The sequence below is a fragment of the Arachis hypogaea genome, chromosome 16 (assembly GCF_003086295.3).
Source record: "Arachis hypogaea cultivar Tifrunner chromosome 16, arahy.Tifrunner.gnm2.J5K5, whole genome shotgun sequence".
NCBI classification, from domain to species: domain Eukaryota; kingdom Viridiplantae; phylum Streptophyta; class Magnoliopsida; order Fabales; family Fabaceae; genus Arachis; species Arachis hypogaea.
In genome coordinates this window covers 144,889,840-144,961,928 of record NC_092051.1, presented here as the reverse complement: position 1 = coordinate 144,961,928, position 72,089 = coordinate 144,889,840, and the positions used below count along the sequence as shown (strand labels likewise).

Here is a 72,089-nt window from a genome sequence, read left to right as displayed (position 1 = left end):
TGATCAAAAGATCATAAGGTGCCCAAAGAGCATCCAAAGGACAAGGTCTATTAGCATCAAGCCTCATCCATGGCTTCCCTTTCCCACTCCAATGCAACAAACTCACAGGTCCAGGATGAAGATCCCTACACAAACCTCTAAAGTTATCTCCACCAAGCCCATGCTGGTTCCACTGATGATCCACACTTCCGATCTTTCCCGCGAAAACCAGCAAAAATGGCGGCAGCGATCCAAGCTCATAGATCCTCATCCTCTTCTGAAGCTCCATCCATTCCTCTATCTTCCTTGTGTAATCTCCTTCCCTCCATTTCTCAAGATCAATCACCATCACCCCAGTGTTGAAGTAACAAGCATTTCGATTCACAAACGTTAGTGAAAGCGAAGGCTTGGACCAAAACGTGGGAGTGAAGTAAGCTGTGAAGTTTGAAGTTTGCATTGCAGTATTCCGGTGCTGCAAGAACTTGATCCTTGTTTAATGGGGTGGAGGCTAGTTTCGTAATTTCATCGACTAGAACGAGGTCAGAGTCGAGGTAGATGATCTTTTTCACGCATGTTGGGAGAATGGTTGGGAGGTAGGATCTTGCGTAGTTTAGAGGGCAATCGAGGACGGAGCGAATTGATGTTGAAATCAGACCAGACACTAATTCGTCGCTGAAGTCATAGAGTTTGAATTTGAGGTATGGGGATGATTTTGAGAGTGTGGTGTGTAAGAGTGATGATGAGTTGGATTTTGTTGATGAAACAAAATGGAAGAAGATGTTTTGTGGACATGAAGAGTGTTGAAGGACACTTAGGATTACTGCCATGGAACCTCGTATGTATGTCTTGTCTAGTGTCATTGCAACATGAACTAGTTCATCAGAGCATATGTAATTATTGTCTTCAATGGAGGGGCAATTTGGGAAATTGTAGAATTGAGGTGCCTCTTTGAATTGGTGTTGGAAGAGTTAAACCCAAAATGACCTTAAAATTTGACCTCCGACTCAATTTAGCCTTTAAATTTTTAATTGACTCAAATTGTACTCTGAAATTTTGACTTATGCCTCAATTTGGTCCTTTCGACGTTTTTTGTCATCAGAAAACTGATTTGACAATTTTAAATGACATGTGGCACTGTAACGGTTAGATGACATGACCAAAATTTTCAAAGCATCAATTTAACCCCTAACAATTTGAACATAAAACCTAGCGCAGCCCCAATTCCCCCAAATCGTAGTAGTTAATGTGTGTACTAAGTACACATGATAAGTTTATTATTATTAAAATTTTTTAAATATTTTCATTTAATAAATATAAAATAAATACATTAAAAATTTAAAATTTTTCATATTTTTAATAAAAAATTTATTAATTTATAAACTTAACATGTCTCCATAAGACACAAAATAGATAAACTTTTATTTTTATTAGTAACAAATAATTTTTGTATTTAACATACTAGGAGTTTTCTTAAATGGGTAAAGTATATTTTAATTTTTGGTGGTCCAAATTTCTTTTTGAATCATAACCATTGAAAATTTGAACTAATGGTTAAGATTCAACCATTTTATTAATTATATAATAATTATATTTATATTTAAATATTTTAAATAATCATTTTATTTTAAAATTACAATTTTACCCCTTTTTTTTTCCTCTTTTTCTCTCTCTCTCACTCCCATTTCTATACATCACTACACCTTATTCAATTTCATTTGTTCTTTCCCTGGCTCTTATTGCAAATAACATAATTCTCACATAATACACAACAAAAGGTTAAGAATGTTAGTTCTTATATTTTATTTTTTCTATTACTGCTATTTTTTCTATTTTCTTTTTTTCATTTGACTCATTTTTTTTCACATATTTAACTTTTTAATCTCAAACCACCAAATCTCTATTAACACTTATTAACACCTAGGATAATAAGTTTTGGGAGTCCTAATAAATATGGATGTAAAATTTTTGGTCGATGCCTATTTGACAAATTTAAAAATTGAAATCTCAAAAAAAAAAGATCCAAAATTTGCAATCTCAATTTACAATGCTTAGTTACATATATAGGTGATAAAGTGCCATGAAGGAAGGGTCATATGAAGAACAATTCCTGTCGAAAAGATTCATAGCGCCTCAACCTTCATGAATGTCAATGGCCACACTTGAAAAGGTTGGTGGAAGAACTCGAGGTTCTTTTTTTAAAAAAGATGATAAAGAAAAAGGATATTAATGACATTTTGCAAAATTATTTCATATTTTTTTTATAAAGACCATTAAGATCTAATAATCGGTTATAATATATTTTAGTGGTGCAGTGGTTAGTGTGATGATAATAATAGTGATTGTTGGAGGGTGGATGTTGGAAGAAGATGTAAAAAGAGGAAGAAGATGTGAGAAGAAGAAAATGAGGATATTTATGTAATTTATTATTTTATTTTATAATTTTTTTATCAAACCATTAAGTTTATGTTCAAATTGTGAGGGATTAAATTGATGCTTTGAAAAATTTGGCCATGTCATCTAACTATTACAGTGTCACGTGTCATTTAAAATTGCCAAGTCAGCTTTTCGGTGACGAAAAACGTTTGAAGGGCCAAATTGAGGCACTGTCAAAATTTCAGGGTACAATTTGAGTCAATTGAAAATTTAAGGTCTAAATTACGTCGGAAGTCAAATTTCAGGGGCCATTTTGAGTATTAACGCCGTGTTGGAAATTGGTGTTTGTTGAGGATGCACATGGTAGCAATAATAAAAACAATTCAACTAGGTATCCTTTAGAAGTTGTACAATATTCAACTTTTTATTATAATACTTTAAAAAATAAGTAAAATAAACACATTTAAAAATTATAAATAGATTTAGTATCTTTTTAAAATTAAATACACATTTAAAATACAAACTAAATAAAATTAAAATTTAAAATTTAAATTTCAATTTTAAATTTCTGTTTTAAATTTAATATATTTAATTATTAATATATTACAATTTAAATATACATACAAAAATTAAATTAGTTAAAATTCAAAATTTATTTTTCTATGTCGTGAAATACCCATACATTCGTGTTGGTACTGCTGCTACTTGGTCTATAAATGGAAGCAGGCTTTCAATTCATTCATTCTTCTTCTCATTAACCCCTTCTCTTTTTTGCGTTTACTATGTTTTTTACTTTTCTTTCTCTCATAGGTATTCTATTTTATTTTTCTTTCTTCATTTTCTTTTTTTTGTCATTTTAGGCTTTATTATGTTGTTGTTCTGTTTTTTCCTCATCACTTTTAAAATGTATTTTTATAATTTTAAATGTGTTTATGTTATTTATTATATTCTTATGTACATATATAAGTTTATGCTTAATTTTAGATGTGTTTACATTGTTCATTATGTTCTTATGTATATATATAAGTTTTTTTACATAAATTTTAAATATATTGATAAAATATTTAGAGTGCATTCTTACAATTTTAGATGTGTATTTGAGTTTATTTTTTTGTGTTCAATATATAATTTAAAACTACAATAATAATAATTTAGATGTATTAATACATAATTTTAAATGTGTTTATGTTGTTTATTTAATTTTAGATGTATTTTTGATATAAATTTTAAATATTTTGAATAAAAAAAATTAAGGTGTATTTAATTGATTTTGAAAACTTCACTGAATTTAGAAACTTTATTGATTTAATAATAATAATAATAATAATAATAATAATTAAAAAAAAAAAAAGAAGAAAAGGGTGCTACCTGACTTCACCGATGAGAACGTTCTGGTTTAGCTCAAAGATGAGAGGTGCTTCTCATTGTTAAGACTTAAGAATGTAACATTAAAGAAAAAAAAGAAGAAACAGTGTCTCTTATATGAAGTAACGTAAAAGATGGAAAGAAACAATAACTAACTATGAAGTGGGTAGAAAGTTAGAGAAATTTAAGTTTTTAAAATTTAAATTAAGTTTAATTATAAATATGTATCTAAAAAATAGGATATGTCTTTAATAAAAAATAAGTAAATAATATTAAAATCTGACTAAAGGCTGAATTTTATTGTATAAGTAGCATTTTTCGAAAGACAAACTCGTCCATTGACCGGTTAAAACTGAAGGACTAAGTGTGTGTTTGGATTTCAGTTTACAAACGTGTGAGGTTGCATAAAATTAATTTTAGAAAATTGATTTTAATGAAAAGTAAGTTTGGGTGTTTGGCAATATTTGTATGAAAATTGATTATAGCAAAATAATTGTTATTTGGATTATACTACTCAAAATCATTTTTAGATGAAAAATTACTAAAAAAGACATCAATTTAAATTATTTTTTTATATACATACAAAAACAGAACCTAACAAAAATAATATAAAAATATTTATTATATAAATAAATAAATACAATAAAAAAATGAAAGAGAGTACTATAAATTTTATAATGTTAAACAAAAAAAATATTCTATAATTTTTCTAATATTTCTCGTACTCTTTAATTCGGTATTATTTTGGACTATAAATTTTCATTATTTATGGTTTTATTGTTACTTATAATTAATTTTTATTTATTTTGTCTTTTTTTTATAGGATCATGGTTTATATTATACAAAAATTTAATAATAAATCTAATATATAATAATTACCATTACAAATTTTATAAAGTCAAAATAAAAAATAAAAAATAATAATATAAAACAAAGATAGAGTACATCAAAAAATAAAAAAATCATACAGATAAAAAATAATAAAAATTTTATAAAACCAACAACATATATCATATGAAAAAAAAACAATAAAAACTAAATAAATTCATATGAATAAAATAAATAAAAAAAATTTCATACACAACATAAATACAATGTAGTAAATAGGGGTGGCAATGGGTAGGATAGGGTAGGGTAGGGTTTGGAGCCAACCCTAACCCCGCGGGTTGAGAATATCTCAACCCTAACCCTACCCGTTCTTAACCCGCGGGTACTCGACCCTACCCGCGGGTTAAAAAAAATATAACGTTATTATATAACTTGATAATAATTTAAAATAGAACTGACTTTTATGTAAAAATATATATTAAATTATCAATTAATAATCTTCTTTTAGTGGCTAAGGATTTTTTGCATTTAGTGAAAGATCTTTAGTTTAACATCCACTTGAAACATATTTTTATATAAGTATATAGCATATACATATATAGGGTGCGGGTTGGTCGAGTAGGGTTAAAGCTCAACCCATACCCTACCTGCTGTTGACAACCCTACCCGATCGAATGGGGTTGGATTGGGTATCCGCGGGTAAGGTACGTATTGCCACCTCTAGTAGTAAAAGATAAAAGAAAAAAGAATTTATATGAACAAAAAATAATAAAAAATCATAAAAATTAATAAAAATACATAAAAAATTATAACACTACAAGAAATAAAAAAAAGCAACAATATTTGTCATATGAATAAAAGAAATACAATAAAATAAATAAAAAATTATATAAACAAAGTCAAACAAAAAAAATTCATAAAAAATATACATATAAAAAATAATATAAAAAATGACAAAAAAAAACCTCATATAAAACATAACATCCAAAATCATAACACTAAAAATTTAAATATGAAAATAAGTACTAAAAATAATAAAAAAATTAAAATATTTAATTTACTAGTGATTGAAACAAATCTGAACGATTTTGATGGAAAAAAATGGAAGGAAGAACTATAAAAAGTAGAAAGAACTACAGAGAACTATTGTGAAACTTATAATTATTGGTATCCTTTTTATAGAAGAAAATGAAGGGTAAAGTTGGTAAAAAAAAATTTTTCTCACCTAATTTTCTAAAGGTAATTAGCAACCATGAATGTGAAACGCAGAAATTACAAATTTTAGCTTCTTCTCAAAGTGGATTCAAAGGCAGAATCGTTTCTACGTTTATAAAGAAAAAAATTGCCAAACATAAACGTGAAACTTTTAAGAAGGTCAAACGACTTCTTTCTTCACCAATACTTTTGCCAAACACACCCTAAATTGATACCCAAATTTAAAAATTGAAAAAATAATTTTATTACAAATTTGATTATAGCGCAAAACCAAAAGAACAATTTGATTGGTATCTCACGATGAGCACTAGAATCATTGGAATTGAATTTGGAAACTGGAATGGATGTAATATGTTGACATGCAAAACACCGGGGTCAATGCAAAAGGTTGACATTTTGACTTTTTAGTGTTAACTGTTAAGTATATCGGCATTTATGATGCATTTGCTTTGTATTCTCTTTTTTTTTATGTTTTTTTATGGTGCATTTGCTTTGTATATCCACCTAAGTAAATTAGTCTCTGAATATGCTATTTTTCAGTTTTTAAATTGATCAATTAATCCTTCAGATTTAATTAATCTAGTTGACCGGTCAATGACTTCAACGGAAAATTAAAATGAAACATTAACCGTCACTTAGTATGACATTAGACAAGCTATCATAGTTAAAAAAAGTGTTTAAATAGTTTGGTTCTCCAAATTTGATCAAGGTTTTATTGTCTTGGTAAGATTGGATTAGTTTTAAAAAAATATTTATTTTGTTATTTTTCTACTAGTAAAAAATAATAAAATAATTGTGAATTTACTTGTAAACTTTTTTTTTTCAAAAAATTATCATAAATTTTATTGCAAATTTATCACTCATGAACAATATGTAAAATGTTTGTTGCAAATTGCAAGATTTATAGCAAATACGGTAGCTATTTCTTGCATCAAAAAGAGAAAAATATTACTTGCGAATTATTGTTACAGATCTTATTTCTTGTGCAATTGGCTGTATCAATTACTTACGGATTTTATTATAAATTAATTGTCTACGAAATTTATTGCAAAAAAATTAGCTACTATCTTTTTTGCAAATTTTGTTAGTTGTGAAGTTTACTGTAATAATTACTTGTGAATTTTGCTACAAATTTCATACATGCCAAAAATTTGCAGCTGAAATTGCATCAAAATTAGACAAAAGTGTTTGATTTTTTCACCAAATTTCCTGCAAATTTTACAAGTTTTTCGCAGTAAAAGTCACTAGTAAATTAGCTGCAAATTCAAAAACCCACAGCATGCAATAGTTATCCATGAGGTCATATGCTGCAGATTTAAATTAGGAGTAAAAGTTGCAGGAAACAAAATTACTTGCGAATTTAAGTCAAAATTCGAAAAAAAATCGCAGCTAATATGTTATTTTTAGTAGTATTTAAAAAAAAATTAATAGACAAAAATAATTTTTTACATTTGGATATATATTTTTTAAAAAAATTAAAATATTAAAAATGTCTTTTGTTTTTTTAGTAAGATTTTGTTAGTTTTTAGAAGAAGTAAATAAGTTTAAAATTAATTAAAAATATTTTATTTAAAAAAATACTTTTTCATTCAAAAAAATTAATCCAAACCAACACTGTCTCTCTAGAAATTAGTTTTAAAAATGTTTTCTCCTATCAAATTTTAATGTTAGAGTATAATTAGGATAAATTAAGATTAGTTAGCATCAATTATATTTATTTAGTATATCTGTATATTATAGGATATTATGTTTTTATTATTTTTATTGTTCTAACACATATATACAGATATGCTAAATAAATATAATTAATACTTATTGATCTTGATTCATCCTAATTACATTCTAACTCTATGTTAAAAAGATAAGAGAAAGTAGTAAAAAAAAGTTTGTGTGCATTCAAGTTGTATAGAATGATGCAATATAAAAAGATATTTATAAATGATAAGAGAGAATCGAAATAATAAAAATGTAATAGCCTATAAGTCGCTATATATAATAAATATTCAAATATATTAAATAATTCTAATGAAAGTTAATTGATCATAATATATTCTAACATTCCCCTCAAACTCAAATGATAACTTAAGTTTAAAATTTATTTAAAATAATAAAATAAAGAAAAAAATTGTATCAACTGATAGAATGGGGTGAAGACTGAATTGCCGGAAAGAAAACTGCCGCAAGAAAGCGCACACAGAACTACTACAAGGGAAGTGCAGATGAAATTGTCACAAGTGAAACACAGACCAAAATTGCTACAGAAAAGAGCAGACAAAACTGGCACAAGAAAAGTGCAGACAAAACTGTAAAAAAGATTATGAATTGTCGGAAGATGATGAAAAAATCTGATTTTTCCATAAGAATATGTATGTAGCGGATGATAATGGTGTTTAATTCATTAAACTTAGAAAGATACAAACAAAATTGATAGACTAATCAGTAGGATGAAAAAAAAAACATAACAAAAAACAAGAAAAAAATGACATAAAGAAAAAATGTGAAAAATACATGATTTTATTAAAAGAAAAATAACATATCCTTTTCAAGGAAGCCGGATACTATGATTCGAATACCATGTTAAAAAGGTAAGAGAGAATAATAAAAAAAATGTGTATCAATGTGTATTCAAGTTAAGTAGAATGATATATACAATATAAAAGGGTATTTATAAATGCTAAGAGAATTAAAATAATAAAAATATAATATCTTATCATAAATATTTAAATATATTAAATAATTCTAATAAAAATTAATTAATCTTAATATATTTTAATATTTAATATCATGTAAAAATAACTCACGATTAGAAAAAACAAATTTTAGTATATTTTGTTGGAATATAAATTGATTATATGATTATTGCACATTAAATAATTTGGGTAACAATATTGTCACTTAGCTTTTATAATATTTCTCTATACATAATTTTTTAAAGTATATGTTTGTATAAATTTATAAAAAAAATAAATGATATTATCAAAATAGAAGTGTGAATATATATTTCCTGTAATTTTGTTAATTATTCTCTTTTTAGAATTATAAATTCACATATTTATATTTTTATTTTAGTACATAACAAATTTATAACAAATATTTTATCAAAAATGGTTATTTTTTACATGTACTCCTTAATGTAGGGATAGAGTAAGATAAAATATTAGATAAAAATTAAAAGTATTTACACAATAAAATAATATTAAAATAAAATTTTTAAAAAAATTAAATTAAAATTTATATATAATTTATATATAAAAAATTAAAATTAGAGGACATTACCCCTTTTCTTATCATGTGGCTCCGCCACTACCTTGATGTACATAAACTCCTTGATCTTTTAGAATTTACAGTTTACAAATAAATATTTGTTCTAAACTCACGTGTTGTCCCTCTAACCTAAATATTAATATGCAAAATATAAATTAAGAGATTATATTATATGATATATTAGAAAATCGAAGAGTGTAAATTTTAAGGGATTCGTTGTAACAGATGTTTGATAATTTTATAACTATAAACAAAAGAGTTGGTTGCTAAAATTGTGAATTAACATGCAATAATCATCCTTAAAAATTAACTGCCAAACCGAAAAATATATGTACCTCAAAGTTTTTGAAATCTGGAAAGTCCATGCGATTCATGTGATAGAACTGCCCAGGTGTGCCAACTAGTATGTTAGCGCCTTTTCCTCTAACTTTTTCATGTCTGATTTCACTTCAACCCCACCAACAAGCAGTATGGACTTAACATTCGCTAAAGTTGAAATGAAAGGTTGTGCAACATGATATATTTGATTTGATAGTTTCTTTGTGGGAGATCTGATTATTCATAGTACCTAGTATAAGCAAAAAATAAAATAAAATAAAAAACAAAAAGAAAAAGAAAAAGCATAAACTATTACATATATTACATAATAGAATTAGTTTGGATAAACAATTTAATTAAATTCTTTTGAAAAAGAGTTTAAAACATAAATTATAAATAAATTATTTTGTATTTAAAAAGATATTAACTTATTATAGAAGCACTTATTTTAAAGTTGTGAAATAAATAAACGTGATAAAATAATATTTGAAAAGTAGAAAAGGGCTAAATTTTTTTGTATATTAAAACAATTTTTGTGTAATACCCAATCATTGGATTTTATGGTGTTTTTTAAAATTATGGGAGCAAAACAATATGCCTCACTTGTATTGACAATAAGCCCCTTTGTATTGTATATTTTAATTAAAATACAAGTGGAAGTGTAACACCCTACCACACGGAGTTTTACACTTAGGATGTAAAATAGAGGTGACGAGACGCTACGACCTCTAAAATAAAATACATACACATAATAGCAAAAAGAATATAATAAACTAGGAGCTTTGAAAAATCGGTAAAACAAAATCGCAAAATAAAAAGCGCAACGCTCCGGAAACGAGATTTCTTGGGTGCCAAGAAACCTGAAAATCATAGGTATAAATAGACAAAAGAGAGAATAAAGAGTCAAAGGATATAGAATAACTAGCTCCTAACTCAGCCTGCGAAGCCAAGGCTGGCCGGAGAATATATACATACTTATATACATATCCCAAAATGCCCAAAATACAAAGATAAAACTTTAACTCTTAAACCTCTAAGAGGAACAAAATAAACAAGTTAGTCGGAGAGAAGGCTAGGTACATATATACATAAACCAAACAGCAAAAGAAACCCAGAAACCACTCCGCTTCAGAAGTCCAGATGCCTACCAAGGAGCCTTTCGAACTGCATCTGAAAAACAACAACACATTATGGGGTGAGAACCGGAGATTCTCAGCATGGTAAAAGTGTCACACACATAATATATAAGGTCCTGGAAATGTCAGAGAGAATCCTAGAACGCCGACACTTAGATTATACAGCTTAAGTACTAAATAGAAACCACAAAGGGGTAGGTGTTCTAAGAAAAATCTAAACTCAGCTTAACTTAATCTTAACCTTATCCTGACCACCTTTCCTCCGTTCTTCCGTCTCCAGTGAGTTTGCACAGACAGTCAAACAGACAATTTCAAGCACAGGTAGGAGACAAGTAGTGCAAGTAACAAATATAGCAATTAACAAGATATATATATTTAGGCACTCCCAAATAATGCATAGCAAACAAACAAACATAATGCACATGATGTATGCCTGTCCTATGGCTGATGAGGCTCATCTGTCAGTTATCCAGCTAACTCGACAAGTGCGAAACCCTTAGACTGTCCCTCGTCGCGCATCCCCATGAGTCGATGCATAACTTTTTCTCATTTCATTCATACATTCATATATAACTTACTCAATGGGAGATATCCATTCTCGGAAATTTATACGTGCCCAGTCACCCTTACGACGTAGGATCAACAGAGTATTGAGTCTCAACTTGGAACATGTGGTGGCAAGCCACGGCTCTGTACCTAGGAAAACTTGTATCTCAGATAACATTAAATTCATAAGCCACATAATATTCATAACCATTCATATTCATTACATAATCATTCATCATAATCATGGCATCATATAGTCGTCATACATACACATCTTCCTCATACAACTCATAACTTTTAACATTTACTTCAACCTCAAGTTACCTCTATTTCCTAGCTTCAACTAACTACTAGGCTTATTATTATATTTTATAACTAAAAGAATGAAAATAGAGGTTTAGAAGTTTGAAATTCTATTTAAAAACAGAAAATTCAGTTTTGCAGAAAACAGAGGCCACGCGCACGCGTCGGCCACGTGTACGCATGGGCGTGCAAGTTTGGCCCATGACGCGTACGCATTGGCTTGTTCGCATGCATGGGAGGCAGTAGCCACCACATGCGAATGAGAGTTCCGTGTATGCAAAAGTCTCATGTCACGCGTACGCGTGGGCCACGTGTACGTGTGGGCGTACGTTTTACCAAAAATTTTACCAAGTCTGAAATCTACACATTCACCATTTTAAACCCCAAACTTTCGACGTGCATAACCTTTTCATCTTAAAACATTTTTCGTCCGTTATTTAAACAGCATAAACTTCACAGACCCAATTTTCATACAAAATAAGTTTAAAATCATTTGGAGGTCCGGAGGCCAAGTTATGACTCGCCAAAGTTCGACCAAAAACTAATTTTTATGAAAACTTCAAAACCTCATTTTCATTAAAACCAAACTAAAATCCCACTTTCTATACATATATCTAGCATAAAAGCATACCAATTAAACTACCAAAACTTCCAAATCCTACCTCAATCAATTATAATCCTATATACACATTCTCATCCCTAATTTCATCACTTAAATTAACAAGTTTCATCAACAATCCATCACAAAATAAAAATTCACCCTCATACCTTAGCAAATATAATCAATTCTCCATATAGCATTTTATCACCAACATCAACAACAAGCAATAACCATCAATCCATTCTCATTCTCATTCAACATCCTTCATAAGTTTTACTAAGCATTAAGTACAATCATGCATTCAACCTATCCTGTCATCTAACCTAAGTTTTCACAGAACATTATATATTCAATACACGAAACCTAAATCATACCTTGGCCGATTTGCACGTATCTTTCCCAAGGCACCACCACAGGCACCAAACACAGTCCCAAAGATCCAAAGTCACCTAAGCATTGTCACTTAACCTCCACTAAGTCTCCAATGTATACAATCAAGCTCCAATTTACATATACACAAACCTAATTCACATATACGACACATACATACTCAAAATTCAATACCTAACATACACAATTAAAGAATTATTTAAGGTTTTAGAATTCTTAGCTTACCCAAGTACCATATAAGCAAGAGTGAATGTTTTTCTCAAGCTAATTCGAAGCTAAACACCGAAATTTAACAATTTTTAATACCTTTGTTCATAGATTTCAAAACTGAAAGTGAAGAAATTGAGGAAGAAAACGTAGCTTTTTTACCTCACAATGTTCTGGACTTTGTAGAGCTCAACAACGCGAACGCGTGGTCACAAACGGTGTGGCAATCGAAATTCCGGATCAAAAGTTATATGAATTTGAATGAAATCAAGGGTTTTTGTGAATTTGATTTCCTTCTTCTCCCTTGTGCTGAGCTTCAGCGTTCTTTGCATGCAGAGGAGGGATATGTGAGCTGAAGCTCACTTAAATGAGTGGATTGGTTGGGTCCACGGGTCCGGTTCGGGTTCGATTCGATTGGTTTGGTCCGTTTGACTCAATTTTGGACTAATTTTTCTTAAATTAGTGTCAAAATTTTCGTTTTAATGAGCTCTATTCTATTTTAGTATAAGATTTACATTTCTACTTTTTTTATTAAAACTTAATTTATTGACTAATTATTTACTAATTTAGCGGAATTTACATTAGGCGTATTGTCAATACAAAGAAGTCGTATTGTCCTACTCCCACAGTTTTAAAAAATATCATAAAATCTAATAATTGAATATTACATCAAAATTATATCAATATGTAAAAAAATAAGCGATAGAACAACTTTTTAAAAATTAAAAACATATCTAAAAAATTATACTAAACACCATTAATATAACTTTTTATAAATAAATAAAAAAAAGTAGCTTTTGAAGTTTTTAAATTGAGTGCCTTATTCTAACTACAATCAAACTCAACAAAATGTATGGCATTTAATACACACTTCTATCGAGTAACCCCTATTCCAATTTCAAGTCTTTCATTCCCCAAAGTAATAGCAACTAAAGGGGGAGTGGATCATCTCCAGTAAAGAAAAAACTGGATGGTGTCAATTATGATTTTTCACTTTTTATTACTTTTTCTTTCATATTTAATTTTGGCCCCACTTATAAAGTTAACGATGAGAGATCACATTGCATTTTCTCTAAGTGTTGAAAAATTTGGAGAGAATCTATTTCCCAACTAAAGGTTAACAATTTGCAAATTGCAATCGTGAAAAAAAAAACAGGTGGTTAATAAATTATTAATAAACTCAAAAAAATTAATAATAATCAACAATAAATTAAAAATTAATTTAAAAAATTAATAAGTTAAGGTTAAGTCAAATATAATAATAATCAATACAAATTAACTTAGATAACAATTAACTCAAAAAATTAGTAATTAACTAAAATATCATTAATTTATAATAAATTTTATATTACATTCAATCTAACCTAATGTTATTTAATTTTTAATTATACTATATTAATGTATCAAACTCTAATCACACACTTTATTAATAAAATATTAATAAAATCCTAAACAAATAAAAAATTTAAAAAACTAAAAACTATAAAAAAATTAACTATCATAACTTAATAATGGCTGCAAAATGATAAAAGCGTGGTAATGATAGAGGACGACCGTAAAATCTAAGTGGTGGGGCTAGAGTTTAATAAATATTAGACGTAATATAACAAACAACTAAAAAAAAATAAACAACAACCTTACTTTTAGTATGGTGAACTTCAGCGGTGATGACGGCAACGTGAGGACAACCTCCGACAACAAGGAACACCATCAGCGGTGGCGGAGACTTTCCATGGAGACTCTAGCAGTAATGACAGTGACGTGCTGATCGCGATAATGATGGAGCTAAGCGGCAACGATGAGTGGTGGCACAATAACCTTTTGAGAGAGAGTGTTTGGGGCTTGTACCAAACTATCAATACCACCCGAAATGGCCGAGATATATACACACAAAAAAGCTTGACCTATTTCCTTCTCGGTCACAAAAATACTAAAATGCACGTTCACTAAATCACTTCAAACAATTGTGTGCCCCATATATATTAACATTCAATCTCAGCTATTAATTTACTAACAGATAAAGAGGTTTATTGACATCACTCCCGTGACTCTTTAACTCATCACCTCCTTATTATCCTAAAAACCATTTATTTCACTCGCTCTCTTTATTATTAAGATTTTATTTTTATTTGAGCGTTAGAGTATCTTTTGCAAGTATTTCGACCCGAAGTGTTCAACCTAAGTTGACCTATAGCTCGTTTAACAAAAGCAACTAGAAATCGCTATTTCTCAGCATGACCATCACAAACAGAACACTTACAAACACATAAACTCGTCCATTTCTGACATAAAAGATGCAATTTTTGCTATCTTAATTAAGGAAGTGCTAGTTCATTATTCTATTTATTGAGTTACTGTCGAAAAGAAATCGAAAAATTACTATGATAGTGAAAAGTGAAAACTCAATTTCAAAAAATGACAATATTAAAATTAGAATATCAACTTATCAAGTAACAAATCTATTAATCCATACACATGGTGAATGAAATCACTGCACGAATTTAGTTGAGTAAGGTTTGGTTTGGTAAAGCTTTTACTTTTTGAAAGTAGTTTATGTAAAAGACAGTAACACTCACATTTGGTAAAATCAAATTAAAAATGGCTTTTTATAAGCACAAGTACTACAATTGTATTTGGTAAAACAGCTTTTAAAACTTAAAAAAATTATAATAAACTTGTTTATAACGAAGAATAATTTATTTTTTCAAATTCTTTAAAATTTTATATAATATTTTAAAATAAAATAATTTAAAAAAATTCATAATAAACATAAATATAATAAATAAACTTTTATTTTTTAACTTTAAAATTTTATATAAGTATCATAAAAATTTATTTTATCCTAAACATCATCATTAAAAGTACTAAATTACCTAACTCAAATTTTAGAGACTATTAGTTTAAATATTTACTTAATTGTATACAATTTTACATATTAGCCAATAATAAAATTTGTATGTAATCCAGTGTTAGTACTGCATCTATTATTCACCTATATATATGGACTCACCTTTACAGATCACAAAAAATGGGACACATATCTCAAATAAACTACTCTTATAATTATATATCTATATTTACATATGTATATACATGTTATTATAATTTTGACTAATATTCATGGAAGAAAAATTTATGATTGATTTTTCATAAACCAATTCATCCTCTTCACATTTCAAAGAACAGATAAAAAATAAACAAACATAATAGATTTACTAAAAAAATAGAAAAATAACGCACAAAAAAATAATATAAATAAATAGAAGTTCATACTTAATATGTGATGGAGATATATTTGTGTTGAAATTTGTGAAAATTAGGTTGAAAAATAAAAAATATATAAAAACTATGTTAGAATTTGTGAAAGTTAGGATGAGAAGTTAAAAATATATGAAGATTTGAATGGCAATATAATAGCGGTAAATATGTGCGAGAAAATAAATAAAATTTAATAAGTACAAGCCAGTTTTAAAAAGCTCCCGCTTAGGTGCTTTCAAAAGCACCCCTAACTTTTAAAAGTCGCAAACATAAACACCTGGACTTTTTAATTTACCAAACGCAAAATAAAGTGCTTGTACTTTTTAAAAGCACAGACACCTCTTAAAAAAGTTTTATCAAATCCAGCCTAAGCCGCACGCATCATTACCTCCCCCTTCCTCCTAAAGTCCTAATTTCTATTTTCCCGCGCAGATGTTCCATCCAATGTCACTGCTCTTCCTCTTTCAAACCATCGCACCAAAGCCTCAATTCTCTGTTTGCAAGAAAATCAAAGAAACAGTGAAAACAAGCCTTCAAATTTCCAATTTCTTTCTCAATCCCCAGACTCAGTAACCATCTTGAAAGTCGTAGACATAGAAGAGAAACAACTTTCCACCGCACGCAACCTTCTTTACCTCATCACCCTTTTCACCCTCCTCCTCCTCCTCCCCGCCGTCGCAACCACTGCCACCGACGCTAATTTCCTCCAATGCCTCATCCTCCTCCAAAGCGACCCAGCCCAAAATAAAAAATATTTAATTACGGGATTTTTTTAAATTAGTATTTATTTATTAAATTAAAATTAACATATATAAAATAACATATTTTAATATTTTTTAAGTATTCTCGATAATAAAATTATTATGTATAAATTGTTGATCTTTTTTAGACAAAATAAATAAAAAATTGATTATATATAATAATAATAATAATAATAATAATAATAATAATAATAATAATAATAATAAAATTATTGAGAGTATTTAAAAAGAGTACTAAAAGAGTACGTGGAGTAACTAAGTCATTAAAAAATGAAAAAGTATACATTACCAACACTTAAGTCTGCCAACTATTACCAACAATCATTAATAATTAAAAAAATAACACTATTGAATAAATAATTAAAAAATAAAAAAAAAACTGAATTTAAATAATTCTGTTCAAAATTTACCCTAATTCTATTTTGCTTTCACCCATCCCTAAACTTCACCCTCTCTGCGTTGTGCCTCCTTCTTTTTCTTCTTCTTCTTCTTTTCTTCTTCCCTCCTCAGCGCCGACGTTGTCTCGTTGAGAACGCCACTTCACTCAGCGTCGGCGTCGCCTCTTTCTCCCTCACCTCGGCGTCCTCCATCGCGCCGCACCACCCGCCCTCACGTCGCTCTCCTCAACCGTGCCTCAGTGGGTGCGTCCTTCCTCATGTAGTCCTCCACCCGTCGCAGCCCAACTGCCGCAGCATCGTCGCGCCGCCCTCTCATCGAAGGCACGCTCGCCACCCCAGCTGCCCGATGGCCTCCTCCCCGCTTGCCACCGCGCTTGCGACCCTGCTCGCCACAACACACGCCCACCAACATGGTAACTACTTCCTCTTTGCAGTGCTGTTTCAACTTTCAATTTTTATGTTTCTCATGTCAGTAATTTTCCAATTCTATTTTTTTCAGTTCAGAGTAAATAGTTATTTCATTTACTAGGCTTCAGGTGTTCTTTTTACGTTATTGGATTTTTTTAAGTTGGCTTTGTGATCTTTGTATGTTTTGAAATTTCAATTTTCTTCTTATTAGCTTTGCTATAAATTAAAACAAATTATTTGTTTGCAGTTCCATATTTTAATATGATTTGTGTAAGCTAATTTGTAAGACAGTATGCCCATATTAACTTCTTAGATCACTTAAATTTTGCAACTTTTCCAAAGATCGTAAGGATCAAGATCATGGGAATCAATGGAGGGTCTATTCTACTGTTATGCAAATATTGTTCCTCTGACTCCAATAAGGTTCTTGGAGAGAGTAGCAAGTTTTTGCAGGGAGAGAACATCACTTATTTATGGTTCTTTTGGAGTATAAATGGGGTGAGACACATCAAAAGTGTTTGAAACTTGTACTAAGAAAAATATTAGGAAGCATCCTTAAATTCTTTAAGGTGAATGGATTCAATCATTGATGCTATTATATATTCAATGTTGTTTTGAAACAGGTTGCAACATTATCACCTAATGTTCTAGCAAAAGTATGAGATGCATTTTGCAATCCTAATGGCTGGATCCAGTATCTTCACCTTGAATTCGCGCCTCAATGCATCCATGGTTTCAGTCCCGCTGGAGCATTCACAAGCTAAGATTCTCTTTGTAGACTACCAACTGCTCGAAGTCGCGCACAGCGCATTGGACCTGCTATGCAAAAGAACATCATCAAAATTGCCAATTCTAGTCCTAATTGCTGACTCTGATTCTGATTCAACAATTGACACTTCTTCAATTAGTTATGAGTATAAGATGCTACTAGCAAATGGTGACAAAAGGTTTGAAATAGTTAGGTCAAAGAGTGAAATGGATCCTATAAGTGTTAATTACACCTCTGAAACCACACAAGGCCTAAAGGAGTAGTTTATAGCCATAGAGGCGCGTATTTGAACTCGCTCGTGACAGTTCTACTATTTCGAATGGATCTCTTCCCGATGTATCTATGGACAGGTCCTATGTTTCATTGCAATGGATGGTGCCTTCCTTGGGACATGGCAGTGCAATTCGAAACCAATATTTGTCTTAGAAAGGTAAGGCCTAAGGACATTTTTGATAATGTGACAAATTACAAGGTTACACACTTGGGGGGAGCTCCTAAAGACGTGATCCAAGTGTAGCAGATAGAAAGTTATTTTTTGTTTAGCTAGTTGTATATTAATGATATAACAATTTTTTAAACTAGTTCTTGATTATACTTGGTGCTCATATTAAAGATTCTTCTCATATGCATGTTCTTTAATTTCACGATGATCATTTGGATGGAATGATTTTTCATGCAGGATTATGGATACCTCCAGATCAGAGACAGATTACTCTAGCGTTTCCAATACATTTGGCAGAAGCATTTACTCCCAAAGAGGATGCACAATCATTTAACAACAGTTAGTCACTCTGAACTCACCTTTTGATTTTACCATTCTAGCACTGAGTAACATTTATCATTTACAGGTATGTATATGAAGAATACTCCATTGTCATCAAACAACATGGGTGGTCCGAATCATATAACCTTTAAGTTTATTGACAGATTACTTCAGCACTTCAAATTTATAACCTTCAAGTTTATTGTTTTGTTTGGTTTCATGAACGGTTAACTTTGGATTGTACTCAATTATCTTCAGATCATATGACAAATAATTATTTATTTTATTTTTATTTCTGTAGTCTTGATTAAAATAAAGTTAGTCTTCTTTACTAAAGGTTTGGAATTGTATTCAAAGTTTAGGTTAGGGTGTGCCGGAGCAAATCTAAACCTTACCTGATTTAAAGTAGTTATGAAATTAATGACATATCCAAGTAAGTTTTAAACAGAAGACACGTTTATTAAAAACACATCTATTAAAGGCACATCTAACAGCAGACACATCTATTAAAGACACATCCCTATTTATGAAAATCATTTAGTCAGAAGACACATCTATTAAAAACACTTCCAACAGAAGACACATTAATTAAAGACATCCAAATAAGTTTTAAACAAAAGACACATCTAACAGAAGATACATTAATTAAAGACACATCCAAATAAATTTTAAACAAAAGACACATCTAACAGAAGACACATCCATGAAAGACATATCCAAGTATTAATTGGTTAAAACAAAACAAGTATTTAACAAAAGTAAAATGATATCTTCTGAAGAAGCACTCCTTAACATATCATGAAAATTAGATAAATCTACTCTCTTCATTTCTAACAACTTCTGCTTGTATGATAATTAATCAAACAAAGCATCTTAAGAACCTATAAAAGAATAATTTAACAAAAAATAATGGCTCCACCAAGCTAGTACCATTTTTGCCTAAATGAATTCAAAGGACACAAGAGAATGTTATGACATTCTACTTCTTATTCCGAAGAACATACAAGTTGGCTTTCGACAAATTTTTGGAGCATCTCATCATTTGTAAGATCAGGTGAGGAAAGGGTCTTATCAAGTCTTTCTCTATACTGCACAATATTTTGTTTCTTCTCCATCTATGCATTTCCCAAAAAATTGGAACAATCCTTCTCTTAGAAATTCATGTCAAACACCATGTGATCAACCACTTACAAGCTCCTACTTTGCTCCTAAATCAACAACAGAAGAAATTCACCATAGTTATAAACAAAGACTAGTCATTCATGATTAATTCAAAATCTCATTATAGTGAATTGGTGTTTAGTAATGATAGATTTTTAGTAAATTCAATTCTATGGTGTTTCCATTATAGCATATAATCAATTAAAAGTCAATAAACTCATCATAGCATATAGCTAAAAAACCAAAAATATCAAGAGAAAAAACTAAAAAAACTCTCCAAAAATATCTCTTAATGCTACAATTTTATATGAACAAAATCAAACTCAATTTCAAATATATCTTAATACATGTACACTATCTTATGCAAGAAAAAATTAACAAACATTCAGAACAATAACATAGAAAAATAAGTTCAAATAAAAAACTCAAACACACACACACATATATGTCAGTACTTTGTAGTAAAAGACACATACTAATACAACCTATTATTTTGCTTTTTCTATGCTTTACTTTTTCTCTGATTATTCCTCAACAAATCTTACATACAATATAAAATTGTGAAAAAAAAAATATGCAAATCTTAAGAGTAAATTTTGATTTAGCATATGCTTTCAGAAAATCAAACTACTTCTTTTTGCTTAATGACAACAATCAAAGGTCCAAGGGTTACAACCAATTAACAATTCAGCAGTACAAAACCAAAACTAATAGACAATTTAGCACACACCATCACTCTAAAGACACATATGTAGTAATATTCAATTGCTGCAATTACAAAAAAAAATGTTTTCTCCCTTTTCCTTCTCCTTTTAAATTAGCATTGCAAAACATCGTTCCAAGTATACAATTGATATTTTCAATACCAAATATACCTTCATCACATTCAAAATAAGTTTTATCCAAGACATATAAACATAAGGGAATTAGTTTTCCATTCTTCCTTGTCTAACAGTAACCAAAATTTCAATGAACCATGTTATATGAATGTAATACCCAATGACATGCTCACATATGAAACCTGTAAAATTATAGGTTTCTAAAAATCGTAAAGTAGCACTTATCTCTTATTGCAACACTGGCGCCGAAGGAAAGACAGGTTGCATGAAAGGGCTCCACCGCGAAGCAGGAAACGACGGTGTGCTACGGGGCTAGGAAGCGAGGCAGGGATCGGCGCTTGCTGGGGACTCACAAGTCAAACAGCAATGGGGCGCAGGTAAACTTCAGCTGTGGCGTGTGTTGAGGCGCAGTCGGGGGGTGGTGTAGGCTTGACAGGAGGATGCGTCTTTAACGGGGCGCGATGGCAACATGCAACAGAGGCGGCGGCGCTTGGGCGACTGAGCGGAGCAAATCGAGATGGTTGCTGTCTGACGGTCCGGCAACGTTGACTACTATTGATGGCGGCGACCGTCGAAGACTGCACGAAGAAGAGGTTGCGCGGCGCTGAAGGTGGAGAGTTCTGGATGTGGCTGCACAGTAGAAAGAGGTGGTCAATTTAGGTTTACAATGGTAAATGAGGGACAATAAAATTGACCTAAGTTGATTTGGGATGTGGCTTTCTAAATTTTATTGGGTTTTAGGGTCCAGCCCAACTCAAATTGGCAGATCTTGGCAGATACCAAGTTGGTAACGTAGCACTACTGTTAAAAAATATATAATTTGTTCTTCAAAGCGACTCAACCCAAAATAACTCGTGTCTCCTACCACTAAAATGCTACTTTTCCAACCTCAACAACACTTCGCTCATCGCACACAAATTTCCCGAAACAAACTACCAAGTGTCTGAAACCCCCTCTTCCGCCCCCACACCCTTACCCTTCAAAGAAACAGTGAAAACAAGCCTTCAAATTTCCAATTTCTTTCTCAATCTCCAGACTCAGTAACCATCTTGAAAGTCGTAGACATAAAAGAGAAACAACTTTCCACGGCACGCAACCTTCTTTACCTCATCATCCTTTTCACCTTCCTCCTCCTCCCCGCCGCCGCAACCACTGCCACCGACATTAACTTCCTCCAATGCCCCATCCTCCTCCAAAACGACCCAGCCCAAAATAAAAAATATTTAATTACGGGATTTTTTTAAATTAGTATTTATTTATTAAATTAAAATTAACATATATAAAATAACATATTTTAATATTTTTTAAGTACTCTCGATAATAAAATTATTATGTATAAATTGTTGATTTTTTTTAGACAAAATAAATAAAAAATTGATTATATATAATAATAATAATAATAATAATAATAATAATAATAATAAAATTATTGAGAGTATTTAAAAAAAAGTACTAAAAGAGTACGTTGAGTACTAAGTCATTAAAAAATATATAATTTGTTCTTCAAAGCGACTCAACCCAAAATAACTCGTGTCTGAAACAAACTACCAAGTGTCTGAAACCCCCTCTTCCGCCCCACACCCTTACCCTTCAACGCCATCGACAATAGCTTCAACTTTTCCTCACAACAAGTATCCCTCCTTGGACCCTTCCGCATTAGCCCCGATCCGTTTGACGCCGTCGCTTACGTCTTGAAATATTATTGCTGCTCCTTTATGGCCAAGTTTCTTGATGCTCAGCTGTCTGAAGAGTACCGTAACGGCACCAATTTCACGATCTTTGAGCCATTAGACGTGGTGTTTCCCATCGTGCCAGGCTGATTACGTGGCGCGACCTGATTAGTCTCCAGAACAACACTCTACTGCCGACGTTATTCTCCAACGGTTTTTCAATCAGAGTCACGTCTTTAAGGACGATGCGGTTTGTCAATGGCGTTCGGGAAATAGTTCTAAGCGATTTCGTCGTCGTTCTTGATAACAGCATAATGTAACAATGTCGCTGGTGCTAACCGCTATCTGAAGCTGTAGCTGAATGACGCATTTTGGTTAGTAGCGGAAAGCCAAAAATAACGTTTCTTTTCTTTTAAACAATTCTTGATTCTAATTTTTAGAGTTAGGATCTGTACACGCAATTGATCGACAATACCTGAATCTGTTATAGTTTTTCATTGATTCGTATATACAATTGTGTATGCAAATTTACAATGTGCAGTGTTTTGTGAATAGCTTTAAAAGCAATATTGATCTGTTTTCCATTATGAATATTTTGAGACATTGCAATCTGTTATGTTTAGCATTTGAAACTTGAATATCTGAAATATGCACATGAATCAGTCACTGATAAACATTAGCAGTATAGAAATGACCTTTGAATAAACACAACAATTTGGATCATTTCTTAGGGATCCGTATAGCCTGCTCTGTTTGTTCTTCCAACTTCTTAGCAGTGTAAAAGGGATTTTGTTTTTATTAGATGGATAAAGAACAGATGTTATTCCCAAACAAATTCTTCTTAACAAGTCAATAAGGATCTAAGATCTTCTATAGTGAAGATAGTTGAAGAGTTAGAAAGAGAGAAACCAAGTCACTTTTGGATCATTTTTAAGGAACTCACACATAATAGAAATTATTGACTTAATCCATCAATTTATTGCTTTAAAACTGTTCTCACTTTGTTAACAAATCTGGATAATGTATGTAGTCTACATCTCTGTAAGCTGTAACACCACTTTCTAGTTGTAGGTTTCCCAACAAAATAAAAGCATGACAAGTTCTTGTACCATTCTTCCTCATTAACTACTTGCTTGAATTCTTTATGCTGGGCAAAATTTCAAGATCCAGAGTAGATAGAAAACATAATAAATAGGGATATATCGATAAGATGTGAATGATGCAGGGATTGCTACTTTGCCAGCCACACCCCAGTTATAGTTCTTCCTGTCTTACTACCCGCATAAAAATGTATCTTTGAAAGCTTTTCAAACTTTGAGCATGCATTCATCTTAAATATTTAACTATAAATAAAATTATAATGGATGAATTTTGCATAGTATGAATGATGTCCTAGGTTGAAACCAAATAAAAATCAAATATTAAAAGATTAAATGTCATATATTCAGAAGACCTTTTTTTCTTTTAGTAAAAGGCAAAGAAAGGAATATGCAAACAGAAGAGAAAATATGTAAATCCAAGCGTATGCATGTGCTTCAGATATATAGGTTTTGTACTTTTGTTACATTTAACCAAAATCTTTGGAGAACGGAAAGAAACAAGCATCAAGAACCTAGTTCAAGAAAGCAAAGGAAATTAGTCGTCTGGTATCTTTTCAAATTCTAATCAAAATAATTAAAAAAGAAAAATCTTGGTATCTTTTCAAATTCTAAATATTTTTTTAAGAAAAAATGGTTTTCAGCTTTTTTTTTTAAATAAATGTTAAAAAACTTCCCATCAATATGTGCAAAAATATGATACTAATTATACTCCACATTACCCCTTTTCGTATTCATATTTTATGAAGTTTTTTTACTAATAATCGATACACCTCTGACAAAATATTTTTTAAATATTAACACCAACATACCCTAATCATTACATTTTTTCTTTGGAAGAGAAGAATTGATATGATACTAATGCAACAATGTTGGATGTATTGTAAGTATAAACTCTACAATTGATTGGTTTCAGGATCACTCATTTACATAAATGATACTTATATTTTCAATCTTCTAAACTCATCAACTCTCAATAAAATAAAAGAACAGATAAAGATTTTTAATTTTGAGAAACTATACTCATTTTTTTTTTATGAAACACACATATAATCATATGTACATATGGCTTTTATATAAGCAAAGGGTGATGCTAATAATTCGAGACTTTTCAGTTTTTTAACTGGTGATGAATACACGTACTTGACCAACTTTGTTTTGACTATTTAAATAAGTAACTTGAACATCTTATTTTTTTTTTTAACTTTAAGTTGGCATTCTTTGATTTCTAATACTACTATAAACAACTTGAAAATTTTTTAAGTTTTTAACAAATCTAACGAATTGATGATAATTGTATTCAACTAAAATTTTACTTCATCAATTCTTTAACTATTTTTCGTAAAGATTTTAGTCTATTTAAGGTGATGCAAGTCGACTTACTTTTTTTTTTTTTAATTAACATGTGTGCTCCTTTCCAAGGTTCATCCATTTCGTGGATGCAAGTTTTGAAATGGATAAAGTCCATTTCGTGTGTCTGGTGGTTGAGATGGGACTGTAGGAAAATAAATGTCTAAAATAATATTTTAACTATTTTAGATACAAATAAAATTTATAGATAAATAAATTAAAAAATATTAAAATAAATTTATCACAAATCATACTAAACATAAATAGAAAAAAATACGAAAGATAGATATTGAAAATAAGAAAGAATAATAAAAATACGAAAGATAGATATTGAAAATAAGAAAGAATAATGTTGAATATGTGTGTGTGTGTTTTATATATAAGAAGCATGATAATTTGGTGGCTGTCAATGGTGCCTTTTTTTTGAGAAAAGGAGTTCAAATTCCACCTCAAGCATTTAAAAAAAAAGTAAAAAAATTAACGTGTGCTCTTAGCTAGAATTTTTTTAAAAAGTGTTCTACTAGGATTTTGAGGTTAATCCTTATTAAAATTTTTGTGAATAAATCTCATACGAATTAATAATGACAGCATTTATTACATCTCAGAAGTTAAGAGGTAGATTGGAGGTGCTAAAGAAAGATCAAATTATTGAATTTGGTGAGGAGAATATAAGGGAAGGTTTGGAGGGAGATTAATGGCTGATCGTATGTTCAGTGCTAGTACTTTAGAGGTTGCTTTACTCTCGATCTGGAGACAGCCTGAGGGCTTTAAAATTTTGGATCATAGTGGCAACGTGTTCTAATTTTTTTTGGAAAGGAGATTGAGATAATTAAGATTGAGAATGGATCTCTTTGACTATTTAAAAATTATATTCTCAACCTAAAGAGATAGAAAGGAGAAGATTCAATTGTGGGTTTACCGGAACATTGTAAAACGAAAGAATTAGGTAGGAAGAATGGGGAAGTGATGGGAGAAGCACTCGATGTTGACTTATTCAATTTAAGAGAAAAAAGATGAGCAAATAGTAATAGTGCAGATTGGGCTGGATGCCACAAAATTATTGAGAAGATTGATGAAGATTGCAGGAGAAAATAAGAAGGTGATTGAGCTGCAAGTCAAATATGAAAGAATAGGAAACTTTTGTTACTACTGTGGATTCTTGGGACATGAGACTCGAGGATGCAGTAAATTCTTTGAGGATTCGGCAGCAAGGAAGGTTGAAGAAGATAAATTGGGGCCTTGGAACAAAGCTAAACAATTTGGAAGGAAGGTCAGCTCCCAAAAAGAGAACCAGAATCCAAATGATGATCAGCAGCCAGAGAAGAAATACCAAAGAGATAGAAAGCCAACTCTGTTAAGCCTGATCAAAAGCTTTGCAAGTCTCTTGGCTAATGAGGTTAACACGCGAAAAGGAGTTAAGAACAATGAAGTGGAAAGTGGGACACAGAAGGAGGAGAGGAGAATTTTGGTCCTTGTTGATCAACCAGTTCAGAAAAAGAAATATAACACTGAGAAGGCAGCACAGATGGAGAATAGAGAAGAAAATTCAGAACAGAATTTTAACTCAAACAGAATTTTTTTTAATGCTTCGGCCAGTGCACTTGAGACTAAAGGAAAACAAAAGTTGCATTTGAAGCAGATGGCAAGGAGAGGTAAACTGAGCAATAAGGTGACAGGAGTTAAAAGGAGAACAGGGGAAGAGGAGGATATAGCAGTAAGTAAGAAGTATTGTTCGATAGAAACAAGTCAAACTGAGAAGGGAGAGGGTGCCGCCCAACAATCGGCACCCAAGGATCCATGGAGATGACAATGTGAAACTATCGGAGTTTGAAAAAGTCCTTGACAGTATTGTTTCTCTGTGAAACAAAAAACAACACCTCGCATGTGGAGAGGGTAATTAAGGATATTGGTTTTTTGAATTTGTTTTGTGTGGACTCGTGGACAGGCGGAAGGGTTAATAGTTACTTGTAAGGAGGAAACGAAGGTACAAATAAGAGCTTTTGAGTTTTTTTTTTTGTACTTTGCATGGGAGGATGGTCAAAATGCAAAAACATGGGAAGTTTTTTCTATGCACTTTCACACAATGAAACTATTAGAGAAATTCAGTTCGGACAGTTACTTCAGGTCATGGATAATTCGGGAGAGCATCGATTGGTGGTAGGAGATTTCAATACTATAAATATAAAGCCCACCATGAGAAGGAGGGAGGGAGAATGAAATCAGCATCATCCATTTAAAAATTCAACGATTTTATTAATGAAACTGAATTGGTGGATTTGGGATATGAAGGCAAGAAATTCACATGGAGTAATAGGCAATTCAAAGGTAATTTTATTAAGGAAATACTAGACAGAATACTTGTTTCGACAGAATACAGAGCAGAATATCCAAAAGACTTTATGTCTTATTTGGATGATAGAAGATTTGATCATTTTCCCTTTCTCATTAATTTAGAAAAGGAAGGAAGAAAGTCTGGAAGAAGATTCAAGTTCCAAGAGCGTTGGTGCGATAACGAAAAGGTATCGAGAATTGTAAACATGTTTGGGACTTGGAAGTAGTGGGCTCACCCCTATTTAAATTGGCTACAAAACTAAAACATTGCAGGCATAAATTGGTGGGATGGCAAAAATTAGCAGCTTCAAACTCAAAACAGCAGATCCGAAGTGTGCAGAAAAAATTGGAAGAACAAGGAAAAGGAATAACTGCGAATGGGGCAGTAATCAAAATTTTCGAGGCTGAGTTAGAGGAGAACTTGGAGCAGGAAGAATGTTTTTGGAAGAAAAAGTCTCGAGTACGATAGCTAAATTGGAGTGACAAAAACACAAAGTTCTTTCACTCTATATTTCAGTCAAGATGCCGGAGGAATAAAATCCATGAACTCATTAATGGAAGTGGTAACATGGCCTTTAATAAACAAGCTATTGTGGCTGTAGATCAAGAATATTTTGTTAATTTATTTACTTCTGATAATCCAAGGGAGCCTACGGAAGTTTTAAAAGGAATTCCTACAAAAGTGGATGTTGGCACAAACTGAATGCTCACTAGAACAGTAACAGATAGCGAGATTAAAACAGCAGTGTTTTCTATTAATCTATTTTCAGCTCCGGACGATGATGGGTTTATAGGAAAGTTTTTTTTTTTAGTTTTATTGGGAGCTAATTAAGAAGGATGTAATTAATGCAATCAAGAGTTTTTTCTTAAGAGGTAAATTGTTGAAAGCTTTCAATCATACAAATATTTCCTTATCCCGAAAATTAGAAATGCTAACACTATGAAGCACATTAGACCAATCAACCTTAGTAGTAGGCTTGTCGCTCCTCCATCATATGCCTTCCTCGAAGACAAAGAGTTTCTTATAAAATCATTTCTAAAATATTGGTGCATAGACTACAACATGTGATGAACAAGGTGATAAATGATACTCAGAACACTTTTATTAGAGGAAGATTGATTAGCAATAATATTTTAATTGCTCATGAGTTTATGCATTTTCTTAAGAATAAGAGTTTTGGAGACTATGAATTGGCTCTGAAACTTGATATGAGCAAGGTTTACGATAGGGTTGAGTGAAATTTTGTGTGGGAGATTATGAACAAGATGGGATTTTACAAAAAATGGATGGACTAGATCAAAGAGTGTGTGACGACGATTTCTTACTCCGTCACTGTGGAAGGTCAACCTCATAGTTTTGTCAAACCATGTAAAGGATTACGTCCGGGTGATCCTCTCTTTCCCTATTTATTTTTTTTCTGTGCAGAGGGTTTTTCTTGTCTGCTCTACAAAGAGAATGGAGGCTAGAGTTTTCTGGTTTGAAACTTTATCCCAAATGTCCTAAGGTCAATCATTTATTCTTTGCAGATGATTCTATTTTGTTTAGCAAGACGACAATAGAAGATTGTGAAAGTATACTAAAGTTTTTAAAAGTCTATGAAAAAGTGAGTGATCCAGTGATAAATTTAGATAAATCTTCTATTTTCTTTAGTAAGAACACTCCTCCATCAATCCGTGATCATCTGGCTGTCCTGTTGTCTGTACCATATGTTGGCTGCCAGAACAAATATTTAGGACTTCCTTCAGTGGTCAATAGATTGAAAAAGGAGACGTTTAATTTTATCAAAGATAAGGTTTTGCAAAAGTTACAGCATTGGAAGCGAGTTTTGCTCTTAGCTAGTGGCAGAGAGATTTTACTAAAAGCAACGTCAACTACAGTGCTTATCTATATATTGAGCTGCTTTAAGCTCCCCGAGACACTATTAGAAGACATACAAAAGACAATGATGCAGTATTTCTGGGGCCAAAGGAACGCATAGAGAAAGATGCAGTGGATTAATTGGCGAATTGCTTGTAGACCAAAGAACCAATGTGGTTTGAATTTTAAGGATTTCAAGGCTTTTAATTTGGCTGTGTTAAGGAAATAGGGATGGAGGTTGATTTTTCGGCCTTACTCTCTAATTTACAGGGTCTATCAAAGTAAATATTTTAAATTTTCAAACTTCCTACGTGCAAAAATAGGTAATAATCCATCTTGGGGTTAGAAAAGTGTTATGGAATGCAGAAAAATTTTGGAGAAAGGCATTTTCTGAAAGATTGGAAGAAGACATTCAGTTAAAATCATAGAGGACAATTCATACAATCACCCAGTTTGGGTTTCTGAACTACTCCTACCAGATCAAAATTGGAATCAAGAGCTAATCACCTCAACATCCACACACACAGTAGCGCAGGCAATCATAAACACAAATAGCAAAGAAGCAGAAGATATAGTTACCTGGAATAAGGAGAAGAGTGAATGCTACTCAGTTGTCTCTGGATATACCTTGGCTTTCAGTTTTACTATGCACCAATTGAGTTCTTGCCAGAAAAGTGCAGAAGGAGAAAAATTTGAAGTTCAATTTGGAAGTTAAAATGCCGGACCAAAATTAAAATTTTTCTTTGAAAAGTAATGCATGAAGGCTTACCGGCCAAGGAAAAGTTACACTCTAGAATCCAAATAGTGAACCAAGTATGCAATCGTTGCGATGCTACAGTGTTATCAACTGTCAACTACCTCACCTAATGCCTAGAATCAGAGAATGCTTGAAAAATAGCAAACCTTTCCTGGACAACCTAAGAAACAGAAACATGGATATGGTGTTTATGGCTCCAGGAATAATTCAGAGGGAGAAAGCAAGTGAGAGAGAAAACTCATTTGGTAGCAATACTAACCTGACAAATTTGGAAGATGAAAAACTTCAGAATCTTCAAAGCCAAAGTCATTTCTCCTCAAGAAGTAGTAGCTATTGCAGGATTTGGAACTCTAGTAGCAGTGACTAACTATTTCTCCAGTACTAGCTTTCTTACTCAATAACTTTTTTCCTTTCTTCACTTTACTCTTCATATTCTTTAGTAACATTTCTTCTTTTTTCTTAGAAGTTAATTTTTAGATTTTTCATTTGGTTTGAAAAATACTCATTTTTACCTTTGTTGTAAGTCCAAGATGGACATTTTATTTTATTGCATCAATAAAATCTGTGTTTGATTAAAAAAAACTATCATTATTATCACTAATCATCATTATTGAATTGCTTTCCAAAATTCATATTGCTTAGTTGGAATTTATTTATTTTTGTTCATTTATCAAAATAAGAATCTAATACAAAGACAAATTCACACTATGTGTGTGAGAATCCATCAATTTTCTTTCTTTTGTCTATAAATATTCAATTCTAATATATGAACACTATAGTTTTATAATTCATATTAATATATATAGGACTAAGTTTGAAACACAATAATACAAATACAACAAAAACACACTCCATTTCCTGCATAGGTACCTTAGAAATGGTTCATGGATGGCACACACAAAATGGGCTCAGTTTTCCACCATCAAATTGAGTAACTTCTACCATCCATGCAGCGTCGTGTCTTACTTGAATAAATGCATACATGGGTCATCTCCTTGTGCTTTATGCTTGATTTTGTCCCATCAATATGTCATTTTGATTATAACATTCACAAAATAGAGTTTGATTCATTTCGTGGGTGATACCTCTGAAGTGGTACATATATACGCATTTCAAACATTTATCTAATAAAACATATTTTGATAATAAAATATTTTTATATTTATTTATGAAAAAAATAAACTATCATTTTGATCGTTCAAAAAAGGTCAATACTGACATACAAATTCATAATGTACATAGAGTACAAAAGATTATTATATTTGATGATAAAATTACGTTACTTGATGTATAAGCTCAGAGTTAAATGAACTAATATTAGCTAGTTGTGTAATTATTTAGATAGTTAATAGAAGAAATATTTATTACAAGGTGGTTAGAGTAGTATGTGATCTGGTGAGTATAGTGTGCAGAATTAACATGTAAGCATGACAGAATTAGTTAAATGGTGTTCGAACTAACAACTTTTATCTATGATTATATATAAGGCATACAGTACTTAGATGTCTTTTTGAGTTTTTCTATTTCAATTAAGTCACAACTTCTTCATTCTCTTCTTGCTCTCTCTAAACTGTTCACACTAGTAGCTATTCTAATTGCACATTCAACAAATTATATTTTACTATATGTACTAGAGTGAGCACTTTCAAAAACATCCATTTTTAGAATAATACTATATATTTAAATTTTTTTAATCAAGTCTAATCAAATTGGTCTAACATAACAAAAATTAATTATAACTAACATTATTTCAAGTCTTTTTGTTTAACTTAGTTAAATTTAATTCATAAAAAGATCTGAATGTATAGCATTATTATTTTTTAAAATATCTTTCTCTTCTCTAAAAAAATTATATCTTATCTCTCAACATTATCAATGTGCAATAAAAAAACAAAATTCAACTTTAAAATTTTTTCTTTTCTTATTCTTTAAATTGCTAAAATAAATTTCACTAAAAAATGACGTCAACTAAAATATTTTTTGGGTATACTTCTCAATATTCGCAGAAAATATTTTTCTTTTATGAAAGCTACATTAGTGTATTGGCTCAATATTAGGAAGGGAGGTGTTTTGCCGCGTTGTGACAGGACATCAGAGGCGTGGTGGGCACTGAAAACATGCATAGGGGTAGTGACGGGTAGCATAGTCTTGGTCTCGGAATCCTCGCCGCGCAGCAGGGTCTTCGCTAGTTTTCGAAGAGCCTGGAGCAACATGGGGGGCGTGTTGTAGGTGGTCTGCATGCAAGGGACAACCCCCCACTCTGGTAACCAGTGACGCTCAAGGAAGCTCTATAAATTGAGCTTCCGGGGACCATTTTCATGCATTAGTGTTGTTGTTGAATACTTCACAATTTTACAGTGAGTGGAGAAGTTGAGAGGCTAAAGCAGAGTGTTAGAGTTAGGGTTATTTGAAGAAAAAAATTATATAAAAAAAATTATTAATTTGTAGTGATTAAAAATGGTACGTAATTATACGGCACCCGAAGAATATATTATCAATTATTTGGATCATTCGGTTTATGTAAGTTCATAAATTTTATTATTTTATGTATTTACATTAAAAAAATTTTTATTTTTGTTGTTGTTGATATTATATGAAAATATATATTATTATTTTAGTATTATTATTTTTTAATAATATTTTCGAATAATATTTTTAGTTATCTAATATAATTATATATTTTATTTTATATAAATATAAATATTATTTACAATTCTTTTCCAAATAAAAATGTTATTTATATTTATTATTTTTGAATATAAATATTATTATTGATATTTATATATTTTCAAAATAAATATTATTTGTACTTATTTATTTTCGAAAACTAAATAAGTATAAATATGTTTATTTCTAATAATTTTTATTTATTTAAGCTAATATTTAGTGAATAAATATATTTTTGTTGAACCAGCTAAACAGGAATTTGATGGTTCGTAAACTGGATCCGTCGCTGATGTGATATCCGATGGTCGGAAACTACTTATGCTCAACGGGATTCTACCAAGTTTCTAGGATTGGGTTGATAAGAGAATTTTATGACTACCCCTTATTAGCGGCTTTGGTGGAAGGTGGAGGCCAGAAACTCATTCGTTTGTATTACCGGTGGGTGAGGTTACTGTGACATTGGAAGATATCGCTCATATATTTGGCCTACCCATTGATGGAGAGCCTGTGAGCGGATGGACAAATAGTAGTAGCGACTTCTTACAGAGCCAGAGCATCGCAATATTCGGTCGCGAATCGGCTGTTAGTAGTTCTTCGAAATCTTATATAAAGTTGGGTTGGGTTCGGACTATTAGAGACGCAGAGCCATTGGACACCGAGGAGTCTATTAAGAGATACGTCAGATGCCAGAATTTTTGTTTGTTAGGTTCGACCCTATTCACGGATAAGTCGACCTCATTTTGCGTTTGAATTTTATCTCAAATTTACGGTTAGATTTACTAGCGAAAACATCCAAAAGTAAGGCATTCATCATTGGCTAAACGCCGTGTTTCACTAATTTATGTATGTTGCGGTCGAAAATTTTTCATACTAAATTTGACGCTAATAAAATTTATTTTCGTGCCTCTATTTACAGTTGGATTTAGTTAAAAAATTTTAAATTTGAGATAATTTATTTTAAAGACACATTTTCACTCATAATTATCGAAAAATTCACTACTAAATCTGTTGGTAACATCTGTCTCTATAGCGTGACAATGTAACAAGTATATATACAAACATAAAGAAGCTAAGGAAAAAAAAAAAAAGAAAAAATTGCCAAAGAAAAAAAATGGAGAAAGAAAATTCGACCCGAAAAAAGGAACTTAATCAATCCTAAAAAGAAACAATATTATATATATTAACTACAAAATATTATGATTATTCATCTCAAGTAGGGATGTCATTGGGGTAGGGCTAGGGCTAGGGCGGGGGCGGGGGATGTCTCCCTGCTTCCCATCCCCATCCCCAGATTTGCTCCCCGTCCTCGTTTCTGTTTCCCGTCGTGAGGGAATATTGCTCTTCATCCTCATTCTCCGTAGAGCCCCACGGGGATCCCATTCCCCATTTATCTGATAACTCTAACTAATTATTAATTTGAGTAAACTACCATTGGTACCAACAAAAGTTGAAAATGCTGACATATCTACCCATAAAAAAAGGAAATTACCATTTGTACCCATAAAAAATGGTTTTTACAAGCAAAATTATCCAAACTCTAAAAAATTAATTAAAATTCCTAAACTACCCTTCTCTCTACCAGTGTCATCTCCTCTCTCTCTCTCTCTCTCTCTCTCTCTCTCTCTCTCTCTCTCTCTCTCTCTCTCTCTCTCTCTCTCTCTCTCAATGTTCTCATCTTTTTCCCACCACTGCCACCACCACCACTAACCCATCTTCTCTCTCTCCTTCCATTTTCTGAGCTCGTCGCCAGCTTCTCCTCGCCACCATCACCATCGACCTCGAACCAGAGCGCCAGCTTCTCCTCGCCACCATCACCATCGATCTCGAACCAGAGCCTACTGCGTCAGAGACCCTCCTCTTCAAGCTACCTTATCTCTGCCATAGCCAACCCTCTTCACCTCTTTTCACGTCGTAGAACCACCACCGTCACTGCCTGATCCCTGCCATTGTTATATCTACCTCTTTGCTATGTTCTTCATTACAGGTTCATGAACCAACCCATTTTTGCAGGCTCCGATGGTGCAACCAGCTCTCCCCACAGGTAGAGCATCAGGCCTTCACCCACAGGTGGATCGTCACGCTCGGTTCGGCAACAAGTGGGTGGGCCACCATAGTCCGACTCCTCTCCAGCAAAACCTCTATTTCTCTGCCACAAACCACCTCTGCCACAAACCACCTCATTGCCACTCCTTCGTCACCATAACCTTCACCTTTGGAAGAATCAAAATCAACCCAAAGAGGGATTTGAAATGGATGACGATGGGTGAGAGTCAAAATTAGATCTTGGTTTCAGCTGAATCTAAAGCTGTTTGAGGGAACAAAATATTGAAAAGGGTATCATGGAGAAAGCTAATAGAAATAGGGTGAAAAAGAACACAGATCTAAGGTGTGAAGAGAGTGAGGAGAGAAGATTAAATATGAACAATGAAACACAGAAGTCTCATGTATTTGGATTCACTTTTTCAGGGAGAAAAGAAAAATGGTGAAAGAGACACGCCAAGGAGACCGCGGTGGTGGCGGCTAGCGCGGTGGCCCGTCAGGGGCACTGGTTTGGTGATGAGGAGAAGGTAGCCCCGGTAGGTGAGGGTGGTCGGCGGTGAAAAGAGGAGAAGGGGCACTGTCGCTCTAGGGTTGCTAGCGGCTGGGTGAAGAGGGTTAGGGTTAGAAAGGTGATTGGGTAAAGGAGGTGGTGTGGTGGTGAAGATAAGGGTAATTTAGGGATTTTAGGTAATTTTTTAGAGTTTTGATCATTTTGCTTATAAAAACCATTTTTATGGGTACAAATGGTAATTTCTTTTTTTTTATGGATAGATATGTCAGCGTTTTCAACTTTCGTGGGTACAAATGGTAGTTTACTCTTATTAATTTCTATATGAATAGAGCTACAAGTATCCATCCTATACAAAAATAGCAAGATTTTATACAAAAAATCTAAACGACAAGATGATGACTTCTTTCAAAATGCACAGTGGAAGAATCCAACGGCAAGTCAGAGGACAGAGCAGTGAACGAGGTGGGAGACACGGCAACAGAGAGAAAAATGGATATGACGACATAGTTACAGAAAGGGACGCCGCAAATAGAGAGCACGATGAAGTGAGGGTGATGGCACCGTGAGGTGTGACGATGCGGTGAGAAGGGAGAGTGGCAAGGGAATGGCTGCAGAGAGGTTGGATAGAGTATGGACAGCGTTAGAGATCTCTAAATTGAAGAAGGGTTATGCAAATGAGGATTAAGGGTTTTGGGTTTCTATATATGTGAAATGACTAAAACACATATATGAAAAATAAACTATTAAAGACAATTCAGTAAATTTATGAATTTCGGGGATTAGCGAGAATCCCCGCTTGGGTCCCCACGCCTGCCTCAGAAAAATTTTGTTTCCTGTCCCCATCCCCACGGAAAAAATTCTTCACAGTCGGATCTCCATTCGAGATAATCCCCGTAAAAATCTCCACGTCTCAAGGAGTTTTGCCATCCCTAATCTCAAGTAGCGAGTAACAAAATACAATATAAAAATAGAAACAATATGCATTAGTTTTATTCAATAAAGAAAATTCACATCATATATTAAAATATTTGACCATTTTAAATTGATAAATATTGAATCTGATAAATAAAAAAAATAAAAATTAAATAATATATATATATAAATTAATTTTAATGTACTTTTGAATGACTATTTTAATTTGATGTAAGTATAAAACTTTGTCAAAATTAAATTCATTAAAAGATTACAAAGGCTATTTTGACTAAGTACTTTCAAAATAAGAAAAAGATTGATGAATGCACAACTTGCGATTTAGCATTTTAGATGTGGGCCTCTGCTTTTTACCTTTTCAAAATATTTTATGTTAGTAAAAAATATGTTCTTTTTTGACACACTCTACACATTATTTTATCAATGAGACGTATTTCACATAATCACATGTAAGTCAAACTAAAAATTCATAATTTTATTTCATTACTACTTACAAAGTAACTTTTACATAAGAGAAAATTTAAGAACTAACACTTAATCAGTACAAAAGGTAAATAATCACTACATTATAAATTTTATATCATTAAAAATACTAATAATAACTAATTGATGACTACAAATTACAAATTGTACCATTCTAAACTCCTTTTTACATTGCGTTTGTTTACAGAGACAAGACACTGAGATAAGGACACAGAGATACACAATCGTATTTGACAGAAGAAACATAGATAGAGACAATGTGTTCAGAGATACTGAATTAGTGTATTTTGTGTCCATCCTAATAGAAAGGACACGGAGACACTAACAAGAAATACAACTTATTTTTTATTTTTTCTTTCATTATTTTTGTTAATTTTTCATAATTATATTTTTTATTATTATATTTTTCATCTCAAATTTTTGGAATAAAAAAATGAGAATAAATTAGATTTTCATAATTTGTTCTAGTTTATCACAAACAAAATACACGAATACAAAATTTTGTGTCTTTGTCTATTAATGTCTTGTCCTATTCTATTCTTAATGTCTTGTCATATCCTGTTCTCAAAAACAAAACGCAGCCTAAGAAGTACAAACCCAATTAACTAACCTACAATTACTTATAAATACCCGTCAAATAGTTACAAATGGCACAAATAATATCCGCAACTTGCTTCACATATTCAGCATATTTCGGTAGCGAAGAATGATCAGGAAAAACAGGATCACTTGGTGAATCACCAAAAACACAACCATCAACCGTCGCCATAACACCAGAAGCAGCAACATTAACACCTTGGTAATCCTTCGCCTTCAGCATTTTCTCAGCGTATTCCACTTCGCCTAATGCGCCTTCGTCGTAATCGAAATGTTTCAAACACAATTCGTAATGATCTTTTGCATCTGAATTAGTTGAATTTCTTAATGAGACGAATTATGTTTGTAACGTTGGAACGAACAACACCAATTGTGTAATTTACAAGGGTAATTAGATCTGCACGGTTTGTACCACCGGGTTTTGAGTTTAGAATTTTTGAACAAAATGAAGGGTGTATGGTTGTGTTGCAAATTTTGTTCACTTCAACAATTTGGTTGGTTGCATTTGAGGATTGAGCAAACAAAAGGAAGAGTAGCACCACTAGAAAAGAGAGTAGCGAAGGTTTGATATCCATGGCCATGTTGAAAAAGAAAAAAATTACAGAGGATAATAATAGTAATACAAACTATTTGATTATTTTAGTTTGATGATGTATCAATATGAACCTATTTATAAAAAAAAAAAATTTGAAGAGATACCACTGTGTCATCACACTATGGCTTACTACTAATAAGGAGAATGATTCCCGAAAAATTAATTAGAATTTTTGGAATGAAATCATTTAGTCAAAGATTTCTATTATGTATCAAGGTACGAATGATTTTCCGTTTTATTCTGAAACTTGAGCAGTAATAAGTGGCCACTTGTATTTTACACGGACCACATTCTTTTAACCTTGACGGTGTCTTGTGTCACGTTGTATTGGCCATTAGGTTGCTAGAATTAACTTCTTTAAAATATGATTATTATTATTCTTAATTTTAGGATAAGTTACGTATATAAATTGTTTAAAAAATAAATTTATTAGATTGTAACTTTTTAATATATTAGATGAAATTATAATTTTTTATATTTATAGAAATTATTATAGGATATAGTGGTTTCAATTGAAATTAATTCGTTATAAAATTCTTAGTCTAAAAATATTTTTTATTAAGGTGAGCTAATTTGAAGTGGAAGTGGATTCTTAAAAGAAGCATGCGCAGGCATGGGTCAAGAGTTGAAATCGAGCAGACTTCGTCGAACAAGTATTCGAGTGAAAATTGAATGATCACTTAAAATTGTGAATCGAACGGTTACATAAGTCGAGAAGTTGAGGGCTTTCATCACGTGAGAAATTGATGGGTAACATTTTATTGGTAAAGGAGCGGGAACAGTTATCAAGGACTGCGCATACGAACAACACTGTGTAATTAGTGATCGGTTACAGAGATAGATTATAAATACTAGAAAGTGTTAGAGAATAAAGGTTGAAACTTTGATTCAAAAATTACTCACGCACACTCACATTCCCATAAACTTTCTGAGTCTGCTTCGAGTTAATTATCTGTAGGGTTTCTTCCATGTCTTTATCTTTTCAATTTATCTTTTCAACACCTTTAAGTTTCATGTCAAAGCCCTTTGACCCAGTCGAAGGCACTTTATTGCTTTCTTTAAATTTCAACGCAATTTTTTCGATTTCAACCAATTTTCTTTTTGAATTCATGGCTTTTAACTTCTTTTATTCTTTTACAAATTTTAGTTTATTTTTTATTTCAATATTCGTCTAATCGAAGACGCTTTGATGCACGTATAGAAAACTGGTATCTAGAGGAGTTGGTTTCGCTCTCAGACTATTAGAATCGAACCACCATCGATTTTGCTAAAAATCGACAAAATAAATTGGCACGCCCGGTGGGACAGTTTTAAAATCGAAGTGTGTCAAATAAATTTTTATTGTCATTTGGTGTATGCAATTGTGAAGTGGAAGGATTATTCACATGGCTGATGAAAAGGAATAAAAAAAAAGGTTGAAACTAAAAAGAGGATTTAAGAGAATAAAGGAGTGATGACCGCTTAGATTTGAGAATGAGAGAAGACTAAATTTGATTTTGTTAACTAATAGTCAAAATGATAAAAAGATAAAGTGGATTTGAAGCTTTAAATAATTAGGATAAATTTATTTATAATAGGTCATTTTAAATTTAAAATAAAAGTATATTATGTATGTATATATTTAAAAAAAAAAAGAGTGGGGGCAAATGCCCCCTAATCCACCACCTGGGTCCATCGCTGGTTATCTTCGTTGTTTTAATATCTATTTTTTGTGAAAAAACAAATTGTATTTTTTGAGTTATTTATTCAAATGCTACAATTTTAAAATAAGTACTTTTATAACTAAAAATTCAAACACAAAATAACCTATTTATAAACTGCTATTAATAAAAGTCCTTATACTTTAAATTCTTTTTTCAAAAGAACTTATTTAAATTATTTTCCCAAATTGAGCCATAAGACATGAAAACAGAAACTGCTCTAAATTTATTGAAGTTGCTGCAACGAATCAAGGGGTAAAGGAGGCTTGGAGCTCAGAGTTGAGAGCCACTTAAATAGGATGGAGACTTAAAGACAAAAAAAAAAAAAAACTCAAACCAAAAGAACACCAAAAGGGAATCAAATCAGCACAAGCCCTCTATGAAAACAACATTTGTAAACCTCCTAAAAAAATTTTCAAACCTTGCAGTTAATGAGACAAATAAAGCCCTACTAAACCACTAAAACCAATTAACCCTGGTCCATATTGAACCTCGTCCTGACCACCACACATTTCAATATACTAAGTGTTCTGTGCGTATGTAGCCGAGGTATGGTAACTTCTTCTGTTGCTGATCGAATTCGGGTGGGAGAGTTACAAGTCGGCTGAATTGGAACACCGCGGCAGGAGCACCTGTAAAACGTACTCTGACGCTCAAGTAAGAATATAAGTTATGAGAAGTGATTATAATAAATCAGAGTGAGCTATGTGATCTGTTTTACTCCGAGATTACCTATCTGCTTATATAGGGGTTTTAGATTGTTTGGTTATAGCCTATCTCGGGATCCTCCATTTTTGCCAAAGTTATCCTTAATGTTTACGTTTGACTTGTCAATGACGTTGCCGAGTTTTACATAGCTCGTCCGGATCTTGTGGGTCAGTTATTGTTTGATTCTGTTTTGTGATGAGATATTCGTTTGTGAAGATTGCCGTACGTTTGTGAAGATTGCCGAGATATACGTTATGTATCACTAAGCAACATCAAAACTTAAACCAAAATATAGAACCAGACCTCTCACACAACCACCAACACATCCCACCAATACCCATAGCCCACAATATTACACTAATTATGCCTTACCTGAACCAATTCCAGCAGTGAAAGAAGACCATGGAGGAATGCAAATTGTCTCAAATGTTGAACTCGCAATAGGCGGTAGCAATAATATGAAAGGAGGAAGCAGAAAAAGGCTAAAACTAAAACATCCAGCAAGAAACGAAGAAGCAAGAGAGAGACTATTTGTTGGAATCGGTGGTAAAAGAAGTTCAGAGCAAAGGAAGATAATAAATAAAAATAAATAATATATATGTTATTTTAATGTTTTATTTCTATTAATAATTATTATTCATGATCCGTCACCTTATAACTCAGTCTTTATTATGCATTATGAGTTATAACTCGGTGTTAACTATCATTCATTCTTTTGTTTGTAACTGACACCTTCATTACCGACTTAATGACCATCATTTCTATCTTAATGACCAAACGGTTATAACATCAATTTTATGCCTATAAAAAGAACCTTCTATATCTAATCTCAATAATACATTCTATATTCATAGAATTATTATAAACACAATATAACACATGATAACTTTCATTTCATGTCTTATATTCTATATTCATAGAATTATTATATACCTCTTAAACACTTACTGACTTGAGCGTCGGAGTGTCTTTTGCAGGTACTCACCCCCTTGTTCTCTCCTTGCCGACGTATAACTCATCCCGACGAGAAGCTTGAAGACATTCATCGACGGACGAGCTATACACCGGCCAAACTCAGCAAGAACAATTGGCGCCGTCTGTGGGGACGAGTAAAATAATTCCCACTCCCCTTAGGTTCATAAAATTTGATTTACATTCAAATTTTTGAACCAATCTTAACAATCTTTTTTAAGATTTTATTTAATACCTCTTATCAAAATATAATCTATCGTAACTTTTTATAAAGTATTTACTTTATACATTCAAATTGCTTCATTTTTACATATCATAATATTTCACATCTCATAATCGATTAATGAACTAATCCGAGAATAAACTCGGCTTTCAATCAACCCGAAACGAACTCGGTTTTCAATCAATCCGAGCACAAATTCACTTATCAAATTTGCTTATTTTTTTTCAAAGTTCTCTATTTACACAAGTAAAATTATATATTTTATTCAACATACTTTTACATTTATATTTTGAGTAACTAATACTTACTGATTTATTAGTTATATTCAAAACTCAATATATGTTCTATACAATAATGACATATAACAACCATGTCAATTGCATTTTTATTTCTTATGTATTATATTCTTACTGCTTAATGATTTCATTTATACAATTAAATGACAGTAATGATGAGTTTAAATATTAAAATTGGATTCCATCAAAAATTAATTATATATCAATTGTATATAACTGTTACACTATTCATTTTATACTATTAAATTTTATGTTACTATTTGTTTAATGTAGAAAATTAAACAGACAATTTACTATTATTACACGAGGAATATCCCTTGTCATACTGTAACTGCTAGAAACATTATACTAAATGTATAATTCATCAATAACTGTTATCTTACTGTTTTATTATCAAATTAAAGCATGTCCTACAAAACAAAATTCAGATATTCACATTTGGCATGTATGACATTCATATATGTCGTCTTCTTCTCTATAATTATCAACTTTAAGGTATATTTTTTTTACTTTGAACTATTTTACTTTTACAATATATATTATTCAATATATGTTGCGACTTTATACCTATTCATTTTCTCAATTTATCTTATTCATGTCAAACCTTCACTATAAATTGTAAATATTCAATAAATAATTGCTTTGAGAGAGAAATTTATCAATAAGTTGTTGTGGGTCGGAAAAATTCCCAAGACAATTAACCATTATATCCTCGGATCATACAATCGATTCTGTCAATGGATATCTATCTCTGAACTTTTCAATTCATATACAATCAAATGCTAAAATTGTTCTTAAGCGGAAAAGTATCCCCCACACAACTATCTTGATTGAATGACTCTTATCACTCAATTATTTTTTGAATAAGTGCCGACATAATAACCCGACTAAGCTTGGGGGCTCACCATATCATTATTCACTCATCTTTTAATCGAGTTATAACTCATTTTATTTTCTAAGCTTAGCCTGGATCATATGATCGGCGGACAAAGCTTGGGGGCTGTGATCCGTCACCTTATAACTCAGTCTTTATTATGCATTATGAGTTATAACTCGGTGTTAACTATCATTCATTCTTTTGTTTGTAACTGACACCTTCATTACCGACTTAATGACCATCATTTCTATCTTAATGACCAAACGGTTATAACATCAATTTTATGCCTATAAAAAGAACCTTCTATATCTAATCTCAATAATACATTCTATATTCATAGAATTATTATAAACACAACATAACACATGATAACTTTCATTTCATGTCTTACATTCTATATTCATAGAATTATTATATACCTCTTAAACACTTACTGACTTGAGCGTCGAAGTGTCTTTTGCAGGTACTCACCCCCTTGTTCTCTCCTTGCCGACGTATAACTCATCCTGACGAGAAGCTTGAAGACATTCATCGACGGACGAGCTATACACCGGCCAAACTCAGCAAGAACAATTCATATATGTCATATTATTTTATTTTTTGTTATTTAAAAAGATTGGTTTAATGATATTTTTGGAATAAATATGTTTAAAAGGATAAAAAAAAGATGTTTATCAGAATAAAAAAGAAGTTTATTAACTTTTTCTCATGTAGAAATAAGTTTTTCTAATATATTTTCTATTTTACAGATAGTATTCGATATCCGGTAAATGTGCAGATCGATTTCAAACATAAAGAATATAGATATTAGATTCGATCATAAAAAATGCAAATATTTAATGCAAATCAAATCGACCATACCAAATTTGATAAGCAAATTTTTTTAATAGAAAATAACATAATAATTAAATTGATACAAGGTTTTAAAAGATAAAGATATTGACCATGGTTCTGAAAACCGGATCGGACCGGCCGATTCAACCGGAATAACCGGGAGCCAGTTACCTAGCTAGTCCGGATAACGTCGAAAACCGACTGGCAAAGAACCAGTAAAAAAAATCGGTCGAACCGACAGTTAACCAACGAACCAGAAGAATCGTCTGGTTTTTTGGCGGTTTAGTGGTTTGCAATTTCAGATGCCAAATGACGTCGTTTTGGTTTTTTTTTAAAAAAAAAAAAGAGAAAGGCGTACGCGAAAGTTGTAACCTAACCCACTATGCCACTAACCCTAATCTGAGTAATCTCCCCTTTCTTCCCCTTTCCAAGTGCATTCAGCGCCAGCGGCCATTCACCCACCAAGGCCACTATTGCCACCAAGCTCCAGCTTCCAGAAACCATCGAGCCACCCACAGCCATCCACAGCAGCTGCAACCACCACCGCGTTCTGCTTCTCGCTGAGCCCGCCTCCTCGTCGCCGAACGTCGCCGAGCCCGCCTCCTCATTCGCCACCCACAACCATCCACAACAGTCGCGACCACCATCGGCCGAGCTCGCCTCCTCGTCGCCGAGCTCGCCGAGCCCGCCTCCTCATTCGCCGGTAAGACTCTGTTCTTGTCTTCTTGATTTTGAACTTGCTTTCTTTTGAATTCTGATTATGATTTATGAGTTCTATGCTTCTTGATTTTGATTTTCTGAGGTTCTGATCTTGATTTCTGAGCTCGCCTGTTCTATGCTGCCTTCTTGATTTTGGATTTTGATTTTCTGAAGTTTTGATCTTGATTTATGAGCTCGCCTGTTCTATGCTGCCTTCTTGATTTATGTTTTTGATTTTCTGAGGTTATTTTGATTGCTGTTTCATTATTTTCATGATTGATGTTTTTTATTTTGAATATGTTTTGCTGCTTCTGTTTGCTGCTTCATGAATCATGATGAATATTTTTTGCTGCTTTTGAATATGTTTGCTTTTTCATTATTTTCATGATTGATGTTTTTGATTTTGAATATGTTTTGCTGCTTCTGTTTGCTGCTTCATGAATCATGATGAATATTTTTTGCTGCTTCTGAATATGATTGCTGTTTCATTATTTTCATGATTGATGTTTTTTATTTTGAATATGTTTTGCTGCTTCTGTTTGCTGCTTCATGATGAACATTTTTTGCTGCTTCTGAATATGCTTGTTGTTTCATTATTTTCATGGTTTTCTGAAGTTGTTTTCTGGTCTTTGATTTTCTGATTGTTATAGATGGAACAATCACAAAGTAACCCACAACCACAAGATAATGCTGTTCAAGATTCTCAAACTGGTTCATCCAGAGGTAAATCTGATCCAGCTTGGCAGTATTTTACAATGAAGTATGACAAAAATAACAAGGCTCAATATACATGTATTTTCTGCTTGAATACTTACAGCCACAAGATAATGCTGTTCAAGATTCTCAATATGCCTGTATTTTCTGCTTGGTTTTCTATTTTATTTTATTAGATGGAGGAGATGTGGAACTTGATGTGGATTTGCCTAATGTTGCTGATTCTTCAAATACAGCTTCTTTTGGTGGTACTTCTGATGATGGTGGCTTTGGATTACCTGTTTATGATGGAGATGTTGGAACACTTAATGATAATTATGATTTTTGATGAGTTGCACCTTTGATTAGTTGAAAACTTGCTAGTAATTGTTTCTTTTGAATGTAAAACATTATGGGTTTGTCATTATGTACGTTTTTTTTTGTTTAGTTATAAACTTTGATGTTTGAAGTTGTTTGTGAACCTCTAATATTAAGTAATGGATAATTTATTATGTGAAATATTAAATTTTATTAAGTTAGAAATTATTGAATTTATATACTTAAGATTATTTTAAGTTTTTTAATAATTTTATTTAATATTTAATTAAACCGACGATTGAACTCCGGTCGAACTAATGAACTATTGAACCAGTAACCTCACCGGTTTATTGACCGGTCCGGTTCTCGCAACCTTGATATTGACTTACAATATACTATTTTCAAAGATTTTTAAAAACAGTGAGGGATATTTTGTATTTTGGATATAAATAAGATAGATAATAAAATTTAGTGTGATTGAATGATTAGCTCATTAATCTTCCTTTCTATATGTAATATTCTATTGGCCAGTGATAAATCCTTAAGGACATGTAAAGAGTTTTAATTGTATATATAACAATCTGTTAATTTTTAAAATAAGTAAATATTGAAAAAAATTATTTTCAAAACAAAGAAATTATATGGAAATCAACCATTTTTTCTTATTGAAAAATTATATAAAAAGAATACTTAGAAAGGTGGTTTAGCTTCATGATTTATTATATTTTTCATCATAAAACAAAGAATAATGATATCATTCAAAGAAATGTGCCAACTATCTCAACAAAATATGTGGCATTTAACATTCTTTTTCTGTTTCTCATCCTCCTCCTTTGTCAACATCAATACCATCATCACCTATTGAGGCTGAACCCATAAGCATCCTTCCTGCTCTTTTTTTAACCGGTTGTGAAAGTCTTTTCTCCTAATCCTTTATCCTCCCCCCAGTTTCATATAATCCTTTGTAAGCATGATAATATCAACCTTGCATGCATAGTCATAAACTTGAGGTTCAATTGACTGAACAGCTTTTCACTCTATCAAGGCAGCACTACCATTTCTCCATCTCTCAACAGTGTAATACCAAAAGCCTTTTCACTCTATCAAAGCAGCACTACCTTTCTTCCCAAATAGAGAAGACTTCCCTAATCCATCACGAGCAAATTCCTAAAAAATACATTGAACAATACTTTTTTAACCTTTTATATGAGCATACTTGATTTGGTTGTTGCAATAATATGTATTGAACACATGAAAAAATAGTCCCTTCTACCTTAGAAACACCTTTGAGATGTTAGACCAGATGATCTAATCATTAATTTTCTTTGAAGCGCTGTACAATTAACACTTTACTTAACAAACATCTATCTATGAAACTAAATTGTTGACAAAATTCATCATACAGAAAATTGTCTAGCTTTTCTTTTGGCTAAAACAGAATTCTTTTAAGTTTCATCCACAAGTTCTTTGTTGATTCTGGTGTAGTAATATAAGTTATGTTGGTCCAAAGAAATCCTTCAATACATCTTCCAGACCTAGCATTCTTGTATATGGTGAATGCTTCTTCCATTATTTTGGCCTGGGAGAGCAACTCTGCTCTCTTTCTTCCAGATGGATGAGTGAAGAGATAGTCCCAAAGTGCCCACTCACCCTTGACTTTTCCCAGCTTCTCATACACTGTGGGCGCCACCCGTGGATCATATCCGGCGGAAGCAATTAAGAGCATGCCAATGTAATCCGCTTCCATTTCCATCCTGAAAACAGGATTTAGTTATAAAAATTTTAAAAAGGAAAAGTTTCCACTTCAACAAAATATCTACCAAGAGAAATAAGTACAAGCAGCATGTAGATGATGATTATTTAAGCATAATCCGAAATTTAAAACAACATTGACATGCTGATAGATGGCACACAATAATGTCTCAAGGGAACTACAATTGAGGATGAATGAGGAAAGACATGTCAAAATTTGATTACTGTATCACAACAAACACCAGAGTTTCAAATGAATTATTAAATCCAATCTCACTCACAAATTTTATTCAGAAAAGATATCAACTATCATTCCCTCAATTGAAATTATGGTAAAGCATATGGTAAATGAAATGGAGTTCTTATTTGCTTGGAACTATCAAAATCTTCCATGAACTAATATGTTATGTGGAATAAAGCACTAAAGCAATCCACAACAGCATTCTACACTATTTTGAGAGCCATGACAAACATGATGTTAAGTAAAATGCAACAAGTATAATCAAAGAACCACAGAGGAAATTGACTTATTAGAAAGACATGAACCAAGTTATACAGTCGATAGAGTGGTAGCCTCAAGAAAAGAGAAGACATTATGGTGACGATTTCCGGGGTGACAAATCGATAAAGAATAAACTGCAGGATAGCAAACCACAATCTCTTCGTCATATATTCAGCGGTGTGTCGGGCCAAAGCATGACCAACCTAATTAAGAAGAAAAAACAGACAAAAAGCATAGATATCTTTCAGACGAATTAATAAACCAAGAACATTAGTTAAACAAAGCACAATTATACCTCATGTCCAATTATAGTGGCAATCTCAGCATCACTTTTAAAATGCTCTAACAATCAGGTGTACACAACAATCTTACCACCAGGTAGCCAAAAGGCATTGACATCCGACTCATTGACAACAAGCACCTCCCAATTCAATCCATCGAGATGCGAGATAGCTGGCCCTTTCTTTCTACTTTGCTGAACCCAACTGTCATCAAGGATTTCATCTTCCTTGTGCCAACCACTCTCTGCCTTACAATAAGCATTAGCATTAGTCAATAATTTCAAAGTCTCCTCAGTATCCCCTTCAAACCCTGTGACATGCTGATGCATAACCAACATCACTCCAAACTTGTTCCTTGCTCAACCCTCTCTGCAAGGTATCAATGATTTCCATTGATATCATCCTTATCCTCACACTCTGAGGGTGTATGGGAGGCAAGATCTTTCCCTTGAAACTCGCCTTCTTGTTCTCGAATTCAGCCTCACCAAGTTGCCTCTCCATGTCATTAGATAACAAAATGCAGCGGGTTCTCTTGGTATATGGAACTGTTTCTAAATTCCAAAAATGCATAGTAATCAATATCCCTGACCCGACCAACACTATAAAGAATACAAGTCTAGGATTCCGCATATTTCGGTAGCGAACAATGATCAGTTGGCGAATCACTAGAAACACGACGAACGTTAACCATGCCGTAACACCAGAAGCAGCATAATGCGCCATTGTCGTAACCGAAATGCGTCAAGTAATGATCTTTGGCATCTGAATCAGTAGAAGACTAATGGTGTTGGTAATATTGGAACCAACAACACCGATTGACGATTGTGTAATGCAGCACCGGGTTTTGAGTTTAGAAATTTTGAAGAAAATGAAGGGTTTATAGGGTTTAGGGTTGTGTTGCACATTTTGTTCACTTCCACAATTTTGTTGGTTGCATTTGAGGATTGACAAATAAATGGAAGAGTAGCGCCACTAGAGAAGAGAGTAACGAAGGTGTGATATCCATAGCCATGTTTGATAATAATAGTAATACAATCTATTTAATTATTTGATTATTTATAAATAAAAAAATTTGAAGAGACAACATTCTGGATTACTGCTAATAAGGAGAATGATTACCGAAATATTAATGAGAATTTTGGAGTGAAATTACTTTAGTCAAAGATTTATGTATTTATGTACCAATGATTTTTGGTTTTATTTTGAAACTCTAGGAGTAATAAATGGTCACTTATGCTTTATTGCTTTATGCGGACAACATTCTTTTGACCTTGACGGTGTAAATGCAATGTAAATATGTAACGAGTCTACATGGAAATTGAAAAGTCACAATCACATATTAGTAGTAAAAGTTTTGACTAGTGGTCTTATATCCCATGACATAAATATGAAGTCAAGATTTGTTTAATTTATTTTTATGTAAAATTAATAATTAAAAATTATTAGATAAATATATATTAAATTATTTAATAATTTTTAATTAATAAATTTATATGAACATAATTAAAATAATAACTGAATTTATATTGTAAATAAATATTATTAGAAAAATAATATTTTTTTTTGAGAAAATAATAAATTTGATCTTTTCTCTTTTGTTATAAAAAAAATTTAATACGTAAATTCTTAAAATGATTATAATAAATATATATTAAAAATTAATTATTAAATCAATTATTTATGTTTAATAAAATATAAAATATATATCGATCTGTTAATTTGTCGTCTAAGATTTAATATTATATATATCATATGGTAGATAACATTTTTCATAAGAAATTAGTCAATTTATGGGAAGAAGAAAATAATTTAACTAGGTATCCTTTAGAAATTGTATAATTTTCAGTTTTTTATTATAATAATTAAAAAAACAAGTAAAACAAACACATCTAAAAATTATAAATAAATTTAGTATCTTTTTAAAATTAAATACACATTTAAAATACAAACTAAATAAAATTAAAATTTAAAATTTTAATTTTAATTTTAAATTTCTGTTTCGAATTTAATATATTTAATTATTAATGTATTACGATTTAAATATACATACAAAAATTAAATTAGTTAAAATTCAAAATTTATTTTTCTATGTTGTGAAATACCCATAAACTCGTATTGGTGCTGCTGTTGCTTGATCTATAAATGGAAGCAGGCTTTCAATTCATTCATTCCTCTTCTCATTAATCCCTTTTCTTTTTTGCGTTTACTATGTTTTTACTTTTCTTTCTCTCATAGATATTCTATTTTATTTTTCTCTTTCTTCATTTTCTTTCTTTGTCATTTTAGGCTTTATTATGTTGTTGTTCTATTTTTTTCGCATTACTTTTAAAATGCATTCTTATAATTTTAGATATATTTATGTTATTTATTATATTCTTATATACATATATAAATTTATACTTAATTTTAGATGTATTTATGTTGTTCATTATGTTTTTATATATATATAAATTTTTTTACATAAATTTTAGATGTGTTGATAAAATATTTAGATGCATTCTTATAATTTTTTATGTGTATTTGAGTTTAATTTTTTATGTTTAATATGTAATTTAGAACTACAATAACAATAATTTAGATGTGTTAATACATAATTTTAAATGTATTTATGTTATTTATTTAATTTTAGATGTGTTTTTGACATAAAATTTAAATGTTTTAAATAAAAAAAATAATTAAAGTGAGTTTAATTAATTTTAAAAACTTTACTGAATTTAAAAACTTTATTGATTTAATAATAATAATAATAATAATAATAATAATAATAATAATAATAATAATAATTAAAAAAAAAAAGAAAAAAAAGGTGTTAAAGAGTAGGTGGAGTTCACATACTTAATAATATAATAATTAATATATTTTGGTCATAGAAATTTATCATTTGATGGCATTGTTTTTGTAACATTTTCTTTTCAGGTATGGGATGGGGACCCTTACCTTCTTTCTAAGGTTCTGAACTATTTAATTATCCTTCATGTGTATGTCATTTAAATATGTCTATCTATGTATTGTATGGAATATTATGGATGGGCTATATATACATTGGATTAAAATTATGGATGGGAGAGTAAATATTAAATGAAAAAAATTTGGTAACAAAAAATTTTCAACGATAATTAACTAAAATTTTTTATAATTTATTTTATTTATATTATTTAACAATAATTTTATTTTTTATTTCATTCTCTTATCAATCTATGTCTTATATTCTTATCAATCCCATTTATTAATGATATTAATTATAATATCATATTTCTTAGTATTAAGTATTCTTATAATCAATACTTAATATTTTTTTTATGATTTGATTTTTATATTTAAATTTACAATAAAAACTAATAATAATTATAAAAAATGGTAATGATAATTTGTATTAAATGAGTTAATTGTAATTTATTTTTTATTTTTGTTAAGTCATTTATTATCATTTAATGGAGATACAAAACCTGCAAGTTATCCTAATATGGTTTTGTTTCCATTAATTCAATTATTTTCGTTCAAAATTCACAACTCTAATACCATTGCAAGCACAATTAAAAATTTAGAACAGGACAATAAATTTTACAAGAAGTCGTCTTTATCATTAAAAATAGTATGACAATTGAATTCGACCTTAATACGGTACCTATGGTAGAAGGCGCTGATGAAGAATTTGAACAACAGACGGACTCACCCGACGAGGTTGTTGTCAGTCAACCAATTTTTGAGAATATGAAAAATCACACTAGTTTTGATGAGGTACGGTAATAAACTGATTTTTTGTGTGTGTGTTTCTATGTGTATTTATAATTATATTGTACTACTATATTCATACACATAATAACATGCATATGTTCATATACATAACATCCATAATTACATACAAATAATATCTAAAAATTAAATTCATGTTTATTAGATATTACATTCATACACATATCATTTTTTAGTTATTGCATAAGTAACTATAAAGTTAACACAAATATTTTTAAATTTGATCATAATTGAATTTTAAAAAAAATGTCAAATTCTTAGTTTAATTTATTCAATTGATAAATTTACTCATAACATCCATAAATTCATACACATAACATCCATAATTTGTACTCATAATATTCATAATTTCATACCTATCATGTCTATAATTAATAAATTTTTATAATTAATATTATCAAATTTTAAACTATACGTCTTATTGTATTTTCTAAATTATTCCATATGTGTACTAGTAGGTCATGATTTTAATTATTTTAATATTTTATTTAATATTCATATGTATGCTTATTTATTGATTTTAATATGACGAGTTAATAATTATTTTTAAAAAATTATTTTTAAATTTTTGTTTATATTTATATTTTATTTTTTATTTTTTAATAATCTATATGTAAAATATAAGTTGTATAGTAAAAATTGTTAAAAATTTTTAATTTAACTTCCATAATTTTTACAGAAAATTATTGCATTTAATGGATAATAATGTGATTGAGAGAGGTTAGGAATTTGATTTAAGAGAAACTGAAATTGATTTTAAAAAGAATATTAATAGTTCCAAACATGCAGCAAAATAGTAGGTGATAAGAAGAATAAGTAATAAGAAAATATATATCACTTGCTTATCAAAAAAATAGAAATTTTTACATGACATTTTTATATTATAATTATTCTTTGATTACCTAGTATCACTCGTACTAAATACTTAAATAGGGTCATCTCAACCATTTTACAAAATACGGGTATGTAGTATGTACCTTTGTAATAGTGTACCATGAAATAGGGAATGTATGTGAATTTCATTTATGACACAAAGATCCCACCCCTTGGTTGTATGTATCTTCATTTTGATTTCATTCTTATTTCTTTGAGACTTTCTTATAATGGAAATAATATCAAAGAAGTTTTGAGCTGATCTAATTTTGAACTAGGTTTAAAACATATATAGTTATATTTTAAAATAATAAAATATATTTTTACCATCTAAAAAGTAATAACTTAAATTAAATTAATTTTTCTATAATAAATTATTTAATTATGCTAAGTGTCCACAAAACATCAGCTATCAATTAACTACTGTATATAAAAATTATATATTTAGTATTTTATAATAAAATTTTATTATACTATTGTGAAAAATTTTAATTAATTATTTATTTATTATAAATTTAATTATTTTATTATCATAAATTTAATTATAGTGATAGTTAATTATTTAATTAAAAAATATATAAATAGACAGTGACGGATCCAAAATATTCTATTAGTGTGGGCAAAATATATATAATATAATAATAATTTTTATAATTATACTATGATGTTATAAAATATAATTATTCTTTAAATTATTTAACCAATAAATTAAAATAATAAAATAATAAGACTCTCTATTTCGAATTTTAAAAACCTCCTTTTATTAGAAGAGGTTGATGAATTATTTTGGAATTCAATCTCCAATGATGAGGTTCTTTTGAAATATTTTTCCATTACTAATAGAATAAAATTATAAATTTTTGTTAATTAATTAATAAAAAATTTCATAATTTTACACAAATTAAAAATTACATTATAAAATTATAAATACAAAATTGATAAACATATATCATTCAAATTAATTTTCAACAACAACAACAACTAATAATATTTCGAATTCCTAATTCCTAATAAGTCAATACACAAAAATAATTAACAAACAAATTAATGAAACTAAATTTGCAATTACATCATCAGAACAATAATGAAGCAAATAAGTGAATAAACAATGAAGCAAGCAGATATGAGTAGTGGTGGCTTGGCCACAATCGAAGAAGCATGACAGAACCAACCTTTGCAAGGATCGCCGTTGGAACTCAACGCTGCCTCCACATGATCGTTCGGTGCTCCTCGCGTTGCGACAATGCCGTCGTGAAGCACACTTGTAGAACCACTCGCGACGCCGTCCTCGCCGCTTTGGATCCAGCCGCCTCCATCATGCACGGTGTCCTCTCCTTCCTTCTTTGCGATGGCGCCGACCTCGGCGCCACTGCCTCAATGTAGAACTGCAATTTCGCCAGCGCCATTTGCTGTCCCAAGGCCAACGGTCGCCTTTGTAAACGAGAACGGTGGCTTTGGCAATGGGAGATTCAACCCCTCCGCTGCTGCTCCGCCGTCTTAGACGGCAACTTCCTCCTTGACCAGAGCCGTTTTCTCCAAATGCGCCAAATGTAGATCCAGGTGTTCTTCGAATTTTGCATATGCAATTTCTGGTAAGTTGCTGATTCTATTTGAGAGCGTAACAATTTTTCTAGAATTATGAGGAGTTCTTATATGTTCTTCATAAATTTCACAATCTGGACTTGTTGAATTATGAACTGAGCCTGTGAAATTGAATTTGTGCTCTGTTGTTGGTGAATATTTTGCTGAATTGCTTGTTGAATCTGAATTTGCATAGACTCTTGCCTCTCATTTTTCTTGAAATTTTGCTGATATTGTTGCGATTGATTACTCTGTTGATTCTTTGTTTGTGTGTTTTGGATGCATTGCTGATGATTATGGAATTGTTGTTGTTGCATTCCTTAATTCTATATCTTCATAAACCAAATCTGAATTCTGGAATTGCAGAACTGGAAGTGCTGAATTTGCTGCTTCTGGATTTGGTGAAGTATTGTTGATTGGTTGAAAATCTGAATCTGATTTGGCTTGAATCTAGAATATTGGTTGAAAATGCAAAAGGGGATTAAAGTGTGTTTGGATGGGTGGGGTGAAACGGCGTTGTTTTAGTGCGTGAAAACTAATATGTCTTCTTTTCAAAAGTTACAGGCTACGTGTCATCCCGTAACGGCCAAGTCAACACCACGTTTGCCATGTCAGAGTTTTCCGTCGAGTCCAACGGAATGATTTCAACGGAAGGATAAATTTGTCCACGTTTTAGAGGGGTCAGGGACATGAATGTATTTTTCATTCTTCGGAGACGAAAATATCCGCAGAAAAAAAAAGTCAAGGACCTATTTATCCTTTATTTAAAATTATTTATTTTTGTAATTATTGAATTTATTTAATTTATTTAAATAAAATATTCAGTTATGCTACACATAGAAGTCTTTTTGGCTTACAAGTCTTACAAGTTTGGCCAAACCCAACAGAAGCTACGGTCACCCACAAAAGCGTGTTAACACGTGCATCACGTTTCCAAAGCGCTCATTCACCATTATGAACGACTCTTCTTCTTCCTTAATAAAAATCACAACTATCATTTTTTCTTCGCGTTTTTCTCCTCTTCCTCTTCTTCCTTCTTCTTCTCCTTCTTCTTTGTGTTTCTCCTCCTTTTTCTTCACGTGTTTCATCTTCATCGTCGTGTTTCTCTTCCTTCTTCTTTTGATTTTGCAACATTATGTATTTTTTTCTTCTTTGTTTAATTTTTTCTCCCAAAAAGAATTATGAGAATATGAAATAAGAAGATGAAGAAGAAGAAACAGCAGAAGATGAAGAGGAGAAAGAGGAAGAGTTCTGAATTATGCAGAACTTATCAGAAAATCTTCGTTTTACACCCAAATTTGCTGCAAATACAGAAATGAGTTATGCTACGTGTACACTAAAATCAACCACCAAAGTCAGCCACTAGTATAAAATACATACTGGAATATTAAACCAAACATGTATTTATACACAAATATATTGGTGGATGATTTTAGTGGCTGATTTTAGTGTACAAATAGCATTTTTGTACAGAAAAAATATTTCCTCTAAAGCTGCATTTTTTTTCTTCTTCTTCTTCTTTGTTTGATTTTTTTGTTTTTATTCTTATTAAGAGAGTAAAACAAGAAGAAACTTGAGATTTGAGAATGTAAAAGAAAAAAGAAAAGATGAATAAGAAAAAAAAGAAGAAGAATATGGTGATGAAGATTAAAAAAAAAGAACCAGCAGAAGATGAGGAGGAGGAAGAAGAAGAGTTCTAAATTATGCAGAACTTATCAGAATAAAAATACACCCAAATTTTCTTAAAATACACCTGAATATCTTCGTGTTACACCCAAATATCTTCGTTTTACACCCAAATTTGCTGCAAATATAGAAATGAGTTATGCTACGTGTACACTAAAATCAGCCACCAAATTCAGCCACCAGCATAAAATACATACTAGAATACAAATATACATTGAAAATAAATTAAATCACACATGTATTTATACACAAATACATTGGTGGCTGATTTTAGTGGTTAATTTTAGTATACAAATAGCATTTATGTACAGAAAAATATTTCCTCTAATGCTGCATTTTTTTTCTTCTTCTTTTCCTTATTTCTTTATTTCTTTTAGTTAAATGAATATAAGTTCATCATTTTTCAAGTAATTTTGGAGCATTATGTGTTTCTTCTTCTTTTTCTTTGTTTGATTTTTTTGTTTCTATTCTTGTTAAGAGAGTAAAACAAGAAGAAACTTGAGAAGGTAAAACAAAAAGAAAAAGATGAATAAAAAAAAAGAAGAAGATGGTGATTATGATGAAAAAAAGAAGCAGCAGAAGATGAGGGGGAGGAAGAGAAAGAGTTCTAAATTAAGCAGAACTTATCAGAATAAAAATATACCCAAAATTTCTTAAAATACACCCAAATTTGCTGCAAATACAGAAATGAGTTATGCTACGTATACACTAAAATTAGCCACCAAAGTTAGCCACCAGTATAAAATACATACTGGAATACAAATATACATTGAAAATAAATTAAAGCATACATGTATTTGTACACAAATACATTGGTGGCTAATTTTAGTGTACAAATAGCATTTTTGTACAGAAAAATATTTTCTCTAATGCTACATTTTTTTCTTCTGAATTGAACCACACCTTAGCCACTTGATTGGATTCAAAACAATAAAAGGAGGAAAAGACTTGTAAAGACTTGTATGAGAAAAACGCTTGTATGTGGAGAACAAACTGCTCATCAATACCACAGAGGGACTGCAAAATACACCCAAAATACACCATATTAAAACAAGCATAAACTATAGAATGCAAATAGAACTATAAAACCATCATAAAAAAGAACAAACATCAGATTCATGAATCATCATTAAACAGAAACTAAAACAATTCAACTAAAAGAATAAGATTCACTCTCAGTGAGATGAAAAGTCATAAACTATAAATACACCCAAACTTTCTTAAAATACACCCAAATATTTTTGATTTACACCCGAATGTCTGATATAAAATGCGAAAAATTCATCAGAACTAGTATATTAGATTCAATTCAAACAAGGAACAATAAACAACAAATTTCACAGGCAAAGTCCATGCATTATTCAGCTACACAATCATAAACTATTAACTGGATTCAAATTCAGATTCAATTATTAATTGGAATTAAACTTCATTGGATTCAAATTCAAAATCTACTTCGCTCTGGTTCAGCTGACAATCTGAAGTTGAATCATCCATTATCTTCAAAACGATTTCAGAGCTTGATTTTAGAAAGGGTTAAGTACTTTTTCGTCCCTAAGGTCTAAGGTAAAAATCAAAATCGTCCCCGATTTTTTTTGTTATTAAAATCATCCCCAACGTTATAAAATGTTATAAAGTCGTCCTTCTCTATTTCAATTATATATTTTTGACCAAAATATCCTTAACTATTAATAAAAATAATATTAAAAAAAAATCCACCCTACCCCAGCCCACTCCCAGCATCTCTTCTTCGCTCTCTTCCCTCCTACCCCCAATCTCCTTCCTCCTACACTCTGAGCCTCTTTGAACTCCCCCCCCCCCACCCCAAACCCATTCCACCATCATCATCAGTTCCCAACAAAAATTAAACCCCATCCCACCATCATTAGTTCCTAATAACCCTCCTTCATTAACTTGCTCTTATCTCTCTCACCTACGTAGTTGTGCCGTCACCTCCCGACCGGAGCCGAAGAGTTTCCGTCCGTAGCAAACTGCCGCCTCTCAACTCGCCCACAACGACGACCACATCCACCATGAAGGAAGCCCAATCATTATCCCGCACAACCCCCTCCCCTTGCCGTCCGTGGGTCATGAAGACGGTGACTTTAATTTCGTTAGGTTGAAGATGGTGAAATTTTGGACCATGGGGAATTTATCATCTCAAAACTCTTTATTTTTTGGTGTCACACACCCTTATCTGGGTTCAATTTCTTTCCTTTTTTTTCGGTTTATCCCCAAAATGGGTTCATCTGATTGGTTGTTCAATAGGGAAAGAACTCTTCATGATCAATTTTTCTATTTTTTTTTATTTCTTAACTTCATTGTCATTTCTTTGATTTATTATACTCAATTAGTATCTTAATTCAATATCACAATTTGGTATTGTTTATGTTCGTTGAGTACTCTTTGATAGTGGGACTATGGGAATGTGGTGATATCATTTGCTTTTTCAGTGAAAAAGCCAAAAAAAAAAGAAAGAAAGTGAATTGACATCATTAACCTTGAATCTATGTTATTGAATCAATGCCATTGCTTTATTTATTGCAGTTGCAGATTTGATAATGTGGAGACAAAAGAATATTGCTGTGGGAATATTATTAGTCAGAGAGTAGGAGGAAGGGGATTGGGGGTGGGAGAGAAGAGAGCGAAGAAGAGATGCTGGGGAGTGGGGTGGGGTGGGGTGGGATTTTTCTTTTTTTTTAATATATTATTTTTATTAATAGTTTAGAATAATTTGCTCAAAAAAATATAATTGAAGTAGAAAAAGACAATTTTATAATATTTTGTAAGGTTGGGGATTATTTTAATAACAAAAAACAGTTGGGGATGGTTTTGATTTTTACCTCAGACCTTAGGGACGAAAAAAATACTTAACCCTTTCAGAAATAATGGAAAACGAGAAGGCAGCTACTCTCATGAAGATGCCAAAAACATCTTCTCATGATGATCCTTGTTTAAAAAGTGTAACTTATTTATTTTGTAACACTTTAAATAAAGGTAACACTTTTACTTCAAATAAAATCAAGCCTTACAATCTATTATTCAATGGTCAAAATGATATATCTTCACATGATGACAATTATTAAATTTTCATTGGAGTAGCCACCAAACGAGAAAATCAAAGAAAGAGAATAGAGAGAGAAACTTACGTAAACGGAAAAAGAGAAGACAAAGAGAAATGCACAAAAGAGATCGAAGAGAGAATGCAAGAAAACGCAAAAGAAATTTGAAAAAGAAAATGAAATCTTTTCGAAAAAGAAAGTTATATATTCGCGCGTTGATTGATTAAAAAATCCATAAAGGAGGCGCGTGAAACATACGTGCCATAAAAAGCACATTTTAGGGATAAGGAATATTAAAGACTTGTACAATGAAAAGGCTTGTATGTGAAAATTAATTAAAAACCTCAAAATATACACACTAGTTTGGAAAAGAGTTATTCTTCGCATACAAGCGATTAAAGCTTGTAAACCTTACAAGTTCAATTAAAACTAACTCAAAACGCACTTCGAACTATTTTTCTTCCTCTTCGTCTTCTCCTTCTTCTTTTCTTTCGTTTTTTGCCTTCTCTTTCTCGTTCTTCTTCTTCTTCTTCTTGCTGCACGTTCTTCTTCCTCTTACTCTTCTTCTTTTTCTTCTTTTCTTTCGTTTTTGCATGTTCTTCTTCCTCGTCTTCCTCTTCTTCTTCTTCATTTACGTTCTTTTCTCTCTGTTTTCTCGTTTTTTTTTTTCGATTTTTCATAGTGAAATCGTTTTTGAAGAAGATGAGGATATAGAGAATGTAGCTAGGCAAAGAGCCGAACCGGTAGCAAACCGGGTGATTACTGTGGAGGACTGGCTTGTCCAGTTTGCAAGGCTGTTCAAGAACCATGTTGGGTTTGACTCTGATGCATATCTAGATATTCACGAGGTTGGAATGAAGCTATATTCCGAAGCAATGGAGGATACTGCATCGGATGATGATGCTCAAGAACTGTTTGAAATTGCAGCAGATAAATTTCAAGAAATGGCAGCTTTGGCATTCTTTAATTGGGGGAATGTTCACATGTCTAGGGCAAGGAAGCGTGTATCCTCTGCAGAGGATGGATCAAGAGAGTCTTTGGAGAGTATCAAGTCTGCATATGACTGGGCTCAAAATGAGTACACAAAAGCAGAAACGAGATACGAAGAGGCCGTGAGAATCAAACCCGACTTCTATGAAGGACTTCTTGCTCTCGGGTATCAGCAGTTTGAGCAAGCAAAGCTTCATTGGTGTTATTCGGTGGCAACCAATAAGGACCTGGACATTGGTGCTTCTGAAGAGGTTTTGCAGTACTATAACAAGGCAGAGGATAGCATGGAGAAAGGCATGTTGATGTGGGAAGAGATTGAGGAGCAGCGTTTGAATGGATTATCCAAATTCGACAAATATAAAGAACAGTTAGAGAAAATGGATTTGCATAATCTTTTCCGGGATGTTTCTCCGGAGGAAGCCGAAGAGCAGGCTTCAAAGATGAGGTTACAGGTATATCTTTTATGGGGAACGTTGTTGTATGAGCGCTCTGTTGTGGAATATAAGCTAGGCCTACCCACATGGGAGGAATGCTTGGAGGTTGCTGTTGAAAAGTTTGAACTAGCTGGAGCTTCTTCGACCGACATAGGTGTCATGATAAAGAATCATAGTTCTAATACAACAGCACTTGGAGGTATGTAATTCAAAAATATGATTCATCATGTTTACATCTCACATCCATTTTGAGTCTCAATTATTTCAGGGCACTAAGAACACATTTTTAAATTTTAATAATCACAGGGTTCAAAATTGACGAGATAGTGCAAGCATGGAATGAGATGTATGATGGGTGGTAATTTGATGTTCCATCATTTCGACTTGAACCGTTGTTTCGTCGGCGTCTTCCAAAACTACATGACATCTTGGAGCAATTTTGAGTGTTCTTACTTAGAGTTTGTTGTTCTTTAGAAGCATATATAATGCTTCTGTTTTGTCTATTACATATTTTGAAGGCTTCCTCCTCCTTTAAGACAGGTAAGTAAGACTGTGCTTATACTCCAGTTTCTTTGCATGATGCTTCTGCTTTCATTAGTAATTAAATGCTAGATTTGCATTTTACTTTTGCTAGGAAAATTAAGTGTTTTTTGTCTCGACTCTTCCGACATGAATGATCCTTTATTCCTTTCTGTTGTTTGTCTTGCAAAGTTGAAATGATAATTTTCCCATTCATAACTTGAGAGATGTTTTTACAAGTATTCTTGTGGTGGAAATGATAGTAAAAAAGCTTTGGAGACGCATGTATGGAAACATGGGGTGCATGTGATTGACCTTAGAATAACTATTACTGACTGGATAATTGTGATTAGTTGACAAATGCTTAGGTTCATGTTTCCTTGTATTATAATTTGATGCTGCTGTCTTTAGTACTACCTGAGATTTCTTTGAAGAAGCAATATGAGTTATTGATAAGACTCCAGTTAGGTTAGGTCAGCTAAGACATGCTTAGTATTATTTATGGGAGAAGGATCATCATATTTCAAATTTGAATTGTTTTTATGTGGAGATTGTGTGAGAAATGGGCTTTGGTAAGATGTTAGGAAGTATTCCGCAACTAACTGAAAAGCCTCTTATGGGGAAGGATAGTATTATTCCTCCAACTGAAAACATTTGAGGGATTTCATGGCCTTGTAATTGTTGTCTACATATTGAAAATTATAAGAGAATATCAATCACAAACAGAAAGAGTAAAGCAGAAACCAGGGATTGCAAAATAGGATTGGCTTCTGAAATGACATAATTCATGATGATTTGTTTTTTGGTCATTGTCGGATTACATGATATAACCGACCTGCCTAGTAGAATAAGGCTTTGTTACTCCTGTTGGATTGCATGATAGTGCATATAATTCAATATTTTATTTTCTTATAATCCTTTCAGTTAAGTTGTATCTATATAATGTCAATGATGACATTGTATCTCTTTGATTGCAGGGATTTTTTTCTTTTTTTTTTTATATTTTCTCCCCCTCCATACTGCTTTGATTAGCTCATTGATGGTTGCTGAGATTGGATTATTTTTTCATTTCCATGTCAATTTTGAATGAAGTTGGGATGTCATTCTAGAAAGCATTGTTATATGTATATTTTTTAAATCTTTTATTAGGGGATTATGGTGTAAGGTTGTCATTCTTTTCGGTTGTAATACCAGTATATGATTTCATTTATTGGCAAGGGAGTGAGGTGACTTGAATTTTTCAGTTGGAAAAAGGAAAAAACCAATAAAATGATTGTTCAGTGTGTTTTGGTCAGCTGAGGTTTGCTGATTATTTTGGTTGTCAAATTGCCATTTTGTAACATTATATGATTGTCATATAGCAAAAAGTATGTATTTTCATCCTATATTCCTTTGTTACTAACTTATTATATACTCTCCTTTTTCCACTTTTTAATTTACATATTGAGGAAACGTTGGTGTTATACGTTGTTATTGGCTCATTGTGTGTTATCTTGAGGTGTGAAATTTGAAAAACGGCTAGAAACAAATGGGACCATTTGATTTAGGGAGGCCACATATTGGAGGGTCGGTATTGAGCTTCTTAATTTTTTTATTTTTTAAAATCTCAAAACTAACCCTCCAATTTCCCAACCTTAAAAATAAAGAAAAAAGAAAAACCTCCAATTTCCGACTTGCAACCCTTTACATTTGAATTTGTTTGTGTTTGGATTGTGGTTTGTCAAACTGGAATTTGAATAAAAGTGATTTTATAGAATTGATTTTAGATAGAAGTAAGTTTGTGTTTGGCAATTCTATATTAAAATTGATTTTGATAAAATAAATATTGTTTAGATAATATTAGTTAAAATTATTTTTAGATAAATAATTACTTAAAAGGACATTATATTAAATTATAATGTTATCTTTTTATACATATTTAATTTTTCTTTTATACTTTCTTTTTTATATGTTTTTTATATAGTATATTTTTAATACTCTTAGTACTCTTTTTTAGTACACTATAATTTTTAACTATTATTATTATTTATGATTAATTTTTTTGTTTAATTTATTTTACCTAATAGGATCAATAAATTCTATTATAAAAAGATAATAATAATATAATACACAAAAATTACAACTATAAAAATATATAATGTCAAATAAAAAATTAATACAAAATATAAATAATAAATAATAAATAAAGGCTCATATAGAGAGAAATAATAAGAATTTTATAAATAATGCAATAACATGTATGAAGAATACAGTAGGTAAAAGAAAAATAAATGTTAAATATAGTGACTAAAAGCCTGTTAGTGCAACGGAGAAACTAGAAATTATTACTTCTTATAAATGTGGTTTTATGAACAAAATCACTTCTGTGTTTGTAGAGAAAAAATTAGCCAAACAAAAAATTGAACCTTTCAAGAAGCTGTAACGTATTTTTTTTTTCAAACATAGTTCACAAACACAATAGTCGGACACTTATTTTGGATTGAATTTTTTTTCTCTTTCAAAATTATACTTATTTGAGACTTGATACAGTAATCAACAATGCTATAGCATATAAAATTATAAGAAATGTTAAGTGAACAAGTATTTTTGTAATTACGTTTTAAATTTTAAAAGTTATTTTTTAAAATAATAGAAATTTTTTAAAATTAACATAGTCATTCTGAACATGAATATCTTTTTTAAAGAAAAATAGGATTATAGAAATAAAAAACGCAGAAAAGGCAAGAGGGAAAGACACGGTAGTAACTGGTAAGTGGGCGAGGGCGACAGAGGGAAATAAAGAAAATTAAAAAAAAAAAAGGTATATGCAGAACATAAGGCAAAAGTGAGAAAAAAAAAACGGAAAGGGAAATTTGGTTGGAAAGAAATTTGTTCATCACTGACTACCAATTAGCAATTACTTGGCTAGTATTGACTATTATTTTTGTACATGGAACAAGACCCTTTTTAATGAAATTGTGTTACTAACATGAACACCAAAAATCATTAATAAAATAGAAGAAAACTGTGTTACAGAGTAAAATAAAAAAACAATAACAAGACTGACCAAAGACTAAATTTTGTTGTAAAAGTAGCATTTTCCTTTTATAACACGTAAAATAATTGGACTCCTTACACTATGTGTTCCATCGCTCCACAACAGTGACGATGAAACTACACTGTTGTCACTAAATTTCCCTCCAACAACATGAACAACAAAAGATTGTTTCTCCTTGAGAGATTTAAACTCGAGTATGTTAGGCACAACAGTGATGTTGATGCCAGAATGTTGTTGGATGTAAGCCTTATAGGTAGAGTTAGCAAATCCAACATTTGTAACTGTTCTTGTGAAATTAATCCTAAATGGTTTATTTGGTTCAATCTCAGCCGCAATTGCAGGATAATTAAAATCTTTTGCCATTGGTAGATGATGATGAGACGATGATGAAGGGCAAACACTTTTGTCTCCTGAGATTTTTCGAACTTCCATTGTATCATACCCAATTCTGCAAAGCAAATTCACATAGTCCTTTTTGGAAGCATCAAAAACTAGACCAGGATTTATGGCTCTAACTGGGTCCAAAAACCCTGATCCATAGGAGAATTCTGCGAGTTGACTTCCATTCATTGGTTTTGCAGTGGTCATAAGAGAAGACTTTATAACTGCCGGAGACCAATCAGGATGAAAAGTCTTAACATATGCAGCTGCACCAGCAACATGGGGGCATGCCATTGAGGTTCCAGAGAGTATGTTGTATTTCACAGATCTTTTATCTCTTTTATCAGGAGAAGGTGGTGCAAGAGGTGAGTAAGCAGCCAAAATGTCTACACCAGGAGCACTAATATCTGGCTTCATGATTTCTCTGATTTGCATATTAGGTCCTACAGAAGAGAATTCAGCAACAATTGGAGCACTATTGTTTATGAAGCCTGCACTACTCAGTATTTCAGCACTATTTGATGCAAACCCATTTATTGACTTCCCCAAAGGCATTAATCCATTGCCAAGCAAAACGCGATCCATAGTGGTAGCTGCAACAGTGAATAACCAAGGTGATACACTAAATGTTGCAGTGTTAGGACCATCGTTACCTGCAGAGTTTATAGTGAGGATCCCTTTTTTCATTGCATGAAACGATCCAATTGCTATGGCGTCTTTATCAAAGGTCTCTTGCTCATGTTGCCCAATTGAAATTGTGATAAGATCCACACCATCGGCAATGGCATCATCAAAAGCAGCCAATATGGCATCAGGTCTGCACCCTTGTTCTTCATTACACACACTATAAGCAGCAATTCTTGCTGATGGGACACCTCCTCTTGCAACTCCTTCGGCGATTCCATTGAAGCTTGCTCCCACAACTTTATTCCCTGCTGCAATTGATGCTGTGTGAGTTCCATGCCCAACAATGTCTCTTGCTGAAGGTTGATCTTCTAGATAGTATCTTGCACCAATTATTTTATTGTTGCATCTGAAGTTTTTACCACCTTTGCATGCGCCTTTCCACTTTTTGGGAATTGGACCGAAACCATGATCGTTGAAGCTCTCTGACTCTGGCCAGATTCCGGTGTCTATAACTCCGATTATAACATCACTCTCAGCGGTTTTGTTTCTCTGTATCGATTCTTTGAACCCCATGAAGTCCCAAGACCTTGTAGTTTGTGGTTTGAGTGATTTGCTTGGAAAAACAGAAACCACTCCTTCCATCTTTTTCAGCTTCTCTCTTTCTTGGTTAGTGATCATTGCAGCAAAACCATTAAAGCTCTTATAATAACTTCTAACCATGTGATTTGTTGCATCGTTATCATTAGTAATTTGTTGCAGCATACTAAGATGGTGAGATGTTGGAGAATAATTATGCTTTGGGAGTGATCCCATGTATACAATGTGAAGATTCCTATCAGCATCATCAGCACTACTTACTAAGGATTTCATGATAAAATAGGCGTATAAGAAAAGAAGAAAATTATACTTGCCCATATTGCTTGATTAATATAATCGATGTCTTAAGAGAGAATGTAAGTTGATTGATAAGATCAAAATAATTAAAATGAGATTTTGAACCTTTTTCTCCTTCTGTCGTAAATAAATTTTGATAAAATTGTGGAAGAATAGAAAAAGAAAAAAAAAAGAAAAGCTTCTGTCGTAAATAAATTTTGATAAAATTGTGAAAGAATAGAAAAAGAAAAGAGAAGAGAAGAGGAAGAAATTTTTATTTATTGTTGATTGATTGAATTGTGAAGGTAAAACTAAATATATATAGAACATTGTTTATCAAAGATAAAAATAAAGATAAAATAAGAAGATACTATAAAGATAAGATAAAATAATAAATACTAAAATTAGAACTAAATTCATGTATTTTATTGGGCTGAATTTATGAGCCACAGTACTTTTTTATTGTTGTCATGGGCTAAGGCCTAAAATAAAAGAGTAATTTAATAAATTTTCTTATATATAATTGCTTTTAATTATTATGCAACATTAAAATTGAAGAAAAATATTAGCCATTCATCAAACACTCTTAATTCTCGTAAAAAAAATACGGTTGTTATTAATTATTTATATATTTTAATGGTGTTTACTTTGGTATGATGATAAATTTTTATGTATCGATACAATAAAAATATGGACAAATTAAAACACGATACATGGATTATATTTTTCACGTCAGTAATTAATTTTTATTTTTTTAAATACATATCAATCAATACTTTTACTAAATCACCCTTATAATTTAGTAAAAATAAAAAACAATTTTTATTTAATATTACAAAAAGACCTAAATAAATATTGTAAGACCCAGAAATTATTTTATTAAAAATAATTATTAAGAACTAATTTCGATTTATTCATTCATTAAGTACTTTAACCTCAAAAATTATTTTATTAAAAATAATTATAGCAAATTTCGATTAATTGAGTTTAAAATAATTTAAGATTTTATCTGGTTTTATAATTATCAAATTATTTTTTATATTTAAATTATAAAAGTTTAGCAAATGTAAAATAATAAAAAATTTATATGATTTTGTTTAAATAATTGAGATTTTAAAATTTAATACTTTAATTTTTATAAACAAAAAAATTTATTATATTATCTCTAATTTTAAATTAAAATACTTTATTAAAAATTAATTAATAAATTAATAATCAAATAATATTTTTAAAATAATTTTAAAAAATTAAATTAGAACACTAATTAATACTTTATATCCTAATTTAATTAAAATGACTAAATTTTAATTTATCCAAAAATACTTAATCTCATATTTTTCCCAAAAATAAATCATAATTTTCAAATGGACAACCCTAACCTTTTTTAGCCTAACCGCCATTCCCTTAAAAAAAAAACAACACAACACACGAACACGGGAAAGAAAGGGAGAACGGAGCGGGGGGATCAAGGAAGAAGGAAGGGAAAAAAAGGGAAGCAGAGAGCAGGGAAAAGAAAGGGAGACTGAATCTGAATCTGTTGCTGCTATTGGATAGCAGAACCGTCGTTGGTATTATTAACTAATAAATTATTATATATACGAAATTAAAATAGATACAAATATTCATTAATGTATAATGTTATAAATTCATTAAGATATAAGATTAGGTTAGATTTTTTAACTTTCAAAAACACACGCTAGTTTGGGAAAGTATTTTTATAGTTAATTTCAAAAGCACCAACAGCCTTTCAAGGCTAAAATTACAATCTCATATCCTTTTTACTATCAAACACAAGGTGAAGTACTCAAAAGATTTACCAAACTGGATTTTATTGACTGTCAGTCTTAATCTCTTTATTTTTGCTTTTTCTTTTTGTTCACAAAATTCTTTTTGTTTATTTTTAATTGTGCATATAAAAATAATATTTATAATTTATAAGAGTAATATAGTAGAATAAATTGCTACATATAGTTTTAAAACATGGTTGGAAAAGGCGGCCTTTGTTAAAATAAGATAGCTTCACATACCTGTAACCTGAACACAAATAATAGATTCCTTTGTTTGATGCATTCCTGCAATAAATGTTTAACCACTTACATAAACATCCAACTAAAAGCTAAAAGTTGTTCTAAAACTAAAACTAATGTAAGTATTGCATAGCACAATTTCATTCAACTCACTCATGGAAGGGGTTCACTCAATGGACCATAATTGAAGCCAAAAACACTAAAACCTAACCTCCAATATTCCAGGGAAGCAAAAAGAGAGAAGATCCATGCATTTAAGAGGCCACTTTTTTATGGAGGATAGAAAAATAAGACCTGGAAAAATTTGAATATGAGTGTTAAAAGGTATTCAGAATCTTAGATAGTTGAAGAAAAAAATTGGAGTTCAAAGACAGCAAACAAACCAAAGTGTTGAAAAGATTTCAACATTGAGGGGCAAATTAGTGAGAAATTGAGAGCACTTGCATGAAACAACCATGATATCTAGCACTACCCATTAAATGCATCTATATGCATACAAGTTTCAAAATTTCGAAGAAAAATATAAAAAATAAAATAAAATAGCCAGTGACCTGGAATCCAAGAGTGAATCATACATGACAGTGAATTGAACTGGTTCCAGGGAAAAATACTCTCTGGCTGGAAACTACTAAGTTTTATGTTGCTACTCTTTTGTTATTTTGTTCATTAAGAAGAAAATCCAGAGAAAAAAAAAAGGGAAAGATAGCAGTTAACAAGTGGTAAAATAGATATACTCTTGTATCCCCAAAACCATGATCAATATCATGTCAAAAATTAGAGTGTTGAATAATAAAATTGATGAAGCCCTGTAGACAAAACTTTTACAAAAACAATCTAGGTGATACAAAATGATGAACAATAATATATTTTTTTATTTTCTTAATTTAAAAAAAAAGGCATATTCCTTACACTTGAAATCACAAAGTCTATAAAAGAAAAAACCATAATGACATAAATTCCTAAACATATGTTACAATTAGATCGAGATAAAACGCCAATGAACATAAGTTATTGTGATTTCCATTTCTTACTAAACACTACATAACATGCAAGAAGTGTTACCTTAAACAATTTGACAAAGGAATTGCAGCAGCACTGAATGGCATGAAAGGGAAAACATTTAATAAAAGCCCCACCACCTCACGGTTAAACCAGATGTACTCGTTATCCCAGCACTTCCATTTGTTCTGAATTCAAGTGACTTCTAATTGGATTACCCATTGATATTGGAAAAGCCAGAAAATGCCCAAAAACAATAAAGAGGAGGAGGAGGAGCAAACTCTATTATTTCAGCAAAATCAAACAAAACACAAAACCAAACAATATTACTGAACTAGAAAATCAGAAACCCTAAATCAGAAAAATAGAGAACAACTGCCTGACATAAAAGCACAACACAAGAAAAAGAAGAAGAAAACATAAACATGATAAAAGAATTCAAATATCTCACCTATATTATCATCAGATTCTTAATTGTGACAAGAACTACTATTATTAATAATAGACACAGTTTATCATGTAATGAACCTTACAATAACAAGGACTAATTACCTGGTGTTATTATATTTGAGGGACACACATCTCTTTTCAATAGGCATAATTCTTGTAAGAGAAGAAGGAGGAAGAGAGGAAGAAGAGAAAGTGGTGAAGGTTGAAGAAGAATCAGCTTGTTACTCTGAGAGAGAGTAAATGAGTAAGCCAACAGCTAAATAGTCCTTAATCCATGTGAAACCTTGGCGTTTTTTGGTGTTACTTTTAGTGCTGCTAGGCCAATGCTATGGTGTTGAAAGATATTTTTTTCAGCAGAAGCTGAAATGTGTTGTTCAAATGTAGAGAGAGAGATACGTGTTTGTGTTGCTAGTACACACGTAAACAAGAACTGGATGGTAGTAGGAAGTAGTTAGAGTGAAGTGATAGTTTGTAGAAAATGGTTGACCAATTTTTATGATAATTATAGTACTAAGATAGTGATAATTATGTATTTAGATTGAATGTGTTTTTTTGGATATAAATTTTTTGGTGTAGTGGTCAATTTTGATTACTAAAATACCAATTTTTATATAAAAAAAATACTGTACAAAAGATAAATAATATTTATATACTTTTTATATTAATAATAAATAATAATAAATTTATTATGCTACTGTATAAATTATTTTTTATACTTTTTATATTTAATTTTTCATGTTTAATATAAAATTATTTTATGCTGGTAATAAAAAATAATAAAATTATTGTGATAAAGTAGAAATAATAAATAAAATATGATATTTTTTATTTTTATTATTATATTTTCTATGTTAATAATAAATTAAGTATTATATTTTTCAGATTTGGTATTATATTTTTTTTGTCTTTTTTTTTTTACTAAAAATAGGAGACTCAAATCCGCAATCTCTTAGATAAGTATGAGGAGATTATGCCATTTGAACTATTATTCATTGACTTATATTTTTTTGTCTTAATAATAGATAATTAGAAAGAATTTATTTTAGTTGTATTAAATTTTTTATTTTATTTAGAGAATAAAATGTATTTATTTTTATTATTAAAAACGATAAAGAAGTTTATGTATTATGGAATCTGATGTTAATGTTAGTGGTATTAAATTTTTTTCTTTTATTTAATAGTTTAGATAAATTTATTGGTAATCAAAGTTATTTAATTAAATGTTATTGGGTTTAAATTTTTGCTTAATATGTTATATGTGGCAGCAAGAATGAGAGTTTGCCATAATTATTAAAAGTTCATTTCTCTTCTTTCATATCATAACTCTCTTTTTATTTGTTTAAGTTATATTATTATTATTATTATTATTATTATTATTATTATTATTATTATTATTATTATCTAAAAAATTGGATAAATTAATCACATTATCAGTTTGGTATAAATTACCAAAAAAAAGGCCAAATACAATAAAAAAAATGAGTCTGATTATTATCAAAATTAACATTAATTGTTTCTAATTTATCAATTTTAACTGCGTAGGATGTGTTTGGTAAACGCGTTGGGGAGGAGAGAAGCACGTTTGAACTTCTTGAAAGTTCTACTTTTATGTTTGACCATTTTTATCTTTCTAACGTATTCTGCCTATCAATGTAGAGAAGCTAAAATCTGTAGTTTCTACATTTCACGTTCATGGTTGCTTATTATCCTTGAAAAATTAAGTGAAAATTTTATTTTTTTTACCAACACTACCCTTCATTTTCTTCTATAAAAAGGATACCAATAACTATTATCTTCACGATAATTCTTTGTAGTTTTTCCTACTTCTTCATAGTTCTTCGTCCTATTTTTTTATTAAAATAATTCAGATTTGTTTTAATCACTAACAAATTGACTCTTTTAATTTTTTTTATTATTTTTAGTACTCATTTTCATATTTTAATTTTGTGTTTTTTATTGTATTTTTTATTTATATTTTTTAGTTATATGATAAATATTTTTATATTATTTGTGTAGTATTCTGATTTCTCATATTATGTTTTTATGAGTTTTTTTTATCATTTACTATACTATTTTTTATATGTATATTTTTAATGAAATCTTTTTTTATTTTTGTTTGGTTTTGTTCATATAATTTTTTATTTCTTTTATTGTATTTTTTTATTTATATGATAAATGTTGTTGACTTTTTTATGATATTTTTATTATTTTTTGTTCATATAAAATTTTTTTTCTATCCTTTGTTGCATTGTATTATGTTGTGTATGAAAATTTTTTATTTTTAATTTGATTTTATTCATACGAATTTTATTTATTTTTTATTTAAAAATTTCATAATGTAAATTTTTTATTTTTAAATTATAAAATAATATTTGGGATTGTTAAATATATTTTATTATTATAAAAAAATAAATTATAAAGTAATATTTTAGTAATTTTGTACTTTAAAATAATTTTGGCTAATATTATTTAAATAATATTCATTTTTTTAAAATTACATTTGACAAAAAAATCCAAACACAAATCACATTGACATTAATCTAATTTTAATTAAAATTAATTCTACAAAATAAATGTTAGTATGAACGTATTTTTGTAAAATTAATTTTTATTAACATTAGAATGTTAATATAGCTTGTATTTTGATAATTTTTGAATGTGTGATATTATTTATGTTTTATCGAATCCAAAAAGCAATTTTAGTTTTTAATGAAGAGAACAAAATAATAATATTTTTTGATAGATAATTTTGTGTTATTAGTTAAAATCCTTTTTTATATTTTATACCTTTATTTTTATTTTTTTAGATATTAACCAAACTTTGTTATAAGCATAACACTTACTTAGGTAGCGTTTGTTTTCAGGTACTGAGACAGAGACTGAGAGACTAAAATTCAGTATCGTGTTTGTTGGTTCAGAGATTGGTACTAAAATTTCTGTCTCTGTCTCCAAAATTTCAGTATTTCAGTACTTCCAAAAAGTAGGGACACAGGAGACTGAAATTTTTAGAGATGGAGACTAAAACTTTAATAACATTTTATACCTAAAATACTTTCATTTCAATTAATTAATTCCAATTTTACCTTTTGTGCAAATTAAATTAGAGTTTCATTCTTGTTTCAATTTCTGTCTCCCATTTTGCACCAAACAAAATACTGAGATTTGTTTTACTCC

General features: G+C 30.8%; 2 protein-coding genes and 3 pseudogenes across 9 annotated transcripts; 2 read left to right on the top strand and 3 right to left on the bottom strand.

Annotated features, from left to right (window-relative positions):
• Positions 1-941, bottom strand: part of LOC112697520 (probable galacturonosyltransferase-like 1) — a 1,074-nt pseudogene extending 133 nt beyond the window's left edge.
• Positions 942-17,720: 16,779 nt separating this feature from the next.
• On the top strand, positions 17,721-19,136 carry LOC112805913 (isovalerate--CoA ligase AAE2-like; annotated as a pseudogene).
• Positions 19,137-47,215: 28,079 nt separating this feature from the next.
• Positions 47,216-48,531, bottom strand: LOC112698306 (mitochondrial metalloendopeptidase OMA1-like; annotated as a pseudogene).
• A 10,639-nt stretch (positions 48,532-59,170) lies between these two features.
• LOC112697519 (protein PHOX1-like) lies at positions 59,171-61,906 on the top strand. The gene is made up of 2 exons (XM_025750733.2): positions 59,171-60,201; positions 60,309-61,906. Exons 1-2 carry the CDS (start codon positions 59,172-59,174, stop codon positions 60,362-60,364), a joined length of 1,086 nt encoding a protein of 361 aa, XP_025606518.2. The 5' UTR covers position 59,171; the 3' UTR covers positions 60,365-61,906.
• A 1,495-nt stretch (positions 61,907-63,401) lies between these two features.
• On the bottom strand, positions 63,402-69,357 carry LOC112697518 (subtilisin-like protease SBT4.8). Of its 8 annotated transcripts, none has more exons than XM_072221447.1 (5): positions 69,018-69,357; positions 68,529-68,670; positions 67,678-67,760; positions 67,467-67,511; positions 63,402-65,398 (listed from the first exon to the last, which is right to left on the bottom strand). In XM_072221447.1, exon 5 carries the CDS (start codon positions 65,377-65,379, stop codon positions 63,574-63,576), a length of 1,806 nt encoding a protein of 601 aa, XP_072077548.1. In that variant the 5' UTR covers positions 65,380-65,398; positions 67,467-67,511; positions 67,678-67,760; positions 68,529-68,670; positions 69,018-69,357; the 3' UTR covers positions 63,402-63,573. The 8 variants fall into 8 exon arrangements, with proteins under 8 accessions (XP_072077548.1, XP_025606513.1, XP_025606515.1 ...); XM_025750728.3 differs by having other exon boundaries at positions 68,529-68,747; positions 69,018-69,345; XM_025750730.3 differs by having other exon boundaries at positions 68,529-68,653; positions 69,018-69,325.
• Between the last annotated feature and the right edge of the window lie 2,732 nt (positions 69,358-72,089).

Excerpts from the sequence above, each read along its gene's own strand:
- LOC112697519 (XM_025750733.2), top strand. The coding sequence starts at position 59,172 with ATGTTCTTCTTCCTCGTCTTCCTCTTCTTCTTCTTCATTTACGTTCTT. Across the intron at positions 60,202-60,308 it reads TAATACAACAGCACTTGGAG|GGTTCAAAATTGACGAGATA; the intron begins GTATGTAATTCA and ends TAATAATCACAG.
- LOC112697518 (XM_025750727.3), bottom strand. The coding sequence starts at position 69,064 with ATGCCTATTGAAAAGAGATGTGTGTCCCTCAAATATAATAACACCAG. Across the intron at positions 67,512-69,017 it reads CTCAAATATAATAACACCAG|GAATGCATCAAACAAAGGAA; the intron begins GTAATTAGTCCT and ends CATTTATTGCAG. Across the intron at positions 65,399-67,466 it reads TATTTGTGTTCAGGTTACAG|GAATCTTCACATTGTATACA; the intron begins GTATGTGAAGCT and ends TGATGCTGATAG.